General features: G+C 56.4%; 2 protein-coding genes across 2 annotated transcripts; one reads left to right on the forward strand and one right to left on the reverse strand.

Annotated features, from left to right (window-relative positions):
* Positions 1–9,150: 9,150 nt before the first annotated feature.
* Positions 9,151–46,026, forward strand: ADGRA2 (adhesion G protein-coupled receptor A2). The gene is made up of 19 exons (XM_061404466.1): positions 9,151–9,519; positions 21,702–21,773; positions 33,428–33,499; positions 33,748–33,819; positions 33,971–34,042; positions 34,297–34,460; positions 34,801–35,014; positions 35,814–35,978; positions 36,593–36,791; positions 37,273–37,422; positions 37,542–37,703; positions 38,666–38,890; positions 39,072–39,288; positions 39,875–40,083; positions 41,078–41,205; positions 41,475–41,598; positions 42,026–42,171; positions 42,814–42,903; positions 43,090–46,026. The coding sequence occupies exons 1-19, from the start codon at positions 9,254–9,256 to the stop codon at positions 44,348–44,350; spliced, it is 4,008 nt and encodes a 1,335-aa protein (XP_061260450.1). The 5' UTR covers positions 9,151–9,253; the 3' UTR covers positions 44,351–46,026.
* Positions 45,762–50,357, reverse strand: BRF2 (BRF2 RNA polymerase III transcription initiation factor subunit). Its single transcript, XM_061404472.1, has 4 exons — positions 50,080–50,357; positions 49,303–49,362; positions 48,062–48,383; positions 45,762–47,253 (listed from the first exon to the last, which is right to left on the reverse strand). The coding sequence occupies exons 1-4, from the start codon at positions 50,231–50,233 to the stop codon at positions 46,524–46,526; spliced, it is 1,266 nt and encodes a 421-aa protein (XP_061260456.1). The 5' UTR covers positions 50,234–50,357; the 3' UTR covers positions 45,762–46,523.
* Between the last annotated feature and the right edge of the window lie 2,379 nt (positions 50,358–52,736).

A 52,736-nucleotide genomic window follows, 5' to 3' on the forward strand; every position in this document is an offset into this window, starting at 1 on the left:
TCGTGCATGCACACTCGCACACACACATACACTCACACGTACTCATACACAGACATACACTCACACACATGTACACTCACACACACATATATTCACACTCACACACATACACACACACACAATACATTCATACACACATACACTCACACACGCACATATACTCACACACACACATACACTCACACACACATACACATTCACATTCACACACACAATACACTCATACACACATACGCTCACACACATACACACTCACACACACTCTTCTGGCCAGAGCTGCTTCCACCCCTCTAGACCCTGAATACTCTGACCCTGGTAGGGCTCCGGGAGGGATTGCCGGCCTGGGCCTGGGCCCCGGCCCCATCCTCTCGGTGCTTCTGAGCAGAAAGGCTGTGGCTGGAGCAGCCCCTGGCTGGGGGGTGGGGGAGAAAGATCTAAACAACCATCACGGGCCCCAAGGAGCCCCAGCACCAGGCGGGAAGTGAGGCGTCATGGGCACCAGGAAAGCCCCCCGAACCTTGACCTGACGAGAGGCCCCCTGGGAGATCCCGGGCAAGAGAGACACAGTGTCCCCGAGCTCTGGGGCGCCCAGGAGCTCACGGGGGGCTCGAGGGCTGGCCGGAGAGAGGCAGGAGCAGGAGGGGGCCCTCATCCACCCTCCCTGACCCTGCTCCCCACAGGGACAGGCATCTGTCCTGAGCCCATGGCGCCAAGCTCCTCCCTGCCCCAGGCCTGATCATCCTCCAGGCCGCTGAACTGTCACCTCCTCAGAGGCCTGTGCTGACCCCCTCAGGGTCCTCCGCCCCCGTGGGGCTCCTGAAGGTCCCCTTCCCTTCCCAGCACTCGTCACGGTGTGTGATTGGACACCCATTCGTGTCCATCCCGGCCTCTCCTAACTGGCCCATCGACTCCATGAGGGCACCAAGCTGGACTCCCCCAGGTCCAAAGAGTGATGGACCCAATGCTTGATTTTTCTCCCTAAATCTGACCCTTCCTGAGTCTTCTCCAGCTTCATAAACGGGATTCCATTCTCACAGCCTAAGCCCTCCTGGACAGATTTTTCTCACTCCACTCACTGTGTCAGGGATCCCACTGGACGCACTTTCCACCCACACCCCACCTCCCTCACCACCTCCTTCACCCACTGAATTGTCACCCCGACCTCCGAGCCAGTCTCCGGGCCCCGTGGTCCTCCCACCAGAGTCATCCTCCACACAGGAGGCAGAGAGGAGATGTGAAAGCCCAGCTCAGATCAGGTCATTCCTCCTTTCAAACTCTCTAGACTTCTCTTCTCGTTCAGAATAAAATCCAACATTCTTCCTGTGACCTTCAACGCCCTATGAGATCCAGACCTGAGGTCAAGGATGCCGTGTCCACCACCCTCTTTCCCTCCCTCTCACTGCCGGCAGGGCAGCCACACTTGTCGCTGACTCTTCCTTGATGGGTCACAGCTGGGGACCTCCCACCGTGCTGCCCTGTCCCCCCAAATCCCTGGGCCTCTTCCCTCATTCCTTCAGAATTCTGCTCTAAGATCACCTTGTCAGAGAGGCCTTCCTCACCTCTTTTTTTTTTTTAATTGAAGTATAATTAATGTACAATAGTATATAAGTTACAGGTGTACAATATAGTGATCCACAATTTTAAAGGTTATATTCCATTTATGCACGCATGCTCAGTCACTTCAGTCATGTCTGACTCTTTGCCACCCTATGGACTGTGGCCTACCTCCTCTGTCCGTGGGATTCTCCAGGCGAGGATACTGGAGTGGGTTGCCATGCCCTCCTTCGGGGCGGGGGGGATCTTCCTGATCCAAGGATCGAAACTGGGTCTCCTGCGTCTTCTGCATTGCAGGTAGATTCTTTACTGCTGAGCCACCAGGGAAGCCCATATTCCATTTATAGTTATTACCAAATATTAGCTATATTCCCTACATTGCATAATATATCCTCAGAGTTTCTTTTATATGTAGCTGTTTGTACCTCTTACTCTTCTGCCCCTATATTGACCCTCCTCCCTTCCCTCTCCCTACTACTGATAACCCCTGGTTTGTTCTCTCTATCTGTGAGTCTGCACCTTTTCTGTTATATTCACTAGTCTGTTACATTTTTTAGATTCCACATATAAGTGTGCTATTGTATGGTATTTGTCTTTCTCAGTCTGATTTATTTCACTTAGTGTACTTCTCTCCAAGTTCACTCTGCGGTTACAAGTGGCAAAACTTCCTTCTTTTTCACGACTGAGTAGTATTCCATTGTATATATACATCTTCTTTATATACTCATCATTTGATGGACACTTAGGTTGCTTCCATTCCCCCATTTCCTTACCCTGTTTAATTTTGCTTCATTGATCTTCTCCTCACCCACTAGATGAACATATTCATTGGTTTACTTACATATTATCTGGCTCCCTCTGCTATAACATTACCTCCATGAAACCATGGACTTTATCGTCTATGCACTGACTGCTGTATATTCAGTGCTCGAAACAGTGTCTGGCACATGGTAAATGCCCAGTAACTGTTGTTTAAATAATTAAAAACTCAGGAACACTTTGCTGAGCAAGTTAATTAAATGTCTCTTCTATTCGTTGGTCACTAAAACAGGCTGGAAATCGTAGAAATAAAGAAAATAATAGCCTCCTCTTAGACCTTCTGTTCTAGTGGAAGAGTGAAATAGGTAAACAGTGAACTATAACAGGACAAAACCAAGCAGGTTCCAATAAGAAACACAGCAGCCAGCCTATTGACATTGACTGAGCATGTGAATGTGTCAGGCTGGGGTGTTTTGTTTTATTTTTAATTTACTATTATTTATTTGGCTGCACTGGGTCTTAGTTGCAGCACATGAGATCCTCAACCTTCCTTGTGGCACATGGAATCTTTAGTTACAGCATGCAAACTCTTAATTGTGGCCTGTGGATCTGGTTCCCTGACCAGGGATTGAACCCAGGTCCCCTGCACTGGGAGTACGGAGTCTTAGCCACTGGACCACCAGGGAAGTCCCTGGGGTGTTTTCTGACTCCAGTCAACTCTCCAATTCTTCAGCCCCTACTGGGAGTTCTATAATTTCATTCAACTTTGACACTGACTACCTTACATAGACCACACAAGCTAAGGGCTCAGTTCCCCAAGACTGCCTCTACCTCAGATGTCCTGGGGCGCCCATACTTCTGACTGACTGACTATAAATCAGAGATTCTTGTGACCCCCTCTTCAAGTCTATAGTTTGCTAGAACAGCTCATGGAACTCAAGAAAACACTTTATTCACATTTGCTGGTCTATTATAAAGGATATCACTCATAAGTATACCTATGGCTGATTCATGTTTATGTATGGCAGAAACCAACACAATATTATAGAGCAACTATCCCTCAATTAAAAATAAATAAATTTAATTATATATAAAAAAAGGATACAACTCATCGCTTCCACTTCCAGCCAGGTGGAAGCAATTCGTAGGGCAGGGTGTGGGCAGGGGGGTGGGGCATGGAGCTTCCATGCCCATCCTGGGTGGGCTCCCTCCCGCCACCGTGACTGTTCACCAACCCAGACGCTCTCTGAATCTTATTGTTCAAGACGTCTTGACCAGCCCCCATCCTGAGGCTAAGAGTACAACCCTCGTTAGCATAAACTCAGCTGAGCATAAACCCAGACGAGTAACAGAAGATACTCCTGTCCCTCAGTAAATGCCAAGGGTTTTAGGAGCTGGGGGTCAGGAATGGGTGGACATGAAGACCAATACAGTACTTCACTGGTGGTCCAGTGGTTACGAATCCACCTGCCAACGCAGGGGACACGGGTTCCATCGCTGGTCTGGGAAGATCCCACATGCCGTGGAGCGGGCCCGTGAGCCTCAACAACTGAGTCCACACTCTAGAGCCTGTGCTCTGCATCAAGAGAAGCCACTGCCGTGAGAAACCCATGAACCACAACTGGAGAGTAGACCCCGCACCTAGAGAAAGCCCTCACTCGGCAACAAAGACCCCGCACAGGCAAGAAAAGAAAATCCATTCATTCATTGTTTAAAAGAGCAAACCTATTGTTATAGTATATCACACAGGCACCTTTGACAAGTAACTGACATCATCAACACGGCCCTCTGAAGTAAATATTTTTTCACCCCATTGCACAGATGAGAAAACTGAGGCCAAGGCAGATTAAGTGAGTTGCCCAAAGTCACAAGACCAATAAAATGGAGAGCCTGGGATTTGCATCTAGCTTCAGTCTCATGCTCTTAAGCATGACACAGTCATGGTGCAGAAAGTCATCCATCATTTCACTTAAAGGGTGAGTCAGATTTTCATGGAGACAGAGATTATGAGTCCCTCCTGTGGGAGGGTCTAAAGTATACACAGGCACCTCGTAGGGGGCGATGTCGATCTCTGAAGGGAAGTCCTTAGAGGTCCAAATACTTATCTGGGTAGCTTCCCATAGTTCCTATTCATTCCTTCGGGTTGAGGCATGAGCACTCTGCCATGAACCTTCAGTGTCAGAGTTCAACAGGACGGGCGGCTTAGCAGAGTCCCCATGGGGAAGTTCAGGACAAGGAAGAGAGGACAGAGCTCAGAGGACCACCCCAGAGAGCCTTCCTGGTGGGGAGGTGGGATAAAGGGGTGGTGTTCACAGGCTCTGAGCCTCCATGTCTTTCTAAATTAATGGCGCCCTGGAGAAAAGTCATGCTGGCATTATCGATCCAATTATGGGCCATGACCTTATCCACTGTTATCCTGGGTCTCTGTTAGGATCCTGCCTCTGGCATGAGAAGGCACAGAGGGAACTGGAAAAACTAACAATTAAATTCAGACATCCTGAGTGGGGCCTCTGACGGCCAGGAGAAGAGACCAGGGCCTGGAACTGGGAGGTGTTGGATATTGTGAGCTCTGATTCTATATGTGTTTATAATCTCTCATAGCCTTCATTTTATTTTTTAAAATGTATATATTTTTATCTTTTGGACAGGCTACGAGGCATGTGGGATCTTGATTCCCTGATCAGAGATCAAACCCAAGACCCCTGCATGGGCAACTCAGAGTCTTAACCACTGGACTACCAGGGAAGTCTCTCTCATAGTCTTTAGAGACTATTCTCTTCTAGCCGAGGTGTGGAGCTCCTTGGGAAAGTTTCTGTCTCCCTTGACTCTGCTAGAAGAATAAGGACTGGGTATCCCCATTCTACCACTAGCTATGGTTTGGGGGGTGGATGTCTGTAAAGGTTCAGCTCAGAGAGGGCCAGAAAATCAAAATGAGACAACCTTAAGCAGAAGTAAGGGGATTTCTTGGAGTGATTACTGAGGGCACCTTCCTACCCCAGAAATTATAAAGCTCAGTGGTTAAAACTGGACTCTGGGACTTCCCTGGTGGTCCAGTGGTTAAGAATCCACCTGCTGGGACTTCTCTCATGGTCTAGTGGCTAAGACTCTGAGCTCCCAATGCAGGGGACCCGAGTTCAACCCCTGGTCAGGGAACAAGCTACAATTAAGACCTGGTGCAGCCAAATAAATAAAATAAAATAAATTTTTTAATTAAAAATAGTTAAAAAAAAAAAAAAAAGGAATCCACCTGCCAATGCTGGGGGCATGGATTTGATCCCTGGTCTGGGACGATTCCACATGCCACGGAGCAACTAAACCCCTGTGCCACAACTACTGAGCCCATGCTCTAGAGCCTTGGAAACATAACTACTGAAGCGCCAAAAGCCCGTCCTCCACAACAAGAGAAGCCACCGCAAAGAGAAGCCCGAGCACCTCAACTAGAGAGTGGTCCCCACCTGCTGTGACTAGAGAAAAGCCCAGGGAGGAGGGAGGAGGGTTGAGGATGGGGAACACATGTATACCTGTGGCGGATTCAGTTTGATATTTGGCAAAACTAATACAATTATGTAAAGTTTAAAAACAAAATAAAATTAATTAAAAAAAAAAAAGAGAGAAAATCCCACATGGCAGTGAAGACCAGCACAGCCAAAACAAATAAATACATTTATATTTAAAAATCCTGATTTCCATCACTTCCGGGCTGTGTATCCTTGGGCAAGTTTACTATTCAGGGTGCCTCTTCCCCTTCTGTCCACTAAAACAGCCATCTTCACCCTGGTATGAGGACAAAATGAGCTAATTCTCCTAAAATGTAGTTGCAGGTGCCCGGCACATAACAAGCCCTCAGTAAACGCTGGCTGCCCTGTGCTAGCTCTGGTCTGCTCTGGGCTTGGAGGAAGGGGACACGGATCGTGACCCCCCATCTTCCACTCTCAGCTGCCCCCAGTGGAGGGTCTGGTCAATCATGGGAGAAGAGCCCCCCAGCCACTGCCTGACGAAGGGGAATGGATCAGCATTGCGGGTGGAGGCAAGAGAGAGGCTAGCCAGCAGCTAGCACCCAGCAAAGGCAAACTCTGTCTTTTTTTTTTTTTTGGACATTTTTTCCTCTATTTGTTTATTTGGTTGAGTCGGGTCTTCATGGCAGCACGCAGAATCTTTGTGGCGCCTCACGGACTCTTTATTTGCAGCACTCAGATTTAGTTGCTCCGAAGCACGTTGGATTCTAGTTCCCCTACCAGGGATCAGGCCAGAAAGTCCCAAGGAAAGCTTCTTGAGAGAGGGCTTAGAGGGTGCGAGCCCCAGGGCCCTTAAGGGGACAACAATGGTCTGGTGAGTTGTGGTGAGTTACATTTCTGCCCCAGATTGGACTAACATTTTTGATCAGGCCTCCTCACCCCCCATTTTGTTTCAGGCAGGATTAATTCAGCCTTCTCCCTGTATCACGCTACCTTATCCCGAGTTCAATGAAGAGGTTATCCCACACGATCAGGGCCAGGGCCCAGCTTCCTAACCAGATGTCATGAGGGTGGGAGCTCAGCTTGAGTCATCTTTCTATCCCAAACAAACTTCAGCACATGCAGGCAACTCATTCATTCCAGCCTGTATCTCTGAGAACAGATAACCAGGAAGGTTTCTCATGGGGAAAGCTTTGAGTGGCTCAGAGAAAACAGCATGCAAAAAAAGGAAGCGGAGGATAAGTCCCCAACCCTGTCTCTACCGCTCATCCATCACCTTTCTGGACGGGAAGAGAGATCAAAAGGGATGACCAGCAGGACAGGACAGCATTTTGCAACTGTTTCCACCCCGAGCCTCATTCCCACCTGTGAGGAATCACTGCCTCATTAAATGTCATTTGGCCTCGATTCAGCCTCAGAGAGCGGCTGTTGCAGTGGAATTCCTTTCCGGACTTAGAGTGTCTCCGCTGAGCAAAAAAAAAAAAAAAAAGAAGAAGAAATGACAGGAGGGCTGTGTGACCCCGGACCGAGGCGTCCCCTGCTCTTCTCTGAGAAGTTCCCCGGCCTGGGAACAGGAGGGCCGGTGGCAGACCTGCCTGTGGGCCGTGGCTCTGTGACGACCCTTCCTAGGAATGCAGGCCTGGCTCCTGCGCCCGCCCTGAGGAGGGCTCCTGCTGGGGGGAGGGGGGCCGTCCCCTTCTCCCTTGCTCCATTTGCAATCACTATTTATTTATCTTTGGAAGTTGAAGGAACCAGAGCCTGCAACTGGGAGAGGCTTGTGGAGCCAGAAGAAGTCCGTGTCTGGGCTCAGCGTCTGCCGCCCACACAAGGGAAAGAAACCCTTCCCAGGAAAGGGGGTGGGTGGGGGGAACCCCGCTGACAGGCCACCGTGCTGGAAAAGGTGCCACACACACCCACGGCACCAGAGAAGGCGGCAGTCATCAGAGAGACCACTTTGGTGGCCCAACGGAGGAGGGGGAAAGGGGGCTCGCCTCAGGGGTCCCCCAAACCCCAGCAGCCTGCATCTCCACCGCAAAGGTGCTATTAAGTGGCAGAAAAGGCCGCCTTCGTGGGGAAACTGAGGACGTAGGCTCACTGGGCCACACCTCACGCTACCCTCTGTCCCCAGCCGGGTTCCCAGCCTGCATTCCAGCCCCTCTAAGACTCACTGAGAGTTTTCATAGCCACCTGAGTGGCCCCCGCCCACTCACTCATTCTCAGGCCAAAACTTGCAGTCACAAACCAGGGGGCGGAAGGGCCCCTTTGGACTGCGGAGATTTGACACCCCACGATGTTAGGGACTGTGTTCTTAGTCAGAGCCGCCCAGACCGGGCCCTCCTGACTCACTGCAGTGCTCTTACCACAGCCAGTGGGAATCCCTGCTTTTGCCTTCTCAGTTCTGCTCATTCCCACCCACCCACGCCCCCCGCCCTCCACACACGCGCGCGCCTGCGCACGCACAGGGTTGTGGAAAAGCTAGGCCCCTAGATCTGACCTGTCTCGGCCTTTGACCCCTCCTGGCCCAATGACATGCAACCCCCGCTGGGCGAGGTCACCCGGAGGATCCGAGAGCCTCCTTCGTCTCCAGCTTGTATATATCCTGCGCTGACTGGAGCAGGGCTGCGAGAGTGAGCGCCTGGCTTCCAGCCTGGCCCACCAGGTCAGGGGTCAGGGGAAGCCGAGTCTCAGCAACCCTGGAGCGGGGTACAAAGTTCATTCCCACCCAGGGACATCTCTGGTCAAGCCCGCGGGTCGATGAAAGCCCCAGAAGCATCGGGGTGCAGGCTGGACGGGCAAGAGTGAGGCAGGATTCCGTGGGAAGTGCTAGCGGTTGGCTGTGGTTGTGGAGAGGAAGAACCTCAGCTCCGGGGAGAGGGGCGGCCGGGAGACGTCCAGGGTCAGGGCGGGCGTGGGGGACGCGCGGGGCCTCTCCCCGGCGGGCCGGCGGCGACTAGGAGGAGGACAGCGGCCTGACCGCGCATCGGGAGGCGCTAGGGCCTCGCGGACGGACGAGCTGGCGAGGGGAGGGCGCCCTCTCGGGAGGGCGGGCGGGGGCTGGAGGCGGCGGCAGCGGCGCCGCGCCGAGCTGCCTCCATCCATGGCACGGAGCGGCGGCGGCGGCGGCGGCGGCGGCAGGAGCCCGGCGCGATCCGCTAGGTCCCAGCCCCGCGCAGAGCGAGCAGGCGACGCAGAGGGGCCCGGCCTCATCCGGCCCGGGCGCACGGCGCCGAGAGTCGGGCCGCGCCGCCGGGGGCCGTCAGCGCCGCGCTGACAGCCGCGCCCGCGTCCTCCCCGCCGGGGCGCTCGCCGGACATGTCCCCGGGGCGCGGCGGCGGGGACCCCGGGGCTCGCCTCCGCCCAGGGCCCCCCGCCCCGCCCTCGGGCGCCCCGGGCCCCCGCTGAGCACGCCTCCCGCCCGCCCGGATCCCTCCGGCCGGCGCGCAGACTAGCCCTGGCGCTGTGGGTCCCCGCGGGGCGATGGGCTGATGGGCGCCGCGGGACGCAGGATGCGGGGGGCGCCCGCGCGCCTGCTGCTGCCGCTGCTGCTGCCTTGGCTGCTGCTTTTGACGCCCGAGACTCGGGGCGCACCCGGCTGCCCGGTCCCCATCCGCAGCTGCAAGTGCTCGGGGGAGCGGCCGAAGGGGCTCAGCGGCGGCGCCCCCAACCCGGCGCGCAGGAGGGTGGTGTGCGGCGGCGGGGACCTCCCGGAGCCTCCCGATCCCGGCCTTCTGCCGAACAGCACCGTTACCCTGTGAGTACCCTACTCGGTCCGGCCGGGCCCCAGTCCCGACGAAGGCACGACAGGAGACTAGACGGGAGGGCTGGGGAATGGGGGACAGAGACGATTCCACCACTTCAGAGACTTCGGGCCTGAGTCCAGAAGCCGAGAAAGGAGGCTTGGGAGAAGCAGGGGAAAGATTAGGGCTCCAGGCGTGGAAGGAGGGAGGAAGGAGCACTGGGGACGGATGCGCCCCAAAGAGAGGCACCGCGGGGCGCCCACTCACCTGTACAGGTGAAGGGGAACGCGCGCTGGCGGGACGCCCAGACCCCTTGGCTTTCTAGCCGGGGCTGGTGTTGCGGACTTCGGGGACCTAAGGTGGGTGGGATGGGAGGAGGGCTCAGCGGAGATCGACGCCTGCGGCCCAGTAGGTGCCTGTGGTCGTCACCACCGCGGACGCGTCCCTGGACGCACTGGGGGAGTTTCCCGGGTTCAGCCCGCGGGCCTGGATCCTCCAGATGGGGGCGCCCCATCCGACCCCGGGGCCTGCCAGCCCGGCCTGCAGCCCGTCTCTCTAGCTCAGGCAGGAGGGTGGGTTCGGAAAAATGTCTATCCTTGGGGTGCAGGCGCTTCTAATGTGAACGAGAACCCCCGGCGTCCCGATTCCTCTTGGGCCCCTGTCCCGCCGCGCGCATCTGTGAATTGACCTGTGCTCCTAGTCCTGCATCCCTTCCTCCTCCCTCCCTTCTCGGATGTGAAGACGAACTTTGGCCGTTTCGCGATTGACTTCTTCGCGCAGATTGCAGAGAAAGAAACCTGGCGGAGGGGAAGGAGGCTGCCTCCCAAACTCCCTCCGTCATCCCGTCGTTCCCTTCTCAGCCCGGGCCTTATTAAGCCCTCATTGGCAACCGGCTCTGCCCGCTGCGCCACAACCCGACCCCCAGCCTCCCCAACGAGGGTCCGAGATCCCGCCAGCCCGCAGGAGAATTAGCGACCGCTCCCCACCGCAGCGATTTCCTGCGCGGACCACGTGCTCGGAGCTCCACGCATGCCGTGGAGTGGGGGGTCCGGCCCTGGCGGCGGCCCCTTCCTGTCCTGTCCTAGACCCAGCCTCCAAGCCGCTTCCCCTTCCCTGTCCTCCTGACCCTGGTGGCGACCGTTTCCCCACCACCCCTTGCCCTGGAGTTGGAGCTGGCTCAGGGTCTATCCGATTGTGTCCAGAACAATACAGTAACGACTCTGGTTGGGTGAGTTCAGAGGCTGTGCGCTTCCTGACAGGACACGACTGGTCAGCCTCTGACGTTGGCCGCCTGGCCTGCATTCTCCCCAGCCTGGGGTGGGTGTGTGCCTGTGTGTATTAGCGGGGTGGAAGCCGTGTCCCTCTGCTCTCTCCCGGGTTCCCGCCACTCAGGGGATAGGGCCATGGCCTGGGAAGACAGCTGTGGCAGCTGATTCCCGTCCCCCTGAGAGTCCACTGGTGTGGAAGTGTCCAGACAGGCCTGGGCATTCCCCAGCCCACTCACTTCTGGAGGAGAAAAATGCTTGCTGTGTGGAATGATTGGGCCAGTGTGTCTGTGTGAGTCCCTGCTGGGCGATGAGAATTGAGCTCCGAGAGGGGTGTGTGTGCATGTGTGCCCTGGATCTTTCAGCCCTGCTCACACACATGTGCTGCCATTAGGGCATCCTAACGTACTGACGGCAGAAAGAAGGGGAAAAACATTAAAGGTGGTTTTGCAGCACATCTTAGAATGATTGGGCAACTAATGCTTTCCAGCCACGGCTAATTCCCATGGATGCCACTCCAAGGAGACAGCGTGGGGTGAGAAGATACGTTCTCAGCAAGAGAGACGCTGGGTGAAAAGATATGGGGATAGGGTGGCAGCCAACAGGACTCCTAGCTCACCTTCCCATCCTTAACCATCCCCAGAGGAAGGGCCGCCCCCCTTTTGTCCCAGGCCACTGACCTACCTGGGCCAAGATACCTTCCAAAGAACAGCCCCCCACCCCTCAGCCTGGCTAGACATCTCCGCAGGGACAACGGACAGGGCAGGCCAAGCTGGAGCACCCTGAGAGCCCGCTGGCCCGTCAGCCTGCCCTGGGGTGAGACTGGGACCCACCACGGACATTTGCTTCAGAGACCACCCCACGGACTCCACCTAACCCGGATCCAGACTGCAACCCATCCCCCAAGCTGGCTTTTAAAGGAAAAGAGCCCACATTCTCCTTCAGCAGAAGTTGGGCAAGGATTCTTTTCTGGGGGTTCAGTGCCCCCAGTAAACCCATCCCTAGCCAGCATGCATCTCAAGGGAAGAAGGGCTGGGAAGGGGCTTCAGCCACTCCAGTCTGGCTGCAAATGGAGGCGGAGAGCGCGGAAACCTTCACACCCTCCCAAACCCTTCCCTCCTTTATTATTTTTTTCCCCCAAAATTTCTCCTTTCCCCTTTCTGCCCATGACCTAGGGCAAACAATGGACTTGGGCCAGTAACCTTTGCATTATAGCTTTCCCCTCTCTCCTCCCGTTTTCCTCCAGAATGGGCCGCCAGCTCTCAGTCCCCTCCACGCACCGCCCTGCCCATGTGGGTCCTGGGCGGGCAGGGGAAAGTCGGGCCTTCACTTTGGGAAGCCTGGCAGACTCTCCAGGCAGAGAAAGTGCTAGATAAGGTGCCCGTCTGCAGCCAGCCTCCAGGCTGATCAGGGGCAACCCTGTCAACAGAGCCGCTCACCTCAGGGAAAACCCTTCCGCCCCCACCCCGTTATCTGCGTCCTGCCTTCTGTTTTGCAGGCCCCTCTCTCCACCCTTGGCTTTTTTTTTTTTTTTTTCTTTCCTCTAATGGATTTTCATTCGCAGTTTTTCCAGGAAAGTAGAACTCTTGGCTTTCTTCCTGATCCGTCTGCCCACCCCACCCCCTAGTCTCACAGCTGGTCCAGGGGGCAGCTGTGGGCATGTCCCCGCCAACCCCACCCCCAGCCCAGAGCAGGAGCCTTTACCGGCCTCCCTTGAGGGGCAAGTTCTCATGGGGGAGAGTGGCTTATCACAGGCAGGGGATGCAGACACAGACCACTGTGAGCCCCCTGCTCACCCCTAGGCAGCAGCTGATGGGCCTGTCCTCTGATTCTGGGCTCTGGGAGTTACGGAGATGGGGAAAGTGGAGAGGGGATATTCAGGGATTCCACGAAGAGACTGATAATGGATAACTCTAGAAGGAAATCTCTCCTGAGGACCTCCTAGGACCTCTGAGCAGGCCCTCAGAGGATACTGGGCAGTGTCATAAGTTTCTGGGCGCCCTGGGCCAAAACAGACCTAAGAGACCAGCAGGTCCAGCCCCTACATGAACATCTGACAGCTGAGCAAACTGAGGCCAGGTGGGCAGAAGGCCACATCTTGCCCCAGAGCCGCACAGTTTAGCTGGCTGATGCCAGCGTCAGGATTAGCTGGTGGGGTTCCCCTCGTGTTCCTTTCAGGTAAGAGAGTCAGTGTTCACCTGGCTGGACTTGGGAGCCAATGGACACAAAGGCTGATTTAGAAAACCCGGTTCCTTCCCAGCAGGACCCAGGCCCCTTTGACCTGGGAACATTCCAAGGCTGGGTGGGGATGGGAGGCAGGCATGGGACAGTTGAGGAATCCTCATCCACTCAGTCTGGGGGGTTGCCCACCACATAGGTTGATCCCACAGGAGAGAAGGAGCTTGGGCCCTGCAGATGTGCCTGACGGTGGCTAGGCCCCTTTGCTGTGAGTTTGGTGGTCTTCAGAGCACCATGGGGGAGGGAGGCCCCTTCCCAGCCCTCCCCACAGCCCCCTTGTGCCCTCCCTTAAGCACCCCTCATCCCAGCCATGGGGTCCAGTTGGGGGAGCTGGGGGCAAAGTGTGCCAATGGCCTGCAAGGAGCCCCGAGGGGAGGGGAGAGATGCTGACTGAAGGGGCGGGCCCACGCGGCCTCCCCACCCCCTTCCCTTCCACCCTCTTTCCCCCATATGGTTCTCATAAGGTCTGGGCTCAGAGACAGCAGCCAGAGGAAGTGGCTGTGTACAGAGAGCTTTTGTGCGGGAGAGGAGGGGGGTGGGGGAGGGAGCGAGGAGAAAAGAGGGAAGGAAGGAGAGGGAAGAGGCCCAGGACTCCAACACACTCTCCCTTTAGGGGGGCTCTGGGACCCCCCGCTTGTCTGAAGTGAGGAGCCCTGAAGAAATCCATGTGCCTCCCTGACTCTCCCCCGACCACCTCCTGGAGTTGCTGATGGCCACCAGAGCCCAGGTTCCAGGACTCATCAGCCATTCCCGGAGGTGTTAGGAACCCTGCCCATAGGTACAGGGCCCAGGGTCTCATCTCAGAAGCACCAGGCAGACAGCAGAGCCCTCCATGCTTCCCTGGGTTGAGTCCTTCTTGCACCTGAGACAGTGGACCTAAAATTCAACCCCCATTCATCCCGAGTGGGGCCAGGACCCAGAATGGGTTATTTGCAGAATTATTCAGAACCCATGCAAGAACCCAGCCACTCCTGACCCCCCAAGGAAGTCTGTTTTTGCTACTACAGCTCACCCCTCTGGGCTGGGCTTTCGGGGGTGTGGGAAGGTGAGCTGGGATGCAATCCTTAGTCCTGGTGAGTCTGAGAATTTCCCCCAAAGGCACAGGCAAACCAGTGTAATTTGAACCTCACCATAAATTGACCCTTAAATTTGGGGTCATGTGTTTAAAGGGAGCAAGTGTTCCTAAGTTTATGCCACATGGGAGTCATTGGGGTAAGAACTCTTTCCTGAAGGAGAAAAAGTTCCAGCCACCTCTGAGTTGATCTCCATCCTTCCATTCCGGCAAGCATGTCATCCCCAAAGCCCAGAGAGGGGAGGCGAGTTCCCCAAGGCCACACAGCCTGGACTGAGACCCCCCCCTTCACTCCCCCATTCCACCCCTCCCCCCCACCCCCGAGGTAGAGCCTTGGCCTCCAGGGGCCCAGACGGAGAGCAGGGGAGGGGAGGGGAGGGAAATGGCCCTGGGCTGGGGAACCAGAAGGAAAATCCGGTTGACGGCTAAGACGGGGCTGTTCAGAGGGGCTGTTTATTTTCATTCCCCCAGCCCAGCCACTCTGTTCTATTTAGAGCTTAGACACTGACAGGACAAAGCTGCCTCCTCCCCTTCCTCCCTCCTCCTCCTCCGGGGGGCCCCCATCCTTCCCAAACTCCAGAACATTCCTTTGCTTTTAGGACTGGGTGATGGGGGTGGGGGAGCAGAGACGCTGCGGAGTGTAGCTAACGCCCGGCGGCCTCCCAGGACCCCGCTTTCCCAGCCCTGGGAGTGGGGAGAGGCCGGCTGGGGGAGACGGGTGTGCAAGATGGATGGGGCCAGGTGAGGGGCACGGGACAGTCTGTCACGGAGGAGCAGGGAACCGGCTGGAGGGAGCAGCCCGGGAGGGAGTTCCAGCCTGAGCTCGAGGGCCCAGACGTCTCCCAGCTGGAAAGCAAAGAGGAGGTCGAGAGCCCCCACCTCCCGCTTCTCTCCCTCCCGCTCCGCCCTCCGCCCCCAGGGCGCTTCGCCTGCTGGGAGCTGTGAGTTGGAGCAGAAACTCTAGATTTCAGGAGACTCAGGGTGGGAAAAGCCATCACACTAAGGAGTGGGCGTTTCCAGTTCAGACCCTTCTTTTCCTAAGAAGGCACCCCAATTGCGGCTGACCTGCCCAAGGTCACCCAACTCCCAGCCAGATCCCTTGACTCCAGCTCCTGGTCAACCCTGTTCCCACACTGACCAATCAGAGCCATCCTCCCTGGGGGCAGGGATATAACCAATCTGCTTCCTCCACGTGGATAGTGAGCCAGGAAGAGAGGCGTCCACCCGCACTGATACACGTGTGCTTAGGGGACCACTGTGCAACATCACTGCCCAGAAGACTTGGTGGGGAAGTGGAGGCAAAGAGGAAACTGCCTCCTGACTTGGGAAAACTGGGGGTTCATGGACCACCCCCACTTCCCCTGGAGCTGTACCCCACCAGACTCCCGCCCACCCACCCAGTCCGCCAGTTGCCTGTGTTGTGTGTCTGGCCTCTGCTGCCAGGAGGCCATAGAGAGCTGGTCTCTGCCCTCAGGGGCCTTGCAGGCTCAAGGTGGAGGCTGGATACAGGCTCACAAAGGATAGAAGTGGAGCCTCCAAGTTCCCAAGGAAAATCTCTTGAATGGAAGGAGTAAAGGGCTAATTTATGCTTAGGTGTAAAAGATTGATAACAGATCCTTTCAGGTTTATTTGTATTTTTTTAAAAACCCACTTTCTTTGCCTAAAAGTCTGAGTCCCCCGTGGTGAGATTTTAGGCCGTGTCTGCAGGAAGTGTGATTGGGAGTAAGTTACCAGCTTCCTGAAACCGGGTGGACACAGCTATACAAATAGTCCACCCTATCCGTCACACGTTCTTCCACCTTCCCTGAGTGGGAAATGGTAGACACCCGGTCTCATTTGTGTTTGCAGTGCTGGTGTGTTCCCCAGGGCCCAGCACACAGCAGGTGTTCAGGTAGGATTGGTGTGTTCCCCAGGGCCAAGCGCACCATAAGTGTTCTTGTAGGATTGAATAATGAGTGAGTGGACGCCCAGGGGTGAATGCTCACAACAGACTCAATTCCAGTGCCGGGGGCTCCCACATCCCAGTCAAGGCATATCAACTACCCACCATGAACAGCTGTAGGTTCGCCTTCTCCAGTTTCTTGGTTTCTGCCTGCTGATCGCCCAGATGCAGTGCCCCTGCAGAGAGGGCAGGTTAGAGAAGAGGACCGAGGGAAGGTCCTGTGTGTAGGAGCCACTGCAAGACAATTTTCGTCTTTACCTTGACCTCAGGCCCTGCCTGGACAGCTCAGTTTCAAGGCTGAGGTCAGAGGCTGTCGCAGGACTGCTGCTACTGCTAAGTCACTTCAGTCGTGTCCGACTCTGTGCGACCCCATAGATGGCAGCCCACCAGGCTCTCCCGCCCCTGGGATTCTCCAAGCAAGAACACTGGAGTGGGTTGCCATTTCCTTCTCCAATGCGTGAAAGTGAAAAGTGAAAGCGAAGTCGCTCAGTCATGTCAGACTCTTTGCGACCCCATGGACCACAGCCTACCAGGCTCCTCCATCCATGGGATTCTCCAGGCAAGAGTACTGGAGTGGGGTGCCATTGCCTTCTCCGTCTCCATGTCGCAGGACATGGCCCTCTAAAGCCTGGGGAGAAGAGGCCCCACCAGGGTGACCTCCTAACCAGTAGGTGTTCAGGGCTGACCGGACAGTCTTCCAGCCAAGGGAAGGATGGCAGGAGGTCTGGGAGTGCCGTGTGTCCTCTCCAGCATTTCTGTGCCCCGCAGTCAGGCTCAGTGGAATGGGCACAGCCTTTAGGCAAAGGTATGTGTCAGAACCAGGCCCGTGGACCAGAGGCAGTCTCACATTTGGAGGCCCCATTGTCCCATCAGTCATGCTAAACTGCACCCACATCCTTCATGAAACTGAACGATGATTGCTAATTGGCAATAATATGACATTTAGTAGTTCTGTAGTTAAACCTTCATTAATTTACACTTGCAGCACCTATATTCAGTAGTGATTTTTTTTTTTTTTTTTTAGGTTTCAGATGCCCTAATGGGCCTGGAAATGCTCCAAGGCCCTGGGTACTGTGCCCACGGGAGGGGGGTTAGGGGAGAACGGTCTCACATTGATGGTTATGAGCCTGGGGCTCTTCTTGCATCAGCAAGCAGACCACCCTGCTCCCCACACTGACAGTCTCCCAAAGACACGGCCAAGGTGCCAGCAGCAGGTGTTGGCGACGGGGCCCTCCCAGCCCAGAGGACCCTGGCAGCAGCCTGCATTCCAGGCTCAGAATTCCTGGAGAGCGTGGGGCCCTGACATGTGTGTGTGTGCTGGGCCAGGTGGGGGCTGGGAGGGTGACACGTGCGACTCTTCCAGCACGTGTGAGACCCCTTCGGTGCAGGCATGTGCTGGCCCCATGCCCCACTGAGTGGGGCCTGCGGGACCCCTACAAGGGTCATCTTGGATGTCAGGCCGGGATCTGGCGAGTTCTTGCGGCTGCCTGGAGGCCACAGGGCCCCAGCTGACGCCAGCCACTCGCTCCTGTGGCCTCCAGCCTCGTCGTTAGCAGTAACGCTGCTTGCTCCTCTTCCCTAAAATAGGACCCGGGCGCGGACAGAGTTCTGGAATGGACGCCGTGTGTCCCCTCTCTTTGGCCGGGTTTCAGATTCTGGGGTAGTGAACAGAGGCCTCCAGGGACTGGCCCCCCTTCCTGTGAAAATGTGACCCTGGGTGGTAGTCGGGGGCGGGGGGAGGGAGGAAGATGTTGAGGATGCTGGGCTGGGCCAGCCGGAGAGGCAAGTGGCGTGGTTGGGAAGAAAACCCTCCTGGCGGGCACACTGTACTTGGGCTGGGAAGGCTGCTGCTGCTGAGGTTGTTGGGAGAGAGAGGTGGCTGAGAGTATTAGGAAGAAGGGGTCAAGACTGCACCGTGTCTGTGACTCTGGACAGAAGCTTGGGGCCGCCCTGCCTGTTTGCCTCCCATGGGAGCCGTGTGTGGTGGGAACATTTTGCTTCCTAATGGATGAGGCTGTGTGTGTGTGTGTGTTTCATTTACCCCCATGAGCAGCCTTGTGACTGCCAGCTTCCTACCTCCCCCAAACGCGGTCCCAAATTCCTGGCCAGACACACAAGGGGCACCTCCGAAGAACTGAACCCGCAGACACCATTATTTCAGTCCCCACACTCTGGGACGAAAATAAAATCTCCTCAGCCTGATCTAGGTTGTTAAGACCAAAAGATCCAATTTTGGCTACTTGGGGGCTAAACCATAATGGTATCAGTGATGTCTTTCCAAGAACTGGAGATGTGGCAAGAGAGGGTCCATTGGAGGGGGAAGATGCAGTGATGCCGGCCTGGGGTCCCCACTTCTGTGAGTGGCTTAGAGGGTAGGGGATTGGGAGAGCATGTTCTCGAACACAAGAAAAAAAAAAAAATCTCATTTCAAGACTCTCCAGGCTGGGAGTTTGCACTGGGCTGGCCCAGCCAGCTGCATGGGCTGCAGCCAACCCTGCTCCCACGCTGCTGTGCCCTCTCCTCCCCGGCCCACAGAGCCCACTTCAGAGGGGGCGGGAGCCAGGAGGGAGCTCTCCTGGACCAGAGGCTCAGCCTCACCTGCCTCGGGTGCTGGGCCCCATCCTTTGCTCTGCTCCCAGGCCACACGCACACAGACACACACAGACACACACACACCTACGCACACAGCACCCCGGCTGCCTCGAGATCTCCCCGGCAGCCCAGACTTCCTCGTGGGGGGCGGTGCTGGCTACAAGCAGACTAGATCAGGGATGAGGGTTAAGGTCACCAGCCCCATGTGGCCTCCGAGTACTTGCAATGTGGCTGGTCTAAATTAAGTTGTGCTGAAGAGGACACTGCACACCAGATTCCAAGACAGTACAAAAAGAAGGAAAATAGCTCATTCATAATTTTTGTTATGTATATAATTTATATTGTGTATTTATAATATATAAGTATATATAATATATATGTAATGTTTTCTATTTATAATATAATTATATATTTATAATACATAATAACATATGTTTTACATGTTAAAATGATAACATTTTGGATGCACTGAGATAAAGTCTATTATTAAGATTAACTTAATTTTTAACTTTTAAAAAGTGTGGCTGCTAGAACGTTCTGAATTACATGTGCAGCTGGCGTTCTACCTCTGTTGACCGACTCTGGGTTAAATTTGGGGTATGTGAAAGGTGTTCAAGGGTTAAAGGCTGAAGCGTCTGGGGAATGTGGGGTACCTACTCCCCAGCACTACCTCTAGACGTGTCTGGATGGGGTTCTCCAGTTACAATCCTGAGTTTTAATATTAGGGATTTGGGAATTGGAGACTTTTTTAATTTTCTGTTTTTAATTCAGCGATCTGTAAACAAAAATCTTTTGCTGATAATTTTGAGATAATTTTTTCTTAGAAGGTATTTATTTTCATTCCTAAGGTCAATGTTTCTCAAACTGGGATCCACAGATATATTTGCAGGAAATAAAACAGCTTTCCGCTCCCTTTAACAGGCCCGTACGCCATTCAGGTTTGGCAGTGTTCTCAGGCTTCCCCCTTGGTGCTCTGGGCTGTGATAACCTGGCTCCCCCATTCCTCTGTCCTTCCATACCCCTGACCCTTCCCTGTGCTCCCCACCCCCATCAGCATCCTAATCTGTCTTCCTCCCAAGACCCAGGCAGGAGTCATCCCTGGAGAGACCTTGGGGTGGGGGAGGCTGAAACAGATGCCCTTTCTCACCCTTCCTTCTGGTATTTCAGGATCTCTCCCCCACATAAGGATACTGAGGGGTCCTCTCGCCTTTTTTTGACAGTTAATGCAGCCTCTGAGCCTCAGGCCCTGAGGCTATATGAAGAAATGAGGTGCAGATGACGAGGGGCAGGTTTGGATTTAAAACTCACACCATCAGGAGCCTGTCACCACCAAGGGGGCAACCCCAGCCCCACCAGACCCTTAGAGCTGTAAGAACTGACAATATTATTTACAATCAGCCACCACAGGTAATGGGAAACAAAACCATCCTTGGGAAGATCGCCTGGAGGAGGAAATGGCAACCCACTCCAGTATTCTTGCCTGGGAAATCCCATGGACAGAGGAGCCTGGCGGGCTACAGTCCATGGAATCGCAGAGTCGGACACGACTTGGCGACTAAATGGAACAAGAACAAAACGCATAAAATGAGAATAAAGGGGTTCAAGAAAGTTCTAAGTATTCATATGATGACTACTGTGATGTGCTTTTTGAAATATCAAGGTGTGTGTGTGTGTGTGAAGCACTTTGGAAACATAGCACTTCCCCGGAACCCGTCCACATGGTCACTGTGGATGATGAGGTGGAGAGACAGTGAGGCGGGGTCCAGGAGGGGAGGAGGGGGCCTCTCTGCAGAGCGGAGAAAGCAGGGAAGGAGATGAGCTGCACCTCTTTCCCTTCACCCACAAAGCCCTTCCCGCCCGTGCCTCCATCCGGCCACGGTCTGCCCTCCACATGCTCCTTGAACTTGGAGTAGCGCAGATGTCTGGGGTCCTTTCACTGTTGGGCTGGTATGTGCACCCACCCACTTCCAGGAGGCTTTGCACAGAGCTCGGACAACCCCTGTCATGCCCAGTCCCTGCCCCCTGCCCTCTCTTTTACTGTCCAGCCCCGAGGCTGCCCACTGGAGAGGAGGCCGGAGGCCTGCCCCTCTGGCCTTCCCAGGTCTGCTCTCCACTGCTCAGAGCAAAGATGGGAAACCCTTTGCAAGAGCTTGGGCTGAGAGGCTCATTAAAGCCTTTTTTTTTGGTCTCACATGGCATGTAGGATCTTAGTTCCCCAACCAGGGATCGAACCCACGCCCCCTATAGTGGAAGCATGAGTCTTAAATTCTGGACCACCAGGGAAGTCCCTCATTAAAGCTTTTTAATAAGCAATTAACTCAAGGGATGAGCCCTTTGACTGGTCTGGATCGCTCTCCTCCCAGCGGGGAGCCTGGCAGAGAAAGACTGAGTGGGTGGGCAGAGTGGGTTCCGTCAGGAACTTGGGGCCCCCTTTCCGCCTCCCACCAGTACAAACAAATAAATAAACAAAGACTCAGAGGCAGAGCCTGAGGCTTGGGCTCCCTGGAGCGGGGGGCGCCCAGGACTCCATCAGTTTCTTGTCAAGGTTGTAGACAGGCTTAGGGACGCACAGGCACTCTGTTCCTCTGAGTTGGGGGCCTTTGAGGGCAGGGAGGGAGGGGTCCCCTTCTGGTGAGGCCCTGAGCTCCCAGAGTGATGGAGACCCCAAGGAAGGGCAATCCCTTCCACTTGCCCCCACACCTACTGGGCTTCTTGTTCTACTTGCTAGACCTTTCTGCCCATCACTGTCCTCAGGTCAAGGCTGACGGCTTGAGCAAGACAGAGCTATCGGGGTGGGGGAGAAAGGTGGGGCTGTGGGCTTGGGCCTGTGATTCCCAGGTGGAAACAGAGTAGCGTGCCTGCTTATATGGAGCCCAAGTCAGATCCAGGCTGCGGGATCCCAGGCAGGTTGACATGGCGGAGCTGGGGCTCAGTGGGCTGACTGTATTCTGCCCGAGCTATTGGCTGGCTCCTCCCCGTGGTTTCCTAGAGCCCAGGGTGGGGCTGCTCCTTGCACAACCTCAGGGGGCGCCACTTACGCAGAAGGCAAGTGTTCTTCTCCCATCTGTGTTCTCCCCGGTTCTCCAGGCTCTTGAGCAACAACAAGATCACCGGCCTCCGGAGCGGAGCCTTCCTGGGACTGTCCCTGCTAGAGAAACTGTAAGTGCTCAGGCGGGGTGGGCCAGGGAGGGTGAGGGGTGCTAACTGCCAAGGGGCCACGCAACCCAGAACCTGCTGGCGGAGCAGGGCCCACAGTTGGACTTGACCACCAAGCGGAGGGCGGAGGGGCTGGTCTGGGAAAGAGAGACCCGCTCCCTCCCCGGGGACAGCAGAGAGGCCTGGGGACACCTCGCTGGTCCAGGCAGGGGTGGGGCTGTGGGAAGCTCATTAACGCTCTTTAATGAGCAATTAGCTCCAAGGGCCAAACCCCTTAACTGGCCAGAAGCCACCGCCCCCTCCCAGCTGGGGGCCCAGCAGACCGGGCAGAGGGAGGGTTTAGTGTGACTGGGGCCTCTTTCCTGCTTCCCTAAACACAAGCAATAAACAAAGCTCCCAGGGGCCAGAGTCCTGGCCAAGGGTGGGGACAGCGGGTCACGACCAATTCTCCCGCTCACTGTTCCCCCACCACCCTGATTACTGTTGCATCAGCTGCCCTGTGGGGCTGGAGCTGGTGGTGGGGCCTTCGCTTGGCAAGGGTCCTGCTAGCCCGAGAGAAGCTCCTTCCCCGAGTTGGGGACCTGCCTCTATCACGGGCAAAGTCCGTACCAAAGGAGAGGATTGAATTGAGCCCTCTCTCAGTTCCCCGTTCAGTTGGCAGCTTCTGATCCACAGCCTGTACGACAGCTTTGGGTCCTGTCTTCTCCACGGGACACCTGGGCCTCCTGTCCCTGCTGGAGCCGGACCCTCTCTAGCTCCCCGACCTCCAAGCCCCCCACCGCCATCTCCCATCTCTGCTTCCACCCCCTGGGCATTCCCAAGACCTCCAGCAGGGCCCTGTCCCCTCCAGTACCATTTTGCCTAAAATGCTTAGATCAGAGTGATGGAGGCTACTCAAGGATAAGGCGGACGCCTCCTTTCAAAGAGCCAAAGAGATTACCGTCTCGTGAGCCCACAGACCATGCCATATATAGAAAAATGAAGCAGGTCGGAGTTTCTGTGAAGTCCAAAGGAGGGCTCAGGGAAGGCTAGAAAGTTCAAGGGTAGGAGAGAAGCAGTATCTATGTGAGATCTTTAACCGGGACAATAATCTCATGAGGTTGTCTCCATGATGCCCACTTCCCAAGAGAAGGGCAAGCCCCTCTCCCAGTTCCCTTGGGGCTCGGGGAAAGCTTAGTGGCCTGGCTGGGTTCGTGGGGGTGGCAAGGCAGAGTGTGTTCCGTGTGATCTGGGCATCTTGGAGTTGGGAGGGGTCCCGGGATGCTGGCCGTGAACACACACAGCCATGACCAGTCTGCTCCAACAGGGAGGAAGGGCTGCCACCAAATTCCTTTTTAAAAGACTCATTAGGGACTTCCCTGGCAGTCCAAGTGGTTGAGACTCTGAGTGTCCACTGCAGGGGGCACAGATATGATCCCTGATCAGGGAAGTAAGATCCCGAATGCCAAGTGACACAGCCAAAAATTTAAAATAAGTTTAAAAAAACACTCGTGGAGATGAAAATGGAAAGCCATCCCCCTGTTCTTGCCTGGGAAATCTCATGGACAGAAGAGCCTGGCAAGATAGAGTCCATGGGAGTCTCAAAGAGTTGGATATGACTTAACAACTAAAAGATAACAACAAGTTTGCATTTTATAGTTATTTTTTTCTCACAGAGTATTTTTTTTAAACAAAATGTTTTATTAATTAAAAAAAAAAAAAACCTTTGTATAAAAGCAAAAAAAAAAAAAACACTTGTTAGGTACCAACAAAAAGGGAAAGATTTTCTCTCTCAGGAGCAGCTAAGCACTCGAGAGCTATAATTCCTGCACTCAGCCCAGGTCTTAGAGGGCTGAAATGCCAGAAACCAGATGCTCCCTCCAGGGATCTTTTGGAGAAAGACTAACCGCAGAAGCCTCTGGAAGCCTCTAGGACATGCTTCCAGCTTTTCCGTCTTGCCTCATCAGCCCCAGACATGCTGGGTCTGCCCGCTTGCTGCGTCTCCTGGGTCATCCTTCAGTCCCAGGAGGGTAGATTTTCTGATGAAGATGAGAAGATGGCCCTCTCCCCGCCACCCCACGCAAACCTACAGTACCCACGGGGACCTGAATCACTGCACTGCAGGTGCATTCAAACCACGCTGAAAGTGAAAGTGAAGTCGCTCAGTCGTGTCTGACTCTTTGCGACCCCATGGACTGTAGCCCGCCAGGCTCCTCTGTCCGTGGGATTCTCCAGGCAAGAATACTGGAGTTGGTTGCCATTTCCTTCTCCAGGGGATCTTCCCGACACAGGGATCAAACCCAGGTCTCCCACACTGCAGGCAGAATCTTTACCGTTTGAGCCACTAGGGGCCCCTGTCAAACCATGGAGGCAGGCAGAGAACAGTGGGACGGGAGTTGGGGTAATGACTAAATGCCCCTGCCATGTTAGGAATCACCTAGTTGTCCGCTCTCGAGATGTTTCTTGAGCCCCCTCTGTGTGCCAGGCTGCACGCTGGGCGTCAAGAATGAACACAGCAGGCCAGGTGTCTGCCCCATGGAACTCACCTGCCACGGACAGGACCCAGACAATAGCCAAGAACTGAACAATAAATCAGGAGACCCTGAATGCTGCAGAGAAAAACAGCCAGCAGGGAAAGGGGGACAGAAAGCTCTGGAGTGGAGATGCTATTTGATGTAGTGAGGTTAAGGCCTTGCTGGAGTTGATGGAGCCCGAGCCCTTGGGAGGGAGGAAGCTGACCGGCAGGTAGCCTTCTGGAGGCAGAGGCAGCAGCAGGTTGGAAAGCCCTGGGGTCCAGTCTGGCTGGTAAGTTTGAGGCGCCCAAAGAGGGCAGCGTGACTGGGGAGTGGTGCGAGGTGGGGTCAGATGGAGCCTTAGGTTTGCTCATTGGTTAAAAGTGGAGAGACAGGGTGGTTTGTAAAGTGCCTTCTGGATTTTAAACTCTATGATCCTTGGGTGTGGGCGATACCCACGGTGTTTCAGGAGAAGGAAAAAATATCAAAGAGCCCAGTGACACGGCCACCTGGGCTTTCAGAGGAGGGGAAGCAGAAGGGGATGCTGGGTTCAGCAGGCGCCCGCACTTCCCCAGGATGGAGAGGCAGTGCGGGGCTGGAGGAGCCCAGGGCCTCGAGCCTGGCTGAGCACCGCTATATCAGTCAGCCTTCTGCAGAGGGAGACAGCACCGAAAGGAGATGAATGTGTGTGTCCTTATATAAATAGGCAAAGAAATTAGTCAGTCAGTTGGGCTTCCCAGGTGGCACTAGTGGTAAAGAATTCACCTGCCAATGTAGGAGATGCAAGAGCCACAGGCTCAATTCCTGGATTGCAAAGACTCCCTGGAGAAAGAAATTGCAACCCACTCCAGTATTCTTGCCTGAAAAATTCCGTGGACAGAGGAGCCTGGCAGGCTGCAGTCCCTGAGGTTGCAAGGAGTCAGATATGTCTGAGCCTTACATAAACATACATTTAGTTAGTAGTTAAATATTTTAGCTACACAGCAAAGCTTTCTAGATCTTAGCTCCCTGACCAGGGATTGAACTCAGCCCCATGGTAGTAAAAGTGCCAAGTCCTAACCACTGGACTGCAGGGGAATTCTAAGAAATTATTTCTTTATCCACCTGCTAATGCAGGAGACTTCTGTCAAAGTGGATTTGATCCCTTGGTCAGGAAGAGCCCCTAGAGAAGGAAATGGCAACTCACTCCAGTATTCTTAAGAGCCTGGAAAATCCCAGGGACAGAGAATCCTGGCGGGCTACAGTCCATGGGATCTCAGAGTTGGACGCAACTTCGTGACTAAACAACAACATAAATTTATTTTAAGAAAATGTCTCATGTAATTGTGTGTGTGTGTGTGTGTGTGTGTGTGCATGCGTTCAGCTGTGTCTGACTATTTGTGATCCCATGGACTGTAGTGTGAATTGTGGGGACTGGAAAATCCAAAATCTGTAGGACCGGTCAGCAGGTTGGAGAGTCAGGCAGGAATGGATGCTGCAGTCTGAAGGCAGAACTACTCTGGAAAACCTCGGTTTTTACTCTCAGGCCCTTCAAATGGTTGGACAAGGCCCACCAATGTTAGCAAAGTCATCTCCTTTATTTAAAGTCAACTGATAGATTCATCGGTAGATGTTAAAACCACATCTTCAAAATACCTCCACAGCAGCACCCAGATTAGTGACTGATTAAGTCACTGGGTGCTACAGTCCAGCAGTCCCCAACTTTTTTGGGTACCAGTTTTGTGGAAGACAAATTTTCCACGGACAGGGTGGGGGGTGGTTTCTGTATGATTCTAGTGCATTACATTTATTGCGCACTTTATTTCTATGTAGTGGCAATCTCATGATATTCTGCCTTGATTCTAGGGTGAGGGTTTGTGCTCCTATGAGAATCTAATGCTGCCACCGCTGATCCGACAGGAAGCGGAGCTCAGGCAGTAATGCAGGTGATGGAGAGCGGCCGTAAACACAGATTGAGCCTCAGTTGCTCACCTGCTGCTCACCTCCTCCTATGCAGCCTGGTTCCTATGGGCTACGGATCGGTACCAGTCTGTGGCCCCGGGGTTAGGGACCGCGGCTATAGTCTGACACACAGAGTGATCATCTCAGTCACTCCCCAGAGGTGGAGAGAGGCCCTGGGCTCTGGTCCTGGAGATGCTAATGATCAGGTCAGCAAGGGCCTGGGAATCGCTGACAAGGTAGGCAGGCGATTCTCATGCCCGTCGGGGTTGGGAACCAGCGGACCAGATGACCCCTACACTGTGGGCCTATTCATCGCGAATGAGACGCCATGGCCTGGTGTGCAGTTGGTGCCAGGAAACACTGATCTCTCTGTCCTCTTGGACTGGGCTGTCCAGGCTGCCTCGGTGGAGCCAGTGGCAGCTTCACATCCCACGGCCAGGCAGCAAGTCCCGCGGGAGTTATCAGCCCGCCCGTAACTCAGTCTGGGCTGCTCCAGGAACTGCCAGAATTGCCTGCCCATGCCGAGTGCCCCTCTGGCCTCTGCAGATGGGTGGGGTGTAAGGGGCCCCTGTTTTGCAGTGCAGAGCCCCGAGGTATAGGGGAGAGGACACAAAAAGGGCCCCCCGAGGGAACGTGCCTGAGACAATCCCATGGGTGGACCCGTGGCCCCGGGAGGGGTAGGGTGGGGTGGGGTGGGGAGACACACCTTTATCAGCTAGGCAGGCTGGACAGGAGAACCTGAAATAGCCTGGCAAGGTTCAAGGATAGTCCAGGCCTGTGGCTGAAGAGCCCAGACTTGCGACCCCCTGCCTCTGAGCCCCGTGGCCCACCGCCCCTCAGCGCAGACTAGCCTGTTGTCCAGGGGAAGGACCTTTGGGTGAAGGGACTGGTGATGAAAAGGCACAGGACTTCGCCCTGGAGTGAAAAGAGACTGGGATGTAATTGCCCCTCCATCCTTCACCTTCTGGGTGCCTGTGCAAGCTGCAGGCTTCTCGCCTGGATCAAAGGGCAAGGCGCGGCTCCCTGATGGGCGATCACCGGGGTAAGAGGCTCTCACCCAGGACGACAGCAGGGGGACACTTCGGGCTCTCAGTACAGGCGGTCCCCTGCTCCTCAGAAGAGTTCTAAGTGGCAAGATGTCATACCAGCCACCCCTGATCGCTTGATTCATCCGCAGGCCCCAGCCCCGGGCATGCGGTGGTGGAGACGAAGTGTCTGCGCGGAAAGGCCTCGCCGGCGATCGGATCGTCTCTCGGGTCCCGCGCATCTCCGTGCGTTCAGCAGGGACCCGGCCACCGGACTTTCCCCGCAGACCCGAGCGGGCCACGGCGCAGACAGCCCCCTCGGGGGGTGGGGTGAAGGCCGAGGGAGCCCCGGACTGGGCGTGCGGGCCTGCTTGTGGGTCCGCGTGGACGCGCGCAGCCCCCAGTGGCCTGAGCACGCCTGGAGCCGAGGGCCCGGGGTGGGAGCCTGGAGCCGAGGCCCGGGATGATTTGTCGTTGCCTAATGAGATTAATGAGCCCCGGGGGCTGGTATGCGGCGGCGCTGGGGCTCTCATTAGACGCGGATGCTCACGGGAACGGTGGGGGGCGGGCGGGGGACTGAGGCTCCCCAGCCAGGTGGCTTCCATTAATCTGTGGGCGGGGCCGGGGGCCGGGCTCTGGCGTACCCCACCCCCGCCCCCACTGCCCTCCCGGCCCGCGCCGCCGGAGAGGAACGCGGAGCAGAGGCTGCCCGAAGGCCCGGGTAGGGAGGCTAATGGGTCCAGGGACAGCCCTCCTGCTCGCTGCTGTAGGCCCAAGGCCTGGCACGGGGTATGTGCTCCATAAATACCTATTGGATGAGGTCAGAGACAAGAGGGGCCCGGGGCATGCGGGTGGGAGGGAGCCTCGGACCGTCTGGGTTTTCCTCCTGGCCCCCAAGACCTCTCCCTTTCCCGCCTCCCCTAAACAACCTCTGTACCTGCGGGGGTGTCGTGCCCACTCCGCAGCCAGCCCTCCCCCCCACTTTCTAAGGAACCCTGAAAGTCCTGGAGGGCCCAAGGGAGCTGCTCTGCGGCCTCCAAACCTATAATTTGGTTTTCAAACCCACAAGCAGGGAGGTCTGTGGGGGCCAGAGGGAGCCAGCTTCGTGCTGCCCCACCCTGTCCGAGTGTGGGTACACACTCACACACATACACACACACACACTTAAATACGTACTGTCATACAAGCTCACACACTCAATAGTTTAGTGAGACCTAATTTACATACCATAAAGTTCACCCGTTTAAAGGGTAGGATCCAGTGGTTTTTGAGTACACTTACAGCTGTGCATTCATCATCATCATCTAATTTTAGAACATTTTCATCATCCCCTAAAGCAACCTTGAATCCTTACCAATCACTCCCCCCATCCTCCACCCTCTGTATTTCCCAGCCCTGAGCAAATGCTGGGCTTCCCAGGTGGCTCAGTGGTAAAGAATCCGCCTGCTAATGCAGGAGAGTCTCTGGTTCGATCTCTGGGTCAGGAAGATCCCCCGGAGAAGGAAATGGCAACCCACTCCAGTATTCTTGCCTGGGAAATCCCATGGACAGAGGAGCCTGGAGGGCTACAGTCCATGGGGTCCCATAAGAGTCAGACACAACTTAGTGACTCAAACAGCAACCACAAGTAACCACTAAGCTACTTTCTGTCTCTGTAGATTCACCTGGCCAATCTACAGAGACAGATACACAGAGGACCACGCTGTATGTGATCTTTGGTAACTGCATTCTTTCATGAAGCACAGTGTTTTCCAAGTTCGTCCATATACTATGTATTAGCACGTCATTTCCTGTTTATTTCTTTAATTATTATTTTTGGCTGCATTGTTTCTTAGTTGTGGCACACAGGATCTTTGCTGTGGTGCGTGGGCTTAGTTAACCCACGGCATGTGGGATTTTAGTTCCCTGACCAAGGATTGAACCTGTGTCCCATGCATTGGCAGGCAGGTTCTTAACCACTGGACCACCAGGGAAGTCTCTACATCATTCTTTTTTTATGGCCAAATACTATTCCATCGTATGAAGAGAGCATATTTTATTTCTTCATTCATAAGTTGATAGGCATTTGGGGTGTTTCCACTTGGGGCTTATGAACAGTGCTGCTATGGATATTCCTGTGTACGTTCTTGTGTGCGTGTGTGTTCACTTCTCTTGGATATGTACCAAGGAGTGGAATTGCTGGGTCATGTAGGGCTTCCCTGGTGGCTTAGTGGTCAAGAATTCGCCTGTTAATGCAAGAGACACAGGTTCAATCCCTGGGTCGGGAAGATCCCCTGGAGAAGGAAGTGCAACCCACTCCAGTATTCTTGCCTGGGAAATCCATGGACAGAGGGGACTCTGGCAGGTTCCAGTCCATGGGGTCACACAAGAGTCAGACACAACTTAGCATCTAAACAACAAAACAACAACAAACAATGGTAGCTTTAACTGCCAAGCTGTTTTCCAAAGTGGCTGCGCCATTTTACGCTCCCATCAATAACATATAAGGATTCCAGTCTCTGTTTTTTAAATTATAACCATCTTAGTGGACAAGTATTTCCCTAATGGTGTTGAGCACCTCTTCATGCATTCATTGGTCATTGGTATATTCTCTTTGGAGAAATGTCTGTTCACATCCCCTGCTCATTTTTTCAGCTGGACAATTTGTCTTTTTATCATTGAGTTGTAAGTTCTTTATATAATCTAGATAAAAGTCCCTTATCAGATATATGATTTGCAAATATCTTCTCTCATCCCATGGGTTGCCCTTTCTTGGGTGATATTCTTTCAAGAGCAAAGGTTTAAAATTTTCAAGTCCAACCTATCAATCAATCTGCTATTTTATTGCTTGTGCTCACACAGTCTTACACACTCAGCTCCTTGCACTCACACACTCAGTCTTACACACTCAGCTCCTTGAGCTCCTTTTTCCCAAGAAGGGTATAGGGTGAGATTTGCTCCCAGGAGTCCCCTGCCCCCCAACTTCTGCCATAGGGGGATCCTACTCCTCCGTGTGGGCACAGATACAGGGAGAGGGATATGTCTGGAGTCGGGGAGCCTGGTCTGGATTAGGCGTGGTGGGGGTGGGGAGGGAGGTTCCGCGCATAAGCTGCCTTTTCGCCAGGTTCCAGGACCAGGGAGGGCCCTGTGGAAGCAGACAGGGGGCGGGAGATTGCAGAAGGACGCACATCATGGACGCATCCGTGCGTCCTTGTGACCTCACCTAAGAGATGAAGGGATCGGATGAGAAAGACCAGAGCAGGGGTTTGTAACCTGCGTTCCACGGGCCTCTGAAATCAGGTGCATAGTACTGGGGGGTAGTGCATTCTTCTGGGGCGGGACTCCATAGCCCGCAGCAGATACTCAAAAAAGGATTCCGCTCAGCCAGGAAGGTGCTGAACCACCAACCAACCGGTAGGGGCCTCAGAGGCCCATGGTTCTGTGTGAGCATCTCCTCCTACCACAAGGGAGGGTACAGCCCCAGACCTGCGCCCCCACCTTGGGGACCAGGAGGCCTGAGCTGCTGGGGGCGGTGGGGGGGAGCAGCCCCCATCGGGCTATCAGTTCAGCACAGGGAGCTGCCCCTGGCCTGTGCCCCTCTCCCCCTGGAGAGGACCAGGGACTGGTAGATCTGGGCCAACTGTGAGGACACTCTGTCCAAGGGCTGCCTTGCCCACCCCGGAAGCTGCTCTGCGGGTGTGAGACTAGGGGGTCAGGACTGCAGACACTCGCTGGAAGCTCCCCTCTCCAAAGGCCCCGGTGGCCAGCGGGGGCTGCAGGAAACCCGGGGCAGGAAGGGGCTGGGCCCAAGCCGCCTGCCTTGCTCCCATCTGTGGAGCATCAGTGGGGCAGCTGGGTGGGGGTTCTTGCGGGGGGGGGGGGGCGGGGAGGAAATGAGAATATACAGTGAGCAGAGAGGGAAGGGGCGGGGGGCTGCAGCCCGGGCCCCTTGGCAGGCCATGAAGGGAAGTGACACAATGAGGAATGTGTTTCCCCCGCGCGGGGTGGGAGGCAGAGCCCTGAGAACGGCCAGACCCCCAGAGGGGCCAGGGGGCACAGGCCGGAGAGGCATCGGAGGCGGGGGCTGCGCGGGTGGGGCTCTGGGCAGCAAGTGGGGGCGGGGAGCGGGCAGGAAGGGCAGCTCGGGGTGGGGGCCGTCCCCATCTCCAGACTCCACCCTTGAAGGAGCCTTCTGGGCGCTGCGTTCTCGCACATTCCCTGCCTGCACCCTGGGGGTGGAAGTCACCCCGTGGGACACACCCTGATGGCTTCCTCTTCTTTCTCAAGGGGCGCAGGGTTATGGAGGCCAGTTCCTCGGTGGGAGAGGGCGCTGAGGTGTGAGGACCCCGGCCCAGGGGCAGGGCTGGGCAGGGGACATGGTCCATCTCTCTATGTTTGTCTGTCTCTGTCTCTTTCTGTTTATGTCTGTCTCTCCGTCTCTCGATCTCTCTGTTATTGCCTGTCTCCATCTCTCTGTCTCTTTCTGTGTCTGTCTGACTCCATCTCTCCATCTGTCTGTCTGTCCCTCTGTTATTGCCTGTCTCTGTCTCTCTGTCTGACTCCATCTCTCCATCTCTCTGTCTCTCTCTCTCTCTGTTATTGTCTGTCTCTGTTTCTCTCTCTGTCTCTCTGTGTCTCTCTGGGTGTTTTTGTCCCCAGCTGGGCTGGCCCGTGTGAAAACAGGCCCCTTGGTGGGAAGGCGCCTCCCCATCCTGGACACCCATTTCCTCTCCCCCAGCAGGGAGCTGGTCAGTTAACCCCCTCCTGCCCAGAATCCAGAGGTGCCCCCGAGGCTTTGGCCTGCAAAGCCAAGAGCCCCTTTCTGGGGCTGGGGCTGGGGATGGCCAGGCCTTGGAAAGCAGGTGGGCCCCACCAGCGAGCTAGCTGGGTTACTCCAGGAACACCACCGCACCCCCCACCCCCAGCCGTGCTCGCCTCTCTCCTGGGCGCTCCGGGGGGCCTGAGAGGATGCTGGAAAGCAGGAAGCAGAGTGGAGAGCCTGCAGCCCCCTCCCAGTGGGCAGTGAGGCCTCCTGGTGGGGTCTCTGTGAGCGCTGAGCCTGTGCTGGTTTGGTTCAGGAAAGACCCAGGTGGGCCCCGGGGAGTATGGGCGAGAGGCTGGTCCGGCCAGCCCCTCTCCTGCTGCTGTGACCACACAGAGGATGGGGCGCTGATGCAAGCCGGGGTCCGGCCCTCACCTTGGTGGTCCCAGAGGGCTGCCGGGTCTGGTGGGGGTGCTGGGGCCAGGTGGGCACTGGCTGGTCCCCAGGGACGGTCTCTTCAGTCTCTGCCGCCCCTCTGGGACGTGACAGAGGGGAGGGAGGGTGACACTCTGGCTGTGCGGTTGAATCTGAGCCACAGACTCGGCCACCCTGCAGGTCACTCCTGGGGGGTGCTCCTTGGCCCTGGGAAGCCCAGGGGGCAGTCACCATCTTTCCTTCAGTCCAATCTGTGACCTGCTGGAGGCCAACCTGAGGTGACAGTTCCCCTGCCATCCTCTGTCTGCACTGGGGGCTCCGAGGAGACCTGGCGGAAGGTGGCTGGTGGCCCCCATGGCCTCAGCTTCCCCATCTGAGGGCTGAGGGGTGCAGCCAGGTGATGGATACCAGGCAGCATCCCGCAACAGCCAGCCAGCCGGGGACTCTTCCTCACCTGCCAGGAGGGGAGGGCCACAGGATTAACTCCAGAATACCTCCCGTAGCCAGGCTCGAGGAGACTGTACCTTTGTGTGGCAAATCCCCGTGGTCAGAGGAGGAGCCCGGCGGGCTACGGTCCGTGGGGTCACAGAGAGTCGGACACGGCTGGGGGACTGAGCGTGGCACGGCAGTCCGCAGAGGACCGTCACACCCGTTTTCAAACGATGCCATGGCAGCTCTGAGAGATGGAGAAACTCGGGGCAGCTCGTGGCAGCTGGAGCCTCCTGACACCAGGGTCTGGGCCCTCCCCTCCCATTTCCACCGGGTTTGCCACCTCATTCGTCTGTCCGTCCGAGGCCCTTCTGCACCCTCCCTGCGCAGGTCTAACCAGGGAGCCGGGGAGGCCGCGGGCACCCGTCTGAGGAGCCAGGTCCTTCATGAGGCCTCCTGGCTGGCACTGAAAAAAGCAGAGATTTAGAGGGCAACAGAGACCCCAGCCCAGACTAGGGCAGGAGCTGCCCACCCAGGTGGGCCGTGTGGCCCCCGAGTGGGTGAGGTGTCAGGGCCCCCGCTTGTCTCCTGCAGGGACCTGAGAAACAATGTCATCAGCACGGTGCAGCCCGGCGCCTTCCTGGGTCTGGGGGAGCTGAAGCGCTTGTGAGTGGCGTGTCCTGACCACCCCCTGCCCTGGCCCCACATCCCTGGAGGAGGTCCCATTGATCCCAGTCACCCACCGTCCCTCTTCACCGCACATACGGGGTCGGGGGGCTGACACTTCATGCCCCAACCCCATCCCCTTTTTCTCCGCTCCCTACACAAGCCCCAGCCTCACACATGTGTCCCTCACGCGTGGACCCGTGTGCGGCCACGTGGCCGACATGCTGAGGGTCTGCGTGTCTCTCCAGGGACCTCTCCAACAACCGGATCGGCTGTCTCACCTCCGGAACCTTCCAGGGCCTCCCCAGGCTCCTCCGACTGTGAGTGCGGGGCGAGGAAGGTGGGGCGGGAGGCGGGGGGCAGGGGAGCGGTTCGAGGGAAGGCTCCCCAGACCCTCATGGGCTCTGCATTCTCACGGCTCACCCCCAGCCCAGGGAGAACCTAAGATCCCGTCTCCCTGTTCCCCTGCAGAAACATATCTGGAAACATCTTCTCCAGTCTGCAACCTGGGGTCTTTGATGAGCTGCCAGCCCTTAAGGCGGTGTGAGTACCCTTTCCCCAGGCCCCTGCTTCCTTCCTCGGCCAGGAGGGGGACACATAAGCACTGCGACCACGTGGCCAGCCTTCTGAGGAGGCGGGGCGGACGCTGGGCTGGGCAAAGCCGCAGAGCACCGCAGGGTGCTCCCACACACCGGAGTTTGCCCTCTCCGGCCTCAGTCTCTCCCTGGGGCTCCATCCCCACCCCGGGAGCCCAGGGAACCCCTCTGCTCTACCCTGGGTCCCTCCACCCTCTGCAGGGACTTCGGCACCGAGTTCCTGACCTGCGATTGCCACCTGCGCTGGCTGCTTCCCTGGGCCCGCAACCGCTCCCTGCAGCTGTCGGAGCGCACGCTCTGTGCTTACCCCAGCGCCCTGCACGCCCAGGCCCTGGCCGGCCTCCAAGAGGCCCAGCTGCGCTGCGGTGAGCAGACCCGAGCCCTCAAGGCTCCTGAGGCGGTGGGCTTGGTCTCCAGGGCATCCTCTCCCTTAGACCCCACTGGGGACCCATCCTCCATCCAATTTTCTAAACTTCCTTGGGGAGTGCTGCTTGGTTTATGTTTTTCATCTGGTCCCACCTCTTGGGGTGATAAAGCATGCTGTGGAAAGAAGCACTTTTACTGTTCAAAACCCACCTGCTCCTTTCCTCTGCTTTAATCTCTGGAAACACTCCCTCCCCTCCTTCTGAACTAGAGTGGGCTCCAGACAGAGGGGCCTGGTCCTCACCTGACACTCAGGCTCACTCCCCGTGTCCCCACCCGCAGAGGGGGCCCTGGAGCTCCACACACACCACCTCATCCCATCCCTCCGCCAAGTGGTCTTCCAGGGCGACCGGCTGCCCTTCCAGTGCTCGGCCAGCTACCTGGGCAACGACACCCGCATCCGCTGGTACCACAACCGGGCCCCCGTGGAGGGCGACGAGCAGGCGGGCGTCCTGCTGGCCGACAGCCTGGTCCACGACTGCACCTTCATCACCAGGTACAGGCCCCGCAGCCCCTTCTCAGCCCAGAGCATGGGCGGGGGAAGCCAGAACCCTCACCCACCCACCCCCGACAGGAGCTGGTCTGCTCCTGGGAATATCTGTGGGCACGTTTATGCAGATCCAGAACTAAGTCAGAAATGGTCTGCGTGAGGGATACAGATTGAATTGTTGTTTTAGTCACTAAGTCATGTCCAACTCTTCTGCAACCTCACAGAAACTGTAGCAGCCAGGCTGCTCTGTCCATGGGATTTCCCAGACAAGAATACTGGAGTGGGTTACCATTTTCTTCTCCAGGGGATCTTCCTGACCCAGGGATCAAATCAGAGTCTCCTACATTGGCAAGTGGATTCTTTACCACTGAGCCACCTGGGAAGCCCTACAGATTGCCTGATAGGAAAAAACTGATTAAATCTGACATTTCTTCAGTACCTTTACAAGGATACAGAGGGTCTCACCTGTATTATTGGACTTGCTCTCTGCAAACGTCTTGCAAGAGAGGTTTTATTACCTCCATGATGAGGGTGGGGAGATTGAAGCCCAGAAAAACACTGTCGTAAGGCCAGCGTTACAGGAGTATGAGCCTGTACCCTTTCCCCAGAGCCTGGGGGACTTCCTTGGTGGCCCACTGCCGGGGGCCCAGGTTCCATCTCTGGTGGGGAAACTAAGATCTTGCATGACTCAACCGAAAAAAAAGAGAAAAGAGCCTGAAGCCGGCACCCGGGCGCTCGGGGAGGGTGGCGTGGCCGCCAGGAGCACCTCCAGCCAGCCCTCGCCTGCCTGCCCGCCCGCCCGCAGCGAGCTGACCCTGTCTCACATCGGCGTGTGGGCCTCAGGCGAATGGGAGTGCTCCGTGTCCACGGTCCAGGGAAACGCCAGCAAGAAGGTGGAGATTGTGGTGCTGGAGACCTCGGCTTCCTACTGCCCCGCTGAGCGTGTCGCCAACAACCGCGGGGACTTCAGGTTTGGGACACCCCTGGCCATCCCCTGCCCCCACAGCCAGCCTCTGAGACGCGGGTGAACAGTCCCCCGACCTGCTCTAAGATGGAGAAAACACTTTCTCTTGTCATTCAGCTCCAAGTCTCGTTGGTGTGTTTAGAGAGACCATATATCCTTTTGTATAAAATCACCCTTCAAGATGTGCTGTGCAGAACAAACAGGGGTTTGGGGTTTTTCTTGGGGGGGGGGGGGGTGCAGTCGCTTCCCTATATGCATAGTTGACAAAACTCTCCCATGACAGATGTCACATTCTAATATCCCAGGGGCCTCTCCCTTAGTCAGGGAAGGTGTTATTCTCCCATCCTACAGCTGAGAAGACTGAGGCCCAGAAAGTATAAGTGACCTGAACTCAGAACTCCAAGGCCAGCCCCGTAGCAATGACAGCACTGTCCCAACAAACACAGCTTAAGAACTCAGGGGGAGCTTGGGAAGCCCTTGAACTCCAGTCCACACAGCCTCTTCTGGACCCTGCCTCCAGCTCCCAAGGGATCTGGCCTCACAGTTCTCAGGGCAGAGAAGGGACGGACCCTGGTCCTGAGGAGCCTGGGTCATCGGCAACTCTCTGCCTCTGCCCCCAGGTGGCCACGAACTCTGGCTGGCATCACAGCCTACCAGTCCTGCCTGCAGTACCCCTTCACCTCGGTGCCCCTGAGCGGGGGAGCCCCTGGCACCCGAGCCTCCCGCCGGTGCGACCGCGCCGGCCGCTGGGAGCCGGGGGACTACTCCCACTGCCTGTACACCAACGACATCACCCGGGTGCTCTACACCTTCGTGCTGGTGAGGCCGGAGCGGGGGTGGAGGCCATGGGGAAGGGGAAGGGGAAGGGGAGAAGCTGGCTGGCCCCACGGGGCTGGGGGCCCCTGCGTCCTTGGGAGGCACGGCGAGGAGCCATGGGGCCAGCACCGTGTCTCATGCTCGTCTCCTCTTCCAGGGGTTTCAGACTCCCCAGGGCCACACTTGGGACGGGAGGGCCACCCCGATCATCTTTGTCCCCCAGTACAGCAAGGTCCGTCTTAAGAGGAAAGTGTGAGGTCGTCCCGTTGTCCTTAGGGGTGGCGCAGCCGGAGGGCGCCTGAGTCGTGCAGACCTCGCTCTTTACATCTGCCTCTCCCATCAGGATCAGACTCAGGCGTGGGCAGGACCCTGCTCCCCAGGCCCCATCGCCGAGTGTCAGCACAGAGAAGGGGGCTCCTGGGGGGCATTTTGGGGGAGAAGGAGCCAGATTGGATGGTGCCCTTTCCTCCCGTCTCCAACCTAGATGCCCATCAACGCCTCCAACGCGCTGACCCTGGCCCACCAACTTCGAGTGTACACAGCCGAGGCCGCCAGCTTCTCTGACATGATGGACGTCGTCTATGTGGCTCAGATGATCCAGAAGTTTCTGGGTTATGTCGACCAGATCAAAGAGGTGAGATTCAGTCAGGTCTCTGGGTCCCTTGGAAATCACCCGCTCCCCTCAACCACTCAAGCCTCTCTCACCCCGGCCCTGCTCCTGCCTGCTGTGACTCTCTCCCCTCCCGCCCCCAGCTGGTGGAGGTGATGGTGGACATGGCCAGCAACCTGATGCTGGTGGACGAGCACCTTCTGTGGCTGGCCCAGCGCGAGGACAAGGCCTGCAGCGGCATCGTGGGCGCCCTGGAGCGCATTGGGGGAGCTGCCCTGAGCCCCCACGCCCAGCACATCTCTGTGGTACCATGGGCCAGCTGGGAGGCTGCCCCAACCAGGGAGGCACAGGGAGGGGCCTTAGAGGTGACAAGGGTCAGCCCCAGCCCTCATCATCCAGGAGCAAGTCCAAGTGTGGGCCAGCCGTGTGCCCGATTTATCAAGAACCCGAACATGACTAGGGTCCCATCCCGGTCATGTGGCATCAAATTCCAGCTTGTCAGGGGCAGTGCAGAGCACAGGGAGGCCAGTGACACCACAGAAGTTACCCAAGGCTTCGTGCCAGGAACCAAGTTGAAAGGCTGTGTCGTTGTTTAGTCACTAAGGTGTGTCTGACTCTTTGCAACCACATGGACCGTAGCCCGCTGGGCTCCTCTGTCCATGGGATTCTCCAGGCAAGAACACTGGAGGGGGTTGCCATTTCCTTCTCCAGGGGCTCTTCCCTGCCCAGGGGTTGAACCCACCTCTCCTGCCTGGCAGGAGGATTCTTTACCACTGAGCCACCTGGGAAAGCCCTGAGTTGAAGGGCTAGGCAGACGGAAATACAAGAAGGGGCAGGGAGGAGGAGAAGGACAGGAGGAGGGTTTGGAAGCAGAGGGCAGCACTGGGATGGAGTGGGGGCTGATGGAGACTTCAGATCCCCAATAAGAGGGGACATTTCCAGTGAAGGGTGGTGAAATACTAACAGTCAACAAGGAGACCACCGCATCTCCTCCGGGCACAGGTGGAGATATGAGGAGGGGGCACATGGACCCTGCTCTCCGGCTTAGCTGGGGCAGGAGGACCAGGGTGTGTGGGGAGCTGAGCTGGCTGCAAGGTCGGGGGTGAGTGAGCGGGAGGGAGGGCGGAACAGCACTGGGGGGACTCCACAGCCGACTCGGGGCTCCCGGGCCCTGGGCGACAGGCAAGGGACCAGGGGTCAGTCGGAGCAGGTCTGTGGTCTCAAGCAGGAGCAGGCCAGGAGAGGGTGACAGGGTCCCTGTCCCTAGAACTCGAGGAACGTGGCCTTGGAGGCCTACCTCATCAAGCCACACAGCTACGTGGGCCTGACCTGCACGGCCTTCCAGAGGCGGGAGGCGGGCATGCCCGGCACGCGGCACGCGGGCCCCGGCCAGAGCCCGTCGCCCGAGACGGAGCCCCTGGCCGACCAACAGCTGCGCTTCCGCTGCACCACCGGCAGGCCCAACGTGTCTCTGTCGGCCTTCCACATCAAGGTGGGCGCCGGGGAGGCAGGGTGCTGAGCAGGTGGGGGGCGGGGGGGAGGCAAGGCGCCTGGGCGGGGCCGGGGGCGTGAGGGGACGCAGGCAGGGGAGGAGACATGTGGAGGTGGCCCTGGGGGCCAGCAGAGTCCCAGGGACCCCGGGCGTCTCTGAGGAACTCCCGTGTCCCCCCCAGAACAGCGTGGCCCTGGCCTCCATCCAGCTGCCGCCCAGTCTGTTCTCGACGCCCCCGGCGGCCCTGGCCCCCCCGGCGCCCCCAGACTGCACCCTGCAGCTGCTCGTCTTCCGCAATGGGCGCCTCTTCCGCACTCTCGGCAACACCTCCCGCCCCGGAGCCACAGGACCTGGCAGGAGGCGCGGCGTGGCCACGCCTGTCATCTTTGCGGGGACCAGTAAGGGCCTGCGCCCTGCCCTACCCCACTCTGGGGGCGGCCCGGGACCCCGCTCTGCCCCGCCCTGCCTGGCCCTGCCCTCACCCCTGGAGGCAGGGGACGGTGGCCCCCCGCCCTGTTTCCGAGGATGATGCTGGACAGGGGCGTCCCGTGAAGGAAGGGACGGGTGGAGAAAAGGCTCCGCGGACCTGGGGTTTCACATCCCAGACTCCTCACATTTCCGAAGGGCTCCAAGCACAGACCCACGTGGGCCTGCCTCTCCTCCCCGGGGTGTGCCAGCTCCCCGCCCGGGGTGCCTGCCCTCCTGTATCCTCCCTTCACTCCGGCTTTTGCTCCCTCGGTGTCACCTTCCACCTTCTTGTCCTCAACCCCCAAGTCCTCCCTTCCTGGCCACGTCACTGTGACCCCTTTGCCACCAGCTCGCCATGCCTTTGTTTTGATTCATCCTTGCAGCTCCCCAGTTAGGCTGAGGCTCTGGGGTGGGGGGCGGGCCTGCATGTGGCATCTAACTCTATCCCCCAGGCCCCCCCAAGCCCCCGCACACCCGCCTGGGCCTGAGTGGACCCCCCTCCCTTTCCCACCCTAGGTGGCTGCGGCGTGGGGAACCTGACCGAGCCGGTGGCCGTCTCACTGCGGCACTGGGCTGAGGGGGCCGAGCCCATGGCAGCCTGGTGGAGCCAGGAGGGGCCAGGAGGGCCCGGGGGCTGGCGCTCCGAGGGCTGCCAGCTGCGCTCCAGCCAGCCCAACGTCAGCTCCCTGCACTGCCAGCACCTGGGCAACGTGGCCGTGCTCATGGTGAGCCGAGTGGGCGCCGGGTGTGGAGGGCGGCAGAGCCCCTGACCACCTGGGGCCACAGGGAAATACGGAAAGAATGGTGCCTGATTGGGCCTCGCAGTGGGGAGGACTCACAGGGACCTGGCCCTCTGGTCTGCCCCACACCTCTCCATCTTGCAGGAGACAGGGAGGTCCTCAGGCCCTCTATCAGGAAAGTGAACGTGTTAATTGATAATTCGTGTTTGATTCTTTGCCACCCTGTGGATTGTAGCCTGCCAGACTCCCCTGTCCATGGGGATTCTCCAGGCAAGAATACTGGAGTGGGTCATCATTCCCTTCTCCAGGGGATCTTCCCCACCCAGGGATCAAACCCAGGGTCTCCTGCATTGTGGGTGGATTCTTTACTGTCTGAGCCACAAGGGAAGCCCCAGACCCTTTTGGGGGTGGGGGGAGGGGGGAAGGAAAAAAGCCCCACAGGCTTTTGGGGGAAAAAAAGGAAAAAAAGACAGACACGGAGGTCCTCTATTCCCATGTCGAGAGAGATGGCTAAGGAACCACCAGGCCAGGTCTCCACATCCTTCGCTCTGACACCCGGGTTGTTAAAGTGAAAAATGAACCTGGGCATGTCTGCCCTCTGTCCCCCTCCCCACCCAGGACTGTCCAGCCCCTCACCTCCTGCACCACACGTCATAGCCCGCACTCCCAGATCCTGAGCAGGTGTTCGGCTCTACCATAGATAGTACCTTCTTCCTCTTTCCTCATCTCCGATTTTCAGGCTGAGAACCTGCAAAGTTCCCAGAAAGCCAGGTCAGAAATGCCACCTAGACCAACTTTCTAAGCGTAAATGTGGTGGTGCTTCCATCTTTGCTACCTGGACAGCAAAGGGCCAAAGTTGGGGCCCAAGGCTGACTGGGCTTGGGAGGGGAGAACCGGCCTGGGGGACCAGCCCAGACCCCACAGGGGGTCCTCTCGGCCCCTGGCTTCCTGTTGCTCACTCCCTGTCCTGTCTTTCCAGGAGCTGAGCGCCTTCCCCAGGGAGGCGGGGGGCTCTGGGGCAGGGCTGCACCCCGTCGTGTACCCCTGCACGGCCTTGCTGCTGCTCTGCCTCTTCTCCACCATCATCACCTACATCCTCAACCACAGGTGAGCTCCTGCAGGGGGAGTGGGTGTGCAGGAAAGGCCAAGGAGATCGCTCAGCCCTGGCGAGTGTCCCTTCCCCAGGCTCCTGCCCAGCATTTCCTGCGAGCATTCTGAGGTTGAAAAACACGTCTGGGGCTTAAGGTGCCTGTCCCATTTCACGCACGCACACCGATGTCTGCCTTCTTCTCTTCGACTCTCCCGGTGGTCTTGAGAGCCCAAAGGCCCGACCTTGGGGTGCACGGTCCACTAACTAGACACTGTTTCTATGGCAGCTCCATCCACGTGTCCCGGAAGGGCTGGCACATGCTGCTGAACCTGTGCTTCCACATGGCCATGACCTCCGCCGTATTTGCGGGAGGCATCACGCTCACCAACTACCAGATGGTCTGCCAGGCGGTAAGCAGGGGAAGGGCTGGGGTCTCCAGGATGGGTGCCAGCAGCCTGGGCACAGAGGAGGGAGGCACACAGGCCGGAAGTGGGAGCGGGTCATGGGCTCCAGCTCCATGGTTCTGGGCCCAGCCTTGTTGGGGGTGGGGGGTGGTGAGAAGCAGAGACACTAGGAGCCAGGGTGAAGTGAAGGGTGGGGGGCCTGCAATGGAAGAGCAGTCGGGGACGAGGCCGGCAGCAACGACAGGGTCATGGAGCCACCCTGGCATGTGGAGGAGAGCCCTGGGCTGGAAGTAGAGAGGGTATCAGCAGGGACACGACCCTGGGGAGGGTCTGGGTGGAGCTGGGGGCGGGGCACGTGGGAGGCAGGGGAGAACACTGTGGGCGGAGGCTTCAGGGTGGCCCGCCCCCCAGCCCTCACCCCTTGACCCCACAGGTGGGCATCACCCTGCACTACTCTTCACTGTCTACACTCCTCTGGATGGGTGTGAAGGCCCGCGTCCTCCACAAGGAGCTCACCTGGAGGGCGCCCCCTCCACCAGAAGGGGACGCTGCCCCGCCTGCCCCGCGACCCATGCTGCGGTAGGCACTTCCATCTGTCAGCTTTGCAGTAGGGAAGGGCTCCGGGGGTGGGGGAAAGACATCAAAGGCTGTTCTCCCAGGGTGGATGCAGGGTGGGTCCAGGGTCCTGGGAGATCACACTCCCAAGACACAAGAGGAGGCGGGGGGCTTCCCTGGGGGTCCAGTAGTTAGGACTTGGTGCTTTGACTACCGTGCCCTGAGGTTGCTGATGGGGGAACTAAGACCTTGTGGCCATTAAAAAAAAAAAAGAAGAGGCAAGGGCCTAGGTGGCACCAAGTTTGCCCAGTGCCATGGAGGGGGTGCCTCCTTGGGGTTTTCAGGCATACCTCGGCAAGGAAGTGAGCAACTTTGCAGGGCACTGGGCAGGGATCCTGGGAACCAGAGCGGCACTGAGTTCCGCGCTGTTTAGGGGGACAGAAAGCAATTCTGGCTTCTGTCCCTTAGAGCAGTCTTGGCCAAATCCCCTAGGGACCTATGACCTGCCCTAGAGGGGCCTTACATCCCTAGAAAAAAAACAAAACAAAACTCGCACACGATTTCCCGGGCAAGGAGGATGGGGCGGAGACCCCTCGGTGAGGGTTCCGAGCACCAGGTCCCCTCCTTGCTCCCCATCTCTCTGACCCCTAAACCCCCTCTCTCCAGGTTCTATCTGATCGCGGGAGGGATCCCACTCATTATCTGTGGCATCACGGCCGCTGTCAACATCCACAACTACCTGGACCACAGCCCCTAGTGAGCGCCTTGCCCCCGCCCTGACCTCCTGGCTTGGCGGGTGCCTCCTCCTCCTCACCACGGGGGGCACCACCCACTCGCCCAGCCAGTCACCCAGCCCCAACCCCTGCATGTGGCCCGAGCCACCTCCCCACCCACCCGGCCTCGGGGCCCCACCTCATACACGCCACCCGTATCTCCCCGCAGCTGCTGGCTGGTGTGGCGCCCGAGCCTAGGCGCCTTCTACATCCCCGTGGCTTTGATTCTGCTCATCACCTGGATCTATTTCCTGTGCGCAGGGCTGCGCTTACGGGGTCCCCTGGCACAGAGCCCAAAGGGGGGCACCGGCCGGGTCTCCCTGGAGCCGGGGGAGGAGCTGAGGGGTTCCACCAGGCTCAGGAGCAGCGGCCCCCTCCTGAGTGACTCGGGTTCCCTCCTGGCGGCTGGAAGCACAGGGGTGGTGACGCCCGGGCCCCCGGAGGACGGCGACGGCCTCTATTCTCCGGGAGTCCAGCTGGGGGCGCTGGTGACCACGCATTTCCTCTACCTGGCCACGTGGGCCTGCGGGGCGCTGACGGTGTCGCAGCGCTGGCTGCCCCGAGTGGTGTGCAGCTGTCTGTACGGGGTGGCGGCCTCTGCCCTGGGTCTCTTCGTCTTCACCCACCACTGTGCCAGGCGCAGGGACGTCAGGGCCTCCTGGCGCGCCTGCCGGCCCCCGGCCTCGGGATCCCGCGCCTCCCCGCGGGCCGCGCCTGCCGGCCCCGAAGACGGGTCCCCGGTGTTCGGAGAGGGACCCCCGTCTCTCAAGTCGTCCCCGAGCGGCAGCAGCGGCCACGCGCAGCCCCCGGGGCCCTGCAAGCTCACCAACCTGCAGCTGGCGCAGAGCCAGGCGTGCGAGGCGGGGGCGGCCGCCCGCGGGGACGGGGAGCCTGAGCTCCCGGGTCCCCGGGCCGGCCTCGGCCCGCGCCATCCCAACAACCTGCACCACGGCCGTCGGGGCCACAAGAGCCGCGCCAAGGGGCACCGCGCGGGGGAGGCCGGTGGCAAGAACCGGCTCCGGGCGCTGCGAGGGGGCGCGGCCGGGACGGCCGAGCTGCAGTCAAGCGAGAGTGGCAGCCCGCACCACAGCCCTTCCGAAAGCTACCTGGGCAGCAGCCGCCACAGCCCGGGCGTCGGTCCCCGGCTCGAGGGCGAGGCCGCTCTCACGCCGTCTGAGGGCAGCGACACGAGCGCCGCACCGCCCCCCGAGGCCGGCCGGCCGAGCCAGCGCCGCAGCGCCAGCCGCGACAACCTCCGGGGCGGCGTGCTGGAGAAGGAGAGCAAGCGCCGCTCCTACCCGCTCAACTCGGCCAGCCTCAACGGCGCCCCCAAGGGCGGCAAGTACGATGACGTTCCCTCGAGCGGCGCCGAGGCGGCCGGCGGCGGCTGCATGAAGACCGGCCTCTGGAAAAGTGAGACCACCGTCTAGGGTGGGTGCGGGCGCCGCTTCGGCACGAGCTGGCCGTGCAGGGTCTTGACCCCGCTTCTCGCGGAGGGGCGGGGGGCGCCTCAGAGACGTCGATCGGTACGCCCCCAGGTTGGAGTGGAGGTGCCTCGCTGCACCTGGGCTCTCCAGCTGTAGTCCTGGAGGCCGGGAGAGGGAAAGGCGCAGACCCGCCCCTGCAGAGCGGGCCGTCTCCCCGGGGTAGCGACAGACAATCCCTGGACCGCGGGAGGGGTAGGTTTCCGTCCCGGCCCAGGCAGCACCTGCCGTCCAGGCTTGCGGCCTAAAGTCCTGCCGGTCTGCGGTGCGACCTAGAGTGGCGGGGATAGCTCGGGCGGGCCCCTTCTAAGGTACACCTGCCTCACTGGCGGCATCCGCGTTACTGGGAACACTGGTGATGGAGTCTGAGTGAGGCGTTCTCGCCTAGCCGCCCTCTGAAGTCTCCCCTCTGTGCCCACACCCCAGAGCCTCTCTCTCACCTGATTCTGGCTAACTAGGGAGCCTAGCAGATGAGCCAGGTGACCAGGACAAGCCGGAGGAAACAAGGTGTTGCTTTTTGAAATTAACTATGCAAGAGGAGAATGGGGGCCGCATGAAAGGCAGCTGGGATCAACCAGCTCTCTGGAAGGGAGGGAGGGAGGGAGGTGGAAGGAGGGGTGCAGGATTAGGGCTGGAGGCCATTCCCATGGGACTGGGACAAGACCCACATGGCAGGGCTCAGAGGGGGCACTTCAGGACAAAGCTAAGGTCCTACATCTAAGACGCTGACTGCCAGGTACCTGGGGAGGATGGGAAGATAGCAGAGGTAGTACTTCAATTTGGGGCTGAAGGTAGTCCTGCCTCAAACCTAGTCCTACTGAAAGAAAACGCTCTGAAGAGGGGCGCCACTGCCAGGCTTCACGTGGTGCTGGAAAAACACTGTTAATGGCACAGCCCATATCCCCAGTCTCAACCTTCCACCGCCCAGGGACTAAGAGGCCTCCCCACCTCCATGAGGCCAGACAGGAGAATCTTATCGATGATCTTATGTCTAGGTCCATATTAGAAACCTCCAAAAAAAATGAAACCAGCTTCCTGCCCCACCGAAGCCCAAACCAAATCCCCAAGGCAAAGGGTAGGGGCCCTGTGAATCACCTGGGACCTGTGCCTTCACTACTTCTAAACACCAGCACTCATATTTCCCAACCTAAAGAGCAACCACCAGCCTTTGATTACAGCACTCGATCAAAGTGGAAGGAACCTTGGGCCTCATGAAAAGCAACAGGGAAACTCAGCCCAGTCTCCGTATCACTCCAGCCTGATCATCACTCCAGCCTGATCGCCACGGCAAGAGCAGACAGACAGGGGAAAGGGAGAAAACCCACACGCCGAGATGGATCCTGTTATTTATGCTTGCTGCACAGACAATATTAGACAGAAAAAAAAAAAAAGGCAAAAAAAAAAGCTTCATATTATTCTTCCACGTATGCTGGCTGCTGTTTACATACCCCGCCAATGCCTTCGCACTGGAGAGCTTTTTGCAATACGCTGGGGAAAGGGGAGGGAGGGGATGAAAAGTGCCAAAGAAAACATGTTTTTAAAAGCTCGGGTTTTATACAATAGAAGGTTTTCTAGCAGATGCCTCGTGTTTTAATATATTAAAATTTTGCAAAGCCCTTTGAGCTATGACCTTACTCCTCCACCCACAGTCCTTTTGTGATGAAAGAGGATCTCTAACACTGTACACACGAGCCCACAGGGTCTGTGAACAAACACAGGGCCGAGGGTTGCTCAGTTCCCATCCTTTGAGAGCTGGTAACGCTGGGAATACCCATGATCCACACCAGGAGAGGCCCCACCAGCCCCGTGGCAGCCGTGTATCCAATCCCACCTGGGAGCCGGAGAGCCCCTGACACTGCCCCAGCAGCCCGAGAGAAAGCAAGCCTACAGAATCCGGAGGGAGGCAAGCCGCTCTCTTGGACCAAGGGATGGGACTCTCTCCAACCTGGGCGTCCCCACGCTCCTTCTGACTTCGCCTCTGGGACTACACAACCCCTCTTGGGTCCCTTAAACGAGAATGGAAACACCTGAGGGCTTGTGGACAGTGATTCCTCTGGCTGTGTCAGGCCAGTTAGCAAGTCATCAGATGAGGGGAAGCGCCCTCAACGCCCAGTGTGCATCAGGGAGGGTTCGGAGTACCCTGGGCGGCCTGTCTAGCTGCCTGGGCCTTCTGGAAGTCCCTAACTTCCTGAGGGGTACGCAAATACTGCTCGATTTCACTATCAGAAATGTCCTCGTCTCCAGTGACCATGGAGACAGGGGGGGCGGGACAGACTCGTTTTGGGGGCTTCAACATGCAGGGTGGGAGGAGGAGAGCGGGGCTGGAGGGCCGCTTGCCCGCAGGCAGCTCTAAAGAGCTACTCCCCACATCCTCGTCTCCCAGTGCTTGCCCCTGCCCCTGGCCCTGCAGCTCCTTCTCCCCGGCATCTATCTCGGCTGTTCCATCCCGAAAGGCCTTGCGGACCAGCATGTGGCGGTGCTGGAGAAGGTCGCCGATGTGCTTGACCACAGACCGTTTGTCAAGCTTCAGAACCTGCAACCAGGCCAGCTGCTCAGCCATCCGCAGCAGCACAGCCAGCAGCTCCTGCAGGCGGGAGGAAGCGGGGTAGGGCAGGTCCACGTTCGCCAATTTACAAAATCGGGCAAGGGAACAGGTCAGCCGATCTGAAGGCCGCAGGGACTGCCACGCCAGGAAAGTGGCGGCGGTGATGACGGGCAAGGGGTGCCGCCCGGTCACCAGCCACGTTTCATCGGCCAGCTCCACCAACTGCAGCGTTCGCGACAGCATCTTCTCCTTGTCTTCCACGTACTTGGCTGGCACAGATGGGGAGGCTTCAAACAGCTTGAAGCTGAAATAACCAAAATAAGGGTCTGGTCTCGGTACCTCCGGGAGACAGCTCTTCCAAAGCACAGAAGATAGGCAAGCTATGCTATCCTTTCGGGAACACACAAGCCTGCTGCGTAGCAACTTTATTCAGGTACCAAGAGAAATCAGGGCGAGTCTCCTGCAGGAGAGGTGAAGGGCAAGAGAGTGCAGAAGGGCGCTAACATCTATTGACAATCCTGCCGCCCCCACCATCAGCCATCATTCTGAGTGCTTTACAAAATGTTCTTTAATCTACTCAACACCCTGTTATGTGCATTTAAGAGTCTAAAAACTTGCCCACAGTCATCCAGCTTAGAAGTGACCAAGCTTCAAACTCAAGGTCATTCAACACCGACAGCCTTTGCTTTCTACCGTATTTGTCAGAAAAAAAAGAAAAGAACACAGCTACTTATTAAAAGAGAAAAATTAGCTTCTAACTCCAGCTCTGTCAGTTTGCTCATACTCTTTCAGCTCTAGTCACACACAACGTGATTCTGCTGAGGCAGGGCTGTGGCATTTAGTCAAGCAGGCCTGAGTGGCAGAACCCAGAAGCCCCGTGCCAAAGCTGATACTTAACCTTCCTACAGCATCAAGCTGCTGTGACAGCGAAGAGGTTTGAAAATGATACAACATTCTAGAAACGTAAACTGGGATTCACCCGACCAGCACCAGGCATAGGAGAAGGAGAAGTCCATCCTCATAGAATGGACTTGGTCAAAAAGAGACAGCTCGAAGTAAAAGGATTCGGGTCTAAAGCCATCCCACCCCCGTGTCTCCCACCAGGCAGGTACCTGCTACAGTAGGTCTTCACCAGGTCCACCAAGCACAGAGATGGCACATCCAGCCCCAGGAGCTTCACTATCTGCATGTAGGTTCCAGAAAACACATCCAAATCTGCATACAGCAGGGTGCAGATGGTCCCCATGGTCAGGGGCCAGTTACGCTGCCGGCAGGTGATTAGGACGCAGCAACCAGCCAGCACCTCCTTCTTCTGCAGCCTGGCCGTGCGGATGCCAGCGAGCTGGTGCGCCTGTTGGTAGTAGGCAACTGCCGTGTCCTCAAATGTTGGCGGCAGCTGCAGCACTCGACAGAGGTCTCTCACTCGACGAAGACCTAGGAAAACCCATGGCAGGAGTTGTAGGGGTTCCCAACAATACGTTAACAGGATCAGACAACTTGATTGAGTGGGATTTATCCCAGGGATGAAAAGATTTTTCAATATCCATAACTCAATCAGTGTGATACACCACATGAATAAACTCAGAATAAAAACCATATGATCATTTCAATAGATGCAGGAAAAGCTTTTGATAAAATGCAACATCCATTTAAGATAATAATAATAAAAAAAATCTCTCCAGAATGTGGGTCTAGAGGGAACAACATAATAAAGGTCATATATGACAAACTCACACTAGCATTATACTCAATGGTGAAAAGCTGAAAGCATTTCCTGTAAGATTAAGAACAAGACAAAGATGCCCACGCTTGTCACTTTTATTCAACATAGCTTTGGAAGGTCTAGCCATAGCAAACAGAGAGGAAAACTAAAAGGAATCTAAATTATAAAGGAAGTAAAAACATCACTGTTTGCAGATGACGTGATATTATACGTGAAGGAGTCAAAGGAGCTCCCAGCAAGTTCTGTTAAACTCGCCTCAGATACCACATGCACAAATAATGGACCTTTCTACAATGATGAGTGACACTTGTTAAGGCCATTTGAAAAGCACAAAGACATTTGTGGAAAGAAGTCAACACTTCAGTGCCTCATCTTTTGGAGGTTGGTTTGATTTGTGACCAAGCTTTGACCTGGGTTCCTTGAATCTACCTCAAACATACCCAAGCAGACATAAACCTTCCACCTAATTTATTCCTCTCTTAGAACCACCTCCATCTTTTATTTCTAATTACCATTCTCTTCTTCTCTACCTTTACATAGTAATGCTGAAAACAGAAAAGACAAGAGACGAGCTGGACCATATAGAGAATTTTCTTTAAAGCCACTGTGTCATCAAAGGTTGATTCTCACCTCGTTGCTGGCTTCGACTAACTTGTTCGTTTTCCCCGGTGCTTCGAGAATATGTTACTTCTGTAAGATAATGAACAAATAGCTTGTTTAGTCTCTATTCACAGACCCCTGCCCTCCTACCACACAAAACCAGGGAGCAGAATCCAAATCATCAGGTACCCACTACCCGTCTCACAGAAGGTGCTCATCTTTGCAGGTAAAAGGTCCATCTGGTTTTCTATGACCACAAGCAGTACCAAATACACAGAAGGCTTTACAAGATTAGGACTAGCACTAAAGCAGTTCCAAGTGTTCCAAATTTCCAGCCACCCCTCCTGTACATTCAATTCAGGCAATTTTCCTGCCTGTAGATTTTGAGGGCTGCACTGGTCAGGGACTTGGAACACAAATGGAAAAAAAAAAAATAAGTTTTTGCCAATTAGTTTTCAAAACTGCTTCGGGGTAGTAATATTTCCCGCATTCGCACAACACTGACCTATTGATATAATGCTTCCAAACAGGCAGACTAGGTAAATTGAGTGGAACTTTGTTTCTCTCTGTTTCATTTATTCAACTGAACTGAATTTATTCGTTAACACCTACATGTAACAGATATGGTGCTAAAAAAAACAGATAATGGCAGCCCCCGATCAGCAGTTCACTAGTTCACTTTCATGTTTTCTCCCATATCTAAGTGTGCTCTAGACAGGGAGAGGGCAAGAGATAAGAAGCATCTGACGTCAATCCCTCCATCGCCCCAGGCTGTATCCATGGCCCTGGAAAAGCCCTCACAGGTACCTCGGAGGTTGCCCTCGTCACTGAAGGTGGTCGTAAGAATGCCCTCGGTGACCACGCAGCCGCAGTCGGAGCACACCAGCTGGTTCTGGGAATAGTGCGAGTCTTCCACGAGCTCAGCGGAGCCGCAATCGGGACAGCGGCCTCTACCCGGCATCGCACAAGCGGTCCAGAGCCCAAGCAGCTAACCGCCCCCACCTCCCACAACAGCAACTATGCCGAAACAGGAAGTAGGAGCGAAGTCTTGTAGGGTTGCACCTTCCTCTTCCGGCTAGAGTAACAGCCGTACTGTAGGTACCGCCTCCGCGGCTTCCGGTCCGTTCCTCTGCGGACTCGGGTAGAAACGTGATCGAGGAAAGGAGGTTCCTGATGTGGACTGTATCTTCGAATTCCCCGCGATCTGTACTTAGTTTGAGGTTGGCTGTCTAGGCTCGGGGGGTTACTCTTGAGTGAGCTTTCTACCGCCGTGGACGCGCGTAACAAACTAAAATTTGTTGCCAGGCACAAACAATTCTTCTTTCTAAAGCGCCAAGGGTATCTCAGACTCTCCTTTTTCTCTTCGGTAATAAATGTTGATTCTGGCCATAGTATAAAATTTGTGGCCTAAAAGGGAGGGTAGTGTATTGAGAGAGCAGGAAATTGTGTTCTTTCCAGAGCAGCTTCCCTACAAGCACGTTGTTTCCTCTCTTTGCAGTCTGTTTTTCTCCCCTGTAGAATGAGGAAGTTGAATTAAAATCCAGAGTGACAACCTGGGAGGCTTCCAGAGACTAGGCAAGAAATGTCTAAGGGAGTTGGAGAGAAAGACTACGGAGGTTAGTGAGGCCCTTGGCAGTCTGAAGAATTTAAGCAGATTGGGATGTTTTAAAACCTTAAGCTTTAAGATGCTCCAAGAGTCTAGCTCCGAAGGTCCTGGCGTGGTATAGTACAGATGAAAAAAGCGAGCAAACGTGTGCCTCTAGTAATGTTCCAGAAACCAAGCTCACAGACGAGAGATTTTGTTTGTCATGTTTGAATATAACTTAAGTGTCAGCAAAGAGGATGTGTTTTCTCATAAGTAAATCCCAATTGCACTCATCAAGAATAAAGGTTTTCAGGAATTCCCTGGTAGCCCAGTAGTTAGGACTTTGTGCCTTCACTGCTGTGGGCCCAGGTTCAATCCCTGGTCAGGGAACTAAGATTCCACAAGCCATGCAGTGTGGCATAAATACATAAATAAATAAATGTTTTTTAACACTTGAAAGTTTTAGAATCAATTGTGTTTGAAAAATAAGACAATTGAGTTAAAGTTACAAAGAACCATGGCCAGTCCCTCTGACTCCAAGAAAACAGACGGAAGTTATCACAGCCAGTGCTGAAAGTATGTGGGGAATTTCTGCTTCTCAGTTTGATCTTGGAGAATTTCAGGCAGTCTCTGGCATTAGCTGATTTTAGAAGATGTTAGTTTCAGACTGTGCAATCAACATCCTCACTGGGAGGGTAAACAGGTCCCTAAAAGGAACATGGAGAAGGCAATGGCACCCCACTCCAGTACTCTTGTACTGGAAAATCCCATGGATGGAGGAGCCTGGTAGGCTGCAGTCCATGGGGTCGCTAAAGGTCAGACACGACTAAGCGACTTCACCTTCACTTTTCACTTTCACGCATTGGAGAAGGAAATGGCAACCCACTCCAGCGTTCTTGCCTGGAGAATCCCAGGGACAGGGGAGCCTGGTGGGCTGCCGTCTATGGGGTCGCACAGGGTCGGACACGACTGAAGTGACTTAGCAGCAGCAGCAAAAGGAACATAACTGGCCCTGGGAGCATGTCTTTACATTCCCCAAAAGAACAGTATCCGACGCCAGTCATCCCAATTTTGTGCAGATCATGAACCTAACAGCATTATTTTTTTAAGTGGGATTTCACTTCAGAGTCATCTACCCATGACAGAAGCCTTGAAATTCTGCTTTCCCTGACATTTCTCATAGTAAAGTGGAAGAGCAGTTTTATGATCCAGCAACGCTGGGGCTTCCCAGGTGGCACAGTGGTAAAGGATCTACCTGCAATGCAGGAGACACAGGAGACTCGAGTTCAATCCCTGGGTAGGAAGATCCCCTGGAGGAGGAAATGGCAACCCACTCCAGTATTCTTGCCTGGAAAATCCCATGGACAGAGGCGCCTGGTGGGTTTATAGTCCATGGGATCTTAAAGAGTCAGTCATGATTGAGCACACACACAGCTAGCAACTCCAGGGGTGGAGAGGTAATTCTCCTCCAGCCACAAGTGTGTGATGGTCTCAGAGAGCCTCATCCTCAGACGCAAACAGGCAGGGAGGTAGTCAGGACCCAGGCCAGAAGATGGCGTGCTCTCCTAAGACATGCAAGACTAAGGCTCACGTTCTCACGAAGAAAACCATTTATTTAGGAAATTCATTTGTCTTCCTCTGGGAAATCAGGACATACACATCATCCTTGGTGCCTTTCCTTCCGATACAAACTCTACGAAGATTTAGGGCTTCCCTGGTGGCTCAAACAGTAAAGACTCTGCCTGCAATGCAGGCGACCCGGGTTAAGAACTAAGTGTCCTTCAGTGACAGTGATGATCTGTTTAACAGATGCTTCTCAAAGCCCTCTCCCCAGCTCCTCCCCAAGCCTGTGAAGCTGGAGCCATGTTTCTTGTCCCTA

The sequence above is a fragment of the Bos javanicus genome, chromosome 27, assembly GCF_032452875.1.
Source record: "Bos javanicus breed banteng chromosome 27, ARS-OSU_banteng_1.0, whole genome shotgun sequence".
In the NCBI taxonomy this organism is placed as follows: Eukaryota; Metazoa; Chordata; class Mammalia; order Artiodactyla; family Bovidae; genus Bos; species Bos javanicus.

Coding starts and splice junctions, on each gene's coding strand:
- ADGRA2 (XM_061404466.1), top strand. CDS start 9,254: ATGGGCGCCGCGGGACGCAGGATGCGGGGGGCGCCCGCGCGCCTGCTG. Junction 21,774..33,427: donor CTGTCCCTGCTAGAGAAACT/GTAAGTGCTCAG, acceptor TGTCTCCTGCAG/GGACCTGAGAAACAATGTCA. Junction 42,904..43,089: donor TACCTGGACCACAGCCCCTA/GTGAGCGCCTTG, acceptor ATCTCCCCGCAG/CTGCTGGCTGGTGTGGCGCC.
- BRF2 (XM_061404472.1), bottom strand. CDS start 50,233: ATGCCGGGTAGAGGCCGCTGTCCCGATTGCGGCTCCGCTGAGCTCGTG. Junction 49,363..50,079: donor TGACGAGGGCAACCTCCGAG/GTACCTGTGAGG, acceptor ATTATCTTACAG/AAGTAACATATTCTCGAAGC. Junction 48,384..49,302: donor TAGTCGAAGCCAGCAACGAG/GTGAGAATCAAC, acceptor GGGTTTTCCTAG/GTCTTCGTCGAGTGAGAGAC.